Source organism: Scardinius erythrophthalmus (genome assembly GCF_964197995.2).
Source record: "Scardinius erythrophthalmus genome assembly, chromosome: 11".
Lineage (NCBI taxonomy): Eukaryota > Metazoa > Chordata > Actinopteri > Cypriniformes > Leuciscidae > Scardinius > Scardinius erythrophthalmus.
In genome coordinates, this window is record NC_138231.1 from 9,295,789 (window position 1) to 9,367,747 (window position 71,959).

At 38.8% G+C, this 71,959-nt stretch overlaps 3 protein-coding genes across 3 annotated transcripts; all 3 read left to right on the forward strand.

Moving 5' to 3' along the window:
* The first annotated feature begins 2,354 nt into the window (after positions 1-2,354).
* On the forward strand, positions 2,355-42,282 carry pkib (protein kinase (cAMP-dependent, catalytic) inhibitor beta). Its single transcript, XM_081378664.1, has 3 exons — positions 2,355-2,481; positions 39,029-39,197; positions 42,104-42,282. Exons 2-3 carry the CDS (start codon positions 39,053-39,055, stop codon positions 42,184-42,186), a joined length of 228 nt encoding a protein of 75 aa, XP_081234790.1. The 5' UTR covers positions 2,355-2,481; positions 39,029-39,052; the 3' UTR covers positions 42,187-42,282.
* Positions 42,283-43,584: 1,302 nt separating this feature from the next.
* On the forward strand, positions 43,585-45,901 carry fabp7b (fatty acid binding protein 7, brain, b). The gene is made up of 4 exons (XM_081377863.1): positions 43,585-43,758; positions 44,165-44,337; positions 44,475-44,576; positions 44,937-45,901. The coding sequence occupies exons 1-4, from the start codon at positions 43,686-43,688 to the stop codon at positions 44,985-44,987; spliced, it is 399 nt and encodes a 132-aa protein (XP_081233989.1). The 5' UTR covers positions 43,585-43,685; the 3' UTR covers positions 44,988-45,901.
* Positions 45,641-53,513, forward strand: smpdl3a (sphingomyelin phosphodiesterase acid like 3A). Its single transcript, XM_081377862.1, has 8 exons — positions 45,641-45,901; positions 47,135-47,348; positions 47,515-47,659; positions 48,524-48,620; positions 50,800-50,963; positions 51,152-51,332; positions 51,497-51,621; positions 52,365-53,513. The coding sequence occupies exons 1-8, from the start codon at positions 45,802-45,804 to the stop codon at positions 52,677-52,679; spliced, it is 1,341 nt and encodes a 446-aa protein (XP_081233988.1). The 5' UTR covers positions 45,641-45,801; the 3' UTR covers positions 52,680-53,513.
* The last annotated feature ends 18,446 nt before the right edge of the window (positions 53,514-71,959 follow it).

Consider the following 71,959-nt stretch of genomic DNA (forward strand, 5'->3'; position numbering starts at 1 on the left):
TGAATATCGGATTTGCATGCACTATTATTAGAACAGCACATCATTTTAAATGGCAGTAAAATTCTTCCACCGAGATCATGTTTCTCAACATTACGTCAACATAATCTTGTCTCTTTAGTAGTTATTTGTTCCTTTTTCATGCAGCCAATTTAAAAATGACTTCAATTGGCTTATTTGTGGGATGAAGCAGAAGGGATCATTTACATAAGAGCTGTAATTGGCCCAGAATGTCTTATGAGAGGGCCACCGTTCTGTAATACACTTGGTCAGTCATTTCCCCATCCCAGGAAAATTGACAAGTGGCAAATGTGTACTTCTGGACTCTGATCTTTTCCATTTTAAAGCTTACATTCATTAAGTACAACGTTTTTATGCCTTCAATGTCTCCTTGTCTGTATTCCAAGTAGATGATTCTAATTATATTAATGGATCTCAGGGAAGATTAAGGACATCTAATCTAGCCACTGTATATGTCACTATCACATCAGAACCTCAAAGTGATAGGCCTATTTTAAACTGACCCAGCCAACACATGTATGTGGGGCTTATATGGATATGAAATGGGCTGAAAAACTGGGCCCTGTTTAGGATTGGCCACATATTCCATAATGGCCCCATGCCAATTGACCACATGGATTTTATGCTAAATTGCACTTGCCACTATGTGGGTCCCAACTGGGCAACATGTGCAAGACCCATCTCGGTCACAGCTTTAACCCAGCCAGCATTTGTATGTGAGGCCCATTTGGGTTTGAAATGGGCTGAAAAATTGGCTCTATGGGATTGTTCGTGGGTTCCATAATGGCCCCATGCCAATTGCCCACACGTATTTCATGCAGGATTGCACTTGCCAACAGGTGGGCCCCAACTGGGCAACATGCGCAAGACCCAGCTTTCTAAAAGGTTACTGCATGGGCTGAAATATGGATTCAAACCCTGAAGTTGGTTTGTCCACAGGTTCCATATTGGCCCCATGCAACATGTGTGAGTAGTAAAAAATTGAACAGCATCAGTTACTTAGTTCTTCTAAATAAATTCCAATTAATACTAGTTTTGATCCCTGCATCTGGTCATTTGTTTGAACAACTTTGGCTTAAAAAGCTTTGGTGCGTTTTATCCTGTTGTTTGTCTGACAATATGTAAAATTACCATACCATGCAAACCAAACCAATCAGGATTATGCGAAGCAATCAGACATGTGATGTAGTCATATTGCTTTAATAGTCAAATTTAGATTAGTAACTGTAATTTCTCCCTCTAGTTCCTCCACCATCTGCTTTTTCTCAAGAGAGCTGGGTTAATCACCCCTTCATGAATTTTTCAGAAAATAATCTTTTTTTGCCAGTCTTTTAGATCAATGCTCTTTTGGTGTACAGACATCCTCTATCACTTCATAATTAAACACATGCCTTCGGGCCACCAGAGTTCATTTTATTTTTGGAATTGACAAATGGGATGAAGTCGCTGCCATGTGGAGCAGGATACAGAGGTGATTATCCTCAGCCAGTTCAGAGGGTTACCGTCTTGTTTGTTAAAGGGGATGATTGTGATTGCATAAGGTGTTTAGGTAGTAGTAGCGGTAGGACACTGAGTTAGTGTCTGTTAAAAATATAATAAAATATTATATTATATTATATTATCTTATATTATATTATATTATATTATATTATATTATATTATATTATATTATATTATATTATATTATATTATATTATATTATATTATATTATATTATATTATAGGGTGAATTCAGGTAAATTGGGGAACTTTTGCCATTGAGAGAAGTTTCACTTCACATTACTGTAAGAAACATTACTCTTTTTATTGTTTTTGAAAGAAGTCCCTTATGCTGATCGAGCCTGCATTTATTTGTTCAAAAAGAAAAAGAAAAAAAGAAAACAGTAATATTGTACAATATTATTACAATTTAAAATAATGGTTTTCTATTTGAATATACTTTAAAATATAATTTATTTCTGTGATGCAAATCTGAATCTTCATTAGCCATTGCTCCAGTCTTCAGTGTCACATGATGCTTCAAAAATCATTCTATAATATGTGTGTGTGTGTGTGTGTGTGTGTGTATTTTTGATCAAAAATAGGCTTTTAAATATGCATGTAATTATTCCCATTCACATTTTAAATAGCCTATAATGCGTGTGGCAAAAATATTATATTAGGCCTCTATTCTATTCTATTCGAGAGTAATCTTCAAGTTCATATACACACTATGAATAGACAAAAAAAAAACCATACTTTTCTCTGTCTGACAGGCAGTGTTTGGCTATGCGCGCTCTCGTGTGATGTCAGCAGCGCGCGGGGTAGTTGCGCTCGCTCGCGCTGGACTCAGTGTCAGAGAAGGAGAATCACGACGAAGATGGTCTCAATATGCGGAGTTCCCCTCGCGGATAGCCTCTGTTGGTACTGATTCGGAGTGTTCTCCCGGATAACTCTGCTTCGAGGAGTCGCTTCGTATTCGGAGTGAGTAAACGCGCTGTTGCAGGACTGTCATAAGACAGACAGAGAGGGTTAGAGATGTGCCAGAATTGTATGTGGAGAGCATCACTGCGCGCTTTGAAGTTCTTTATGTCCGCTGGTCTGTCCAGATGCTCACTGATGCATTACAACTATCCGTTTATTAACAGGGCAACTAACTAAACGACAGGGCAGTACGTAAATGAATGAACCACGTGTTATGAATGTGTATAGATAGTAGTTAAATAATCACAGCTGTCGTTGGGAAAATCTATTGTTCCCATTCGAGTGTCATCTGCCAGTTCATATTCACTGTAACCATGCAATATACAATGTTCACGTCTGACACAGAGGAATTGACTATTTTAAAATCATTTTTATTTCTTAGATCTATTTAACGAATGCAATTTAATTAATGAGCTCACGAAAGGTTTTCATGATGAAAGAATAAAATGTTACGCTAGAATAGAACTATAATATATTACAGGATTTGATGTAGTCTTGTAAACCAGAAGTAAAATGTATTAGGCTATATTATAGCTGGTTTCTAACTGATCTGAGATGCTTAGTTGCTGGTCCATGCTGATCATATTGGATCATGCAGTCAGCTGGTCAGTCAAATTGTTTTTTAGAACTATAATGACCAGCTAGAAGCATGTTTCAAAACATCTTAAACTGGATTTTTCCAGCAGGATTATTAACTTGAATGTAAATGATTAATCTACAATGCTTCATGGTTGTAAATAAATGCATGACAAAAAGCCAATACAAAGTTAGTGTCTGGGCTAAGCAACACTTGAAGCAAAGCAAATCATGAACATTTATTTTTTTATTTCTGTTTTTAATCTTTAATTGAATTAATTCATTTTCCTCTTGCATGGAGAGAATGCGCAGATCCGATATTGTGACATTTGTGATAATTTAGTTGCTAAGTTAAAGGTGGTTAAAGTTGCCTAGGAGACACAGCAGTTTCATTATCTTCTCATCTAGAAGCATTTACTCAAACGGGCACCGTGTCCTTTCCACTATAACGAGTTTTGCATTTACATTCTGGTATAAGGGCCCTTTGTTCGTTGCTATGGGTGCTGTCTCTTTTTTTGTATGCTATGGTGTTCTTGAAAACAAAAGATTGTCATATTGCTGCACTGTGACAATAGATGAGCCTCCAGCAGGGTTAAATCACACATGAAATTGCATTGATAAGTCCTATCTTTCCCCAAAACAGCTCAATAACCCTCACAAGATTTACTGATAGAGGGCAGGATCTGGTTCAAAGGCTGTCATTTTATTGCAGCACACTTAATAATATAATAGCCTTAATTCTTATACAGGTTATCTTCTGTTTTCTAAATCCAAATAGTTGATGATTTCCAATTGTTTGGGCAGTTTTGTCCGAATTATACTGAAAACGGATAGACGTTTCTATGAAAAGCATACATCAAATCTCATGATATAGCCACCCTTCCACATCAATCAATCTCGACGTCAGAATGTGTTTCGGTCACCGTGTGTGTGTATGTCGTGCCATGGTACAGTATCTCCTGCTGGGTGCCGCCCATGGAGAATCTATTTTTAATTGGCCTTGTTGATGATATAGCATAAACTTTGCAGCGGTGTCTGCCCGCTCATGAAGTTAATTGTGCTCACGGGAATTGACAGTATCGTTTGGCACAGTTTATTTTCTTCACGTTCACACTTGCTCGTCTGCTTTCACACATGTCAGAAGACCGGCAATTAGGGAAGAAAGGCAGATTTGATGCCCGGACTTCTTGTTTTATTTCTTTAGGCTATTTTAAGTAGTTTTGACAAAATGCTGCAGTTAGAAAATCACGAGCCAGAAATAATTATAATTATAATAATACAAAAGGATTGTGACAGTGATATGTTGCTCTATGGATCATATCTAAAGCATTTTTGAATGGGAAATATCTTGAAAATCATAGTACTTTAAGAGAATGATGAAACAGTAAATGCAGCTCCAATGTTTTTATATATTTATATTAAAATAATCTTATAGATGTGTCTGCATATTAAACCCGAATAACTGAAAGCATTTTTAAGCCAATCATTGGTTGATTCCCTCAAGAAGTTTTTCAAAAAACATTCTCTGTTTCCTTCCAGCAACGCCAACAAAAGCTCAACCAATGGTGTGAGTTTGAAGGCGGGTCTGTCTGTTTATTGACCAATTGCAGGCCCCCAGGAAAAATGTTTGAAAACAGTCAAAATTACACACTTCACCTTTACATTTTTCTTTACCTCAGGAGTTTGAGGAGGATTATTAAACAAATTCAAATCAATTTAAACATATTATTACGACAAAGCATTGGGAGCTTCAGGTGCTTATTTGTAAAAACCCATAGTCTTTTAGAGCAGGCATTTAAAATTATTTAAACTGACAGTGTGCAACAGATCAAAATTTGGCCTTGAAGAAGCGCAGCCTCTATTTTCTCTTTGAACAGCTGATATTCATTCTGTTTCAGCCTCCTTTAGAGTATCATCAAGGCTCTAGTGAAAGGCATGACAGCTTCTGTTCAAGTGTTTCACTGGCGAGATCCCAAGAGAGCTCAACACTCCATTCATTCCACCAATTGGTCCATGCATTACATAAATATTCTCCTGTAAACAAACAATAGAAAACATTGCACCATGCAACACAAACAATCACAGATAGTTATTACTTAACAGTTACTTTTTACCCAGTGCAACTTACAATACCACGCAGTTGCATGGCATTTACTGTATAATAGACATATGTAATACTGAAACAACGTAGAATTTTTTTCTTGTAGTCTTTTTGGACTACCCTATCTAATTTATCCGACCAATGGCAGAGTGTTTGAAAACAATAAAAAAATTATTATTATTTATTTTTTTTTGCAATTCAACTAGATTCTCTTGTGGCACATAAATTACACAGTTCATCTTAAAATAGTGAAATGCACAGAAATTTGTGATCATAACAGTTTTTTTTTATTATTATTCTATTTTAAAGAATTGAGTAATTAAGTGGTGGCACCAAAATAAGTAAAATAATACATGAAATATTAATTCATAAATAAAATCTGTGATCTCTATTTTGACCATATCATTAAACTGTTATTTCATAGGTAAGGTTCATGTTGGTTTCATATAAAAATGATATTATGATAAAAAAGAACATTATAATGTATTTGTAACGGTTTGTCACTGTGTAAAGGCGCACAACGAAGGAGATTCAAAATAGTAAATTGTCTTTTATTACAAAATACAAAACAAAATAGTCTTTATCATTATCCACAAACTAAAACACAGGAGATCGCTGGAGAATAATGTAAAACAACCATTATAATATTGACGTTGACATAAACAATACTGGACAGTGGAAACTCAGGGCTTAAATACCAGAGGAATGTAATCAAGATACAGAACAGGTGTGTGGAATTAGGGCCTATGGAAACTAATTAGAAACAAACGGGAACAGAGTGAAAACGAAACGAAACAGAACATACACTATTTTACATTACTTCTGAAAATCTGATTTATTTCAGTGTTTCACAATAAGGAAACTTACTGTTAACATAACAGTTTTTTACCATAGCATTTTTACAGTCTTTTACCATTAAAATTATATGTTTTGCTCTCGGCCAAATTAATAATTTACATATAACATGATTTTTTTTTTTTTTTTTGTATTCCCCCTTTTTGTGACTGCATGGGTGTATTCTGCAGGGGACACTGATGGATCAGCGGTAGTTTGCAGAGGTGCACATTGCTAACATGTGGGCTTTTATTCATCTCACCATATGGGGTACATCATGTGGTGTTCCTAAGAAGTTAAAGACCACACAGTGTTATAGTGATAAGGCCTAATCTTAGGCTCTACTAGATTGCAGGGCATGTTGTATAAAAATCTGGCACCGGAGGGTTCTAAAGTGCCAGGGGTCACACTCTTATCTGTTATTTGTTATCTTAAATCTCCGGATTTGAGCGCATCATTACATCGGACCTAAAAATACACCGCAACAATCTAGGGACCAAGATATCCTGGCTTTGAGTTTGATCTTCAAAATGTCTTGCACCAAGATGACAGCTTATTTTATTGTCTGCTCTGAGCTGTACATACCATATGTCAAGTAAATAAAACAGATTGTTGCATGTTGTGAAGCTTTACAACTCTCACTTTCTGTCAAATAAACCCTGTGCCTGTGTTTGCGCCTGGATAAATTGTCTGTGACGGGAGAATAAGGGGTCACATTCACATGGAGCTCTTATCGATCGTGCACTGGAACCCTCACAGATGTGAATTATTTATCAAAGCACAGTGTCTTCATGCATGGCACACTATTTGTGTCATAAGCCTAGACTGTAGGTATTCTGAGAAGTGTTATAAAATACTGTCAATGCTGTTTTGAAAGACATGTCTTAAATTGTACATTTCGTGTTTGGCTAAATGCAACAGTGAGAGTTTTATAAATGTAGGCCAAAGGAATACATATTTGTAAAAAAAGAAAATATTACAGACGGCATAAATGCAGTCCATTAACTGGCCTTAACTAAATACTAAACAAACAAACCATGTGGTAACACACTGCATTCATTTATTTGTATGAAATACTGGCAAAACTCATAATTTGCTCAAAAGTCTCAAAGGTTTGATTTCAGACTTCACTGGTTGCGTTGTTTTTCATTCACTAAAAAGGACCGGCTCATAGGAATAATTTGTTGAAGTCATTTGTCGCACTGTTTGCTTTTGATTTATTAGAAAGATCCGGCTCATAATAGTCATAGTTTGAGAGTCGGACATGGTTGTGTTGATTCACTAAAAATAACCTATTCTCTTAAAAATAATGGTTTCAAAAGGGAGTTTTGCCATAGAAGAACCATGTTGGCTTCCCAAAAGAACCTTTCAGTGAACTGTTCTCAGAATAACCATTTTTTCTTAGTGTGAGGACATTTCAACAATCTAAAGAAGCCTTTTCCAATATAAAAAAAAAACCTTTTGTGCAATGAAAAGTTTCCATGGATGTTAAAGTTCTTAAAGTTTAGGATTTAGGAGCCATCATCACCTACTCATAATTGTTCATCCATAATAGCAAATCAAAAATGAGCAAAATTGCATATTTAGGTGGGGTTATCTGATAATATTTCCCCTCTGATGGAACAATTTTAGGGCTCTTGATTTAAGGTCAAGTTATATGTGTGCATGTTCCTTATGACTGCATTTCTATTGATCAGTCTTAGTTTGCCTCCCTCTCTCATTTTCTATACAGTCTGTCATAAATCTTTTAAAGGTGTTTTTATACTGTATGGGGGATAGCAGCATCAAAATCTGTGCCAAGCAGCAGCGAAGAGCCAGATGACTCTCAGGCTGATGAATTGTTCAAAAAAAAAAGCTAACGTGGACATTTAATGATTAGAAGCATTTAAGTGTACCATATATTGATTTACAAAATAAAGCTTTAGATAAATTAACCTGATTGATTTAATTTCGTTATAGGTTGCTTTTTGTGAAATCTCTTTCATGCAGATTTACATAAATGTTCTGTGAAAGAAAGAAAGTCCATTTACTTTATTGCTCTGCCTGTCTTGTGGTTTGTTACCGCATATAGAAATCATTGCTCACTTTGGAGTCAGCAAAATGGTTGGTTGAAGCCGGTTAAAAGAAGCTATAGCAAAGAAACCCCCTAAGATGCATGAAAATTGTTCTACAAAAAAAAAACATTTCACAATGGAATATCCCTGTGAGACTGTTTTAATGCTTTATAATAGGCTACTGCACTCTTTTGTATGTTACAACTAGATTCTAACCTTTTTATGAAGAAAATGTGAACGATGCTTGTAGTCTCGGTTCTGTTTGCCAATAAATTGTTTACTGTTTACTGTAGGCAGTTGCTATGGTATTTGGAGTGGTTGTTAGGTCTTTGCCAGGGGATTTGCTAACTGTCTCGTTTAAATCGAAAGAGCCAATCTTCTCTAAAATGTTTTTGTTGCTAGATCCCTCCAATGAGATTTTTGGCCCACTTTATCATCTGCCCAGTCAAAAATTGGAAGTTAGATTGATTTTCAAAGTAATAACACATGCCTTTTTTTAACAAGCTGCAAAATTTGAGATGCCATTCATGTTTATAGCATGGATAGTACAACGAAATATCTAAATGAATAAGCATATAATGCTTGCCTTGGCAAGTACAACTAATCCCACCAATCAACAATGCAATCAATCCTTGAAATACAGATGCAAAAATCAATGCCATTTCTGATATATTTGATTGTTACAATTTTACAAATGAAATGATTGTGTTGCAACTGGCTGGTAAAAGCCTAGAAATAATATGGAATGATAGTTGAATGCTTGATGTTCCCTGTCATCAGTCCAAATATAGATTTGGATAATGTCAGATCTGATTGATGCCACTTTGCCTTTCTTTGGTATTCCAGCAGCGTCCGGTGCACATTGATGTTGCGTCATTGAGCACGATTTTTGTTTGGGGAGGCAGATAGCCAATGGGAAAATCATTCCCTAGGGATGCACTGTGCAGGGAACCACGGTCTGCAACGTTTGAAATGTGAGAAGATGAATAACATGTAATCTGTGCTTTGTTCTTCTAGCCCACACTCATGGGCTTTGCCCTCAAGCGGCTGGCATCTGCTATTAATAGGCAAAGATTAAAAAAAACCTTTGTTGTCCAGCTAACCTATAGTTCATCTTCAATTTGCTGCTGCTAAGTATGTATCTGATCCTCTGTAGATGATTGGATGTGACTTGGCTTGTGTTATTTTTGGCCGTACATGTGATGTGATGCAGTAAACAGCTTTGATAGCTGTGGGTATGGCTTGAGACGTCGCTGTAATGCAGAGCTAATTGGCTTTGTTCACCATGCACAGATGTGTCGGAAGGTGTTGGATTGTTCAAACATGTGACCAGTTGAATTGATTTAATCAGAAAATTAAATCAACTACAATGTAGGAATATTTTGATGCATTTGAGGCTTAGGGATGCTGCAGTCAAAACAATATTTTCAAAGGTCTGAGGTGGAATAAAGACTGCCAGATGAAAATATGTGACAAGGGAATGCTTGGAGCAATTTCATCTGACACAGCTGGAGCTCTTTGATTGTTGTTGTGTGATGGCTTTTCCTCCAAGCATTAATGGCATTAAATCCTCCTTAAAGTCCCCATGAAATTAAAGTATGAACTTTTAGTATGAAGTTGTTAGTCTTAAGTTATATATAATGTAGTGTGCTCCAAAACAATGACAAAATTCACATTTAGAATATATAACCTCTTTAGAAGATATATAAGCATAGCCTAGAAATCTAGACGCACCCTAGCGGCAGCAAAAATTATTTTGCAGCCAGGGTAGTCTAGCAACTCTCTGTTGACTTTCGGAGCTGTAAAAACCTAAATTGGGTCAGGCCAATTACATTGTGTATAGAGTAGGTGGGCGGGCTTAACATAATGACGACAGAGTTGCGACGGTTCCCTGCTACTTGAAAACAAAGAATGGCTGCTGCTGCTGGAGAACAGTCTTTCGAATCGGCTTTGGCCGCGACTCTGGAGGACTTGGAGTTAAGTTTTTCTTTGAGAAAAGAGCAAAGAACGGCACTTACAGTAAGTCATTCTTAAAAAAGGAAGATATGTTCGTAGTTTTGCCGGCCAGATTCAAAAGTTGAATCTATCAACTAACGTTAGCTCCGCTGTTGGGAAAACGCTCTGGTTGGTTGAAGCGCTGTCCTATTGCGTGCAGAGGGAATTTGAAAGACAGCCGTTTATCCCGCCCCTCGGATTGAGCCGTGTCTATGGTGAGTTGCCAGACCTAACATCTTGATGTAGGTCTGGCTTGCCAGGATATTATAAGCATTCAAAATTTACAGTCTCTCACTTCCTCTTAGATGGATTAACGATTTTGATGACATCACTCTGCACTTCAGCTTCTCATCAGATTTTCTGTCCAATCAAATGCTCTCTAGAATCTAAAGCGTCCCGCCCCCATACACTATAAATAGACACTGAAGCTGAGGCTGAGATCCGCGACTTGTTCACACATTTACTATTTTCGATATGGTGAATGGCACATAATGCACTAAATGGGGGATAAGGAGCGATTCAGACAGTGTCACACACAGTCTGGTCCAGTCCAGAGACACAATCGACCACAAAACTAATCGGACCATTTGATTTCTACACAGAATGCAATATTTTAAAGCGATATGGAGGAGATTAGGAGGGGAAATGGTTAGACAGACTCGGCACTAGAAACAGCACTGATGAGTAGAAGGGATAACACCGGTGCCATGCAGCAACATAAATTACGTACATAAATTACAAATCCTCAGCATGACCATGTTCACTCTTTGCTTTAGTAAGAGTTTCATAATAAATCTAAAAGGGGAATCTATTAGACTGTGGCTTTCAAAAGCAGTCAAATGCGGCTTTGCCGAGCTCGACGGCTCTGACCGAGCTGTGATATAAACAAAACGCTATTGGCTATTGAAAAAAGGGGAGGAGCTGCTCGTTATGCCCCGCCCTGTCTTCCTGTTTCAGTGGAAATTGCGTAAACACACTGAATAATGCTGCCGTTTCAAAGCACTTCAGTGGGCCTTTAATTCCTTCTGTAGAAATGTTTGCTATGAGTAACTCAGCTGAAAATGCAAACTTAAACCAGTCTTATTAGCTAGTTTAGCTGGTTTAGCTGGGTCCCAGACTAGTGTTCAGCTGTTTTCATAATTGTTGGGCAGTAGCATCTCTAGAAATGTTCTTCTTCTCGCCATGAAATGTCCCCTTTAAAGCGCTTGAAAAAATGTGTAAAAAGTACTGAAGACCATAATTAAACAGTTGTAAGAACATTATTGAAATTCGTCAAATTTATTTAGACTAATATTGTTTTTTCTATAGCTTGATCAAAGTCATGCTTGCTCAGCATATGGATGAAAATAATTATTTGCTTTCCTGTCATTTCTGGGAAAACACATATGATGTTTATTACCATGGAGTCTCCTAGATTTGTAGACATGCACATTTTAATAAACACTAATAAGACTTATTTTGGTCTTTGATGCACTCAGATTTAGTACTATTCCGTAATATGAATGCACAAATTGATAATCACTTATCATCACCTACTGAAGTAACCATATATAGTTATATAGAGTCACTGAATCTGAATCCCCAACTTGTCACTTCACATAGTGAAGTTAGCCATATATCTCACTGGTGAAGCTGAGGTAGTAGGGTTACTATTTTTTTTCAGTCATGCAACTTTTCATTTATAGCTATCGCTTAATCAGCCGGAATCAGTTGAACAGCTCACGAATGCGCTGAATCGTTTAGAGTTTTACAGGTGTCTGTGTCTGTTGCTTGAGAATGATTTGTACTGCAACAAGGATCACCATGTTATTGTTTTTTGGACATGTGCCATAGTAATACTACCATGGTATTCTTTGAAATACCTGGAATACCATATAAATATAATAGTGGAAGAAGTTTAATTGTTCATATAACTATAGCGTCCCCACAGCCAAACATTAGGCTACATGTCCAGATTACCTTGAATTAAGTAAGCAACCATTGTCAGATGTGCTTAGAAATCTTAGTAAAAAAAAAATGTGCCATTAAAAATTGTCCTGCTGTTGTATATGATGACTTAATTGGTGTTTTGAACCTCAGGCTTTTATAAATATTCAGAAATTCAGTGTAAAATCTATGTTTATTTTAATTCGTCATGACAACCAGCAGCTCCAAAACCAAGTTATTTCACATATATTTTATGTGATTCTATTGATAATTAAGAGTTCAATATTATTAAAAATTGATTGTTTACTATTACTAATATTTGTGTATTCTATATATTCATATGCTTATTAGGTTACCACGTCATACTTATCAACATCTAATTATAGCAACATGCGAAGGTAGCTCCTTTTATAGGCAATAGAGAGCGGGGCAGCTCGCATATTTTAGAAAAGAGCTGAGTTTATTTTGACCTGGGAAAGACTATAATGGCTCAGGGAATAGCTGTCAAAAGCTTTATCATATCTGGTACTGAAACTGCACAATAGAGCAGTGTCAAAACAGTGTGATTGTGGCACTCGCTTTGTGCACTCAGAATCAATCAAAAGATGCCCGGACCGAGAACAACTCAAATATAAAAAATAGTTCTTGCGCTTTCATATTTATTTTGAAGATCCTGAGAGACAATATTTTGACAACATTGTCATTTCAAAGATGGATATCTGTTATATGCACAGTGTTGATATATTTTCACAGCTGTGTGACAGTTATGGGAATGAAAAGTGAAGGTACAGTATGTTCAGCTGGATTTATTATGCACACACCCACCACAGAGTTATGAGGTCTTGACCTACACCCCCTCAAAAATCAAAGAGCTAGTCCCATAGATCATTTATGTTGCAGTCACATGGCATGATCAGACATACAGTAAGGAAAATATTCAGGGTGAGTGGAATGGCTAAAAGCTTTTGTAATGGTATATTGTAAATTGTAATATTTCCGAAGATATAGTTATTATTTTTGCTGAGCCCCAAAAAACATGGTATTTACATACACACTACCATTTAAAAGTGAGGATAAATGCTTCTGATTAAAAAAAAAAACAGTTGTGAAATATAAAATGTAATTTATTCCTGTAATGGCAAATTTGAATTTTCAGAATCATTCTTCAGTCTCACATGATCCTTCAGAAATCATTCTAATATGCTGATTTGCTGCTCAATACATATTTCTTATTATTATCAATATTGAAAAATGTTGTGCTGCTTAATATTTTTGTGAAAACCGTGATACATTTTGTTTTCAGGATTCTTTTATAAATAGAAAGTTCAAAAGCTGCATTTCTTTCAATTACTTTTTTTTGCAAGAATGTAAAAGTCTTGACTCTTTATTGTCACTTTTGACCAATATACTGCATTCTTTTAAAAGTATCAGTTTCTTTAAAAAAAAAATTGAACAGTAGTGTATATTAAATATTTTTTGATTATCTATCGAAATGATAATAACCTCACAAATTATAGGATATCATTTTATTTGGACTTCATGCAAACCAAAAGATACAATTTCAAAAACAAAAGATTCAAAGCACTGAAACTAATGTAAAATTGATGAGCTCTGACTCATAAGGAGATATGTCAAGGGACTATAAAGCTCCAAAAATGAATAAATCAACTTAAAAGACGTGCTCTATATATCCCAAGTTTTGTGAATAGCTTTGTGTGAGGAACAAACCAAATTTGAAATTGTAAAATCCACCATAGCAATAAAATCAAATTTTTGTGATTTAAATATGCAAATATGCATGTCATAGTGAGTTACAAGAAATATGAGCATCATTGTGTCAGGGTTCTGTCACTTCTGTCTAGTGTATTTCTTGGTTTTGTGACAGAGCTCTGACACTCCTGCACATGTTTAGTCTGTTCCTTTTATAGTTATCTTATGGCTTCAGAAAACGTATGCACTCAATTCATATGCATTACCTTTGAGCTGGTTTTAAGAAACCATGAAATCAAAATCGACAATTCTTGTTTTTAATGGAATATTGCAGTATTTATCATAATTGATTTAATATTTATTGTGCACATCTTTATTTAATCTTTGATCAAAATCTTCTCCTCCCTCTTGAAGCAACTTCTCTTCTCTGATGACATGTTTACTGGCGCAAGGGCGGGACCACCTGTCACTCACATGACATCACAGCAATAGCAAACCACAACCATCCAATCAATTCCTGATGGACAAAATCAAGTCCCACCCATTTCTTTTTTTTTTTTTTTTTTTTTTAAAGCCGTTTCACTCAGAAATACATCACAATAGGGAAGAAAAGACTATTGCAATTTTCTTTTCATGCCGACTTTAATGGTGACCTTGTTGTCAATTTTGCATTGTTACACCCCATTCTCGTTCATCGTACTGAAAAGATAAACAATCTGTGTCATACAGGCATGAAACATGCATATACCATCATACCCTCCAGCTCTAGTGAAGACCAGCAGTGCGTGATGTATATGTGGCATTTATCATCAGGGTGGAAAAAGGATAGTGAGGTCTCTGTAGTGACAGTTGTGTTGAAGATTTACTATTCACTGCTCATCCACTTATCTGTGTCCATGTAAGCCTCCTGAGAATGGAAACGCACAGGCATAACAGTCCCGCAGTAAGCTCGTTCAGAGGTCAGGCAGCTTTTTTAAGGATCAGACTCAGTGGTTCCGAGGTTGCTTGGATTTATCTGGGTTTGACCCTGATGCCTAAAACAATGTCCTATTAGCTGTTCTAGGTTCCATGAGTGATGGTTATGCAGGCTGTCATCAGGACAACCACAAACCTCGTCCTGGGCCCTGTGATAAGGGATTAAATGAGTGTATATTGGGGTCCACCCTTATTTTACCCTGGGCCTGTGAATTGAAACACTCAAAAGTGACAGTAAAAACATGTATAATGTTACAAAAATATTCTACTTCATATAAATGCGTTTCTTATTCATCAAAACTGTATCACAGGTTCCACAATAAATATTAAGCAGCACATCTGTTTTCAACATTGATAATGATCAGGAATATTTGTTGAGCAGCAAATCAGCATATTAGAATGATTTCTGAAGGATCATGTGACACTGAAGACTGGAGTAAGCATGCTGAAAATTCAGCTTTTCCCTCACAGGAATAAATTACATTTGAAAAAACAGTTGTTTTTAATTGTTATAATATTTCACAATATTTCAGTATTTTTTATCAAATAAGTGCAGCCTTGTTAAGCATACTAAATTTCTTTCAAAAACATTAAAACATCTTACCGACCCGAAACTTTTGAACGGTAATGTAGTAGCAAATAATTAAGATGGAACACAATGTATTCACTCCTGCTTCATGCTTTGCTGATTCATTAATTAGAATAAATGAGGATTGCAGCTGTTTGACATATATTGATAAGTTTCATTTGCAGTTGAAAGCTTTTGAACATGTTTCAGCGTCATTGTAAAATTCTCATTATTGGATGTGCACATTTTTTTGGTGAGGTAGTCCAGCTGTAGTACTTAAAACTATCTAGGGCAGTGATTCATAACAAAAATGGGTCGCATAATCATGTATATTTGTGATAGCACATAGGCTTATAGTGGAGAAAATGCTTGTTGTTGTTGTTTTTAAAGGCTGTGTGTCCAATCAAACTGGACCGTGTTTTGTCAGAGCTGTGACACAGTGAACTGTGGACATGCTGAAGACATGAAAGAGCTGTTGGCTCATGGGACGCAGGTTCAAATCAGGTTATGTCCTGATTTCATTCTCCCTCTCTCACTGTCTACGGTTTACAATTTAAAATAAAGGCAAAAAAACAAAGAAACAGATTCCAACATGGATGGAATGGCATTGCCTCATTGTAAACAAACAAAATGACACATGGCAAAATAAAATGTAGATGTATGATGATTTTTTTGGCGTAGTGAATTACAGCATGAAACAATCAAAATTCTGTTCATTTTTCATTAACAAATCATTATAAATATTGTCAGGGTTTGATTTTAAGAATGCTTTTGTTTACTTTTGTGCCGTGAAACAATTTGTTCAGTGTTGAATTGCCAAAAAAGTCCTACTCAAATAAATATTTAGGGCTAGATTTAAGATTTATGCATTTGAATTGCATAAACTTTCCACCCATGTGGATTTCACAGTTTAAACATAAACTAATAAACTGCATATGATGCATATTTGTCGATCATCCATTTGAACTTATTTCACAACTAGCCCTATTTTAACCATGTTCATACTCTTTAAAGGGATAGTTCACTTTGAAATTAAATTTTGGTATGTTTTAGCTTACCTCAAGGGCATCCAAGATGTAGGTGTCTTTGTTTCTGCAGTAGTTTCAATTTTGATATTTTTAGGTCAAACCGTTTTTGTCTTTCAGTCATATAATGCAGGTCTATGGTCACTGTCTCAAAGAGCATGCACAGAGTCCAAATTAAAACAATTCCCCATCGTCCAAATTAAACAATTCCCCATCATAAGTACACATTGATGGCCTAAGACACGAAACGAGCAGTTTGTGAATTGTGGGGAATTGTTTAATTTGGACAATGGGGAATTGTTTTAATTTGGACTCTGTGCATGCTCTTTGAGACAGTGACCATAGACCTGCATGAAATGACTGACAGACAAGAACGGTTTGACCTAAAAATATCACAATTGAAACTACTGCGGAAAAAAAGACACCTACATCTTGGATGCCCTCGAGGTAAGCTAAAACATACCAAAATTTAATTTCAAAGTGAACTATCCCTTTAACTGAATAAAATAAAATTTTCACAATAACTGGTTTATGCTGATTCTAAGCCTTTTGAATACAATAATTTAATGATTTAAATACAATCAAACAAAACAAAATAGAAACTGTACTCTTACCTGTTTCATACATACATGTTTCATGTAGCCTTAATATACATTACATTAAGTTTGTTCATGTTAAAACTGCGAAATCCAAATGCATTTTATTTGCAATTCAAATATAGTATATCTTAAATGTAGGCCTAAATATAAGAACCACTGTTCAGGTTTTGTTTTTAATACATTACATTTTTCCTTCGATTTTTCCAACTTTATGACTATGAGTGATGCATTCGTGTTCCTCATGCAAATGTTGACAGTCCTCCCAGGCCCAGCAAGTCAACACCTTTACGCTATAGCGTTAGCCTCAGGGCATTGCTCTTGATAAATTGCTAGCTGTCCTGTCATCGCTTGACCTTACAAAATCCCAGAGAGGGGAAATGCACTAAAATAAACACCTCTGCACAACTGCAGAACCATCAAATCAGACAAGCTGCTTTCTCGCAGGCTTATCACACTAGCCCACGCGGTTGTAGGTCATCTGCCACATTGTTCTCACTTTTATTGATCGGCAGTTAGTTTGCCATTAGCATTATTAGCCAGGCCGAACAGATGAGTATATAGACAAGACCTTTAAATGCTAGGTGCTGGGAGAATTGCATGACGTCTCTCCTACTGGAACAGTTCCTCTGACTCAGTTTCTGTTTTGTTCAGTTCTCAGAAGCAATGGTTCTCTTACGAGAGTTCTCTCGTACTGCGTTTTATCAAAACGCTACGGGAAAAGTCTCTTTTCACGAAACACTGAAGCAAAAAATTATCCTTTAATTTTCATATATGTAAAACGCGTTGCGGCAGCAGCAGTCAGCTATGGCGAGACGGCTTGCTCGCTCATTGGCTGCTCTGCGGCAACTGCTTAAGCCTATCGAGCGAGGCCTGAGATGACGTCAGGCCAATGAGGGCGCTTCGCGCCCTCCTCGCCACTTCCCGCCGAAACGGGCGTGGCTTACCTCTATAAAAGGAGCTCGAGAAGGCTGATTCACTTGATTTTTAATCTCTTCAGCGAAGCGCACGCATCGCTGGATCACGGAAGCAAGCGTCGTTCGAAGCAAGCACTTCAGCGGGACGAGCCCTCGAAGCCGCTGGCCAACGCCGCCTTCTACAGCCGTACCTGCTGCGCTTTCCGACGCCTATATCCTTTATTGCTATATTGCTCTGTTTTCTGTGTGTGTGTGTTCGCTGCAACACTCACCCCTAAAAGAGCTGCGTCTTTTTCAAGACGCCTTCTCATGCAGCGCTCGCGCTCGCTCCGAGCCAATTGCCTACGGTGACTCTGAGGACTCGCCAGGCATCCTTTCCGAGGCTGCCCTTCCTGGAAGCGGACGGCGGGATTAGTTTTTCTTTACGTTACAAGAAAAGCTACCCTGCCTCTGCACGCGTCATTCACCGGCGAAGGAGAAAAGAGTGTTCTTAGTCCCACCGTTGGTCGGTCTGACCTCTTTTCTCTCACATTTCTCAGTTCCCTGTTCGGCGACTGGAAATATTATTGCAGCAAGTGAGTCTGTTACATGCTTGCCTGCCAGCAAACGCCGAAGAATACATGTTGACGCCGCTTTCAAAGCCTGTATCCCCCTGTGGCTCAGTGGTGGAATTATAGGTTCTCCTCGCGGGAGACCGGGGTTCGGATCCCGGTCTGGCGGCATATATATTTATGCCGCCAATGCTTTGCTCTGTAAGTCCCCTGAAGGCGACTGCAGAGATGCATTTTGCAGCCAGCGAGCGCGTAGTACCCGCTTGCCTGCAACCGAACACCGTTTCTACGGTTCCCGCGCGTCACTGGCGAAAGAGAATGGAGTGTTTTCAGCCCCGCTGAATCTGGGCGATTTCCACTCTTCTCACATTCTGGCATTTTGCAGGCGTTCTGAAAATGCAAATCACTCTGTCTGTTCCCCGAGAGGCAACTGCAGACGTGTTTTTTGCTGCCCACGAGCACGTGGTACAGGCCTGCAAGCAAACGCCAGTGTGGATAATACTCGCGCTGACTTTGTCTATGTATCTTCACTGTGGTCCAGTGGTAGATTCTTAGACTTGCGCGCGGCCGATCGGAGGTTCGAACCCCAGGCTGGCCGGCAGAAAATATTTATGCCGCCGAATGCAAATCACTCTGTTTGTTCCCCGAGAGGCAACTGCAGACGTGTTTTTTGCTGGCCACGAGCACGTGGTATATATGCCTGCAAGCAAACGCCAGTGTGCATAATACTCGCGCTGACTTTGTCTATGTATCTTCACTGTGGTCCAGTGGTAGATTCTTAGACTTGCGCGCGGGCGATCGGAGGTTCGAACCCCAGGCCGGCCGGCAGAAAATATTTATGCCGCCGAATGCAAATCACTCTGTTTGTTCCCCGAGTGGCAACTGCAGACGTGTTTTTTGCTGCCCACAAGCACGTGGTACATGCCTGACAAGCAAACGCCAGTGCGGATAATACTCGCGCTGACTTTGTCAATGTATCTTCACTGTGGTCCAGTGGTAGATTCTTAGACTTGCGCGCGGGGGATCGGAGGTTCGAATCCCAGGCCGGCCGGCAGAAAATATTTATGCCGCCGAATGCAAATCACTCTGTTTGTTCCCCGAGAGGCAACTACAGACGTGTTTTTGCTGCCCACGAGCACGGCCGATGATGCTATATGTGTAGAGAAGATGCCCACTGCTAGTGCCCATCCCTACACACTAGCACAGCCCTTCACACAGGGCCCGCGCTCATATATTCGACTCGGGTCGATCACGCACACAACATAGTGAACGTGCCCACTGCCTAGTGCCCACAAACACTATGTTCTGCATGCCTTGTGGTTTCTGTAAAGACGAAACCTGTGTGCATTCACTCTGCTCAGACAGACAGTGCACTCATTGCAGTAACTGTGCCCGCTCTCCCGCGCCCACACTTACTCACGGTACTTCTGGTGTCCCGGCCACGGCCGATGGTGCTATAAATGTAGTGTCGATGCCCACTTCTCAGTGCCCATCCCTACACACAAGCACAGCCCTGCACTTAGGGCTCGCGCAAATAAAATCGACTCAGGTTGATTGCGCTCCCCACATAGTAAAAGTGCCCACTACTCAGTGCCCACGAACACTATGTCTATCAGATCACAGGCTCTCTGTAAAAACGAGACCTGTGAGCGCGCGCGCTGCTTACACAAGCAGCGCGCCCCAAGCAGTAAATGTGCCCGCTCACAGCCCACATCTACTCGCACACATGAGTCCCATGGGACTCGCGCAGCCCCCCCTCACTCAGCCAAACACTGTTGTAAGGTCAAGGGCGAGCGCTCCGCCCGCTGTATTAAGCGCGCCCCCCGCCTCAAATGCCGCAGGCATAACGCCTATGTTTGTGAGCCCCATAGCACCTCTGTCGCACGGCGAACAGAGCGCGCTCTGTATCCGGCCCTTAGCCAACCATGCAGATGCATGGGCAGCGCTTCCAGGGGTTTCGGACTGGGTCTTAGGCATTATAAAGAGAGGCTTCTCGCTACAGTTTTGTCGACGCCCTCCGCGCTTCACAGCGCGCGTCGAAACTTCGGTTCCGCTGAATGTAGCACACCTACTTCGCCGCCGAAATATCAAAACTGATAAGCAAAGGGGCGATAGAGCTTGTTCCCCGAGTTCAAAGCGAACAGGGGATATACAGCAGATACTTTCTAGTCCCCAAAAAGGACGGCGGTATCAGACCCATTCTGGATCTCAGACGACTGAACAGAGTATTAGTGAAACGCCGTTTCAAAATGCTCGCAACCAGCAAAATTCTCGCGCATGTTCGCCGAGAAGACTGGTTCATGTCGATAGATCTGAAGGACGCGTATTTTCAAATACAGAAGGCGTCACATCACAGGCGATTCTTGAGATTCGCCTTCGAGGGTCAGACATACCAGTATACAGTCCTGCCTTTCGGCTTGTCCCTGGCACCTCGTACATTTACGAAATGCATGGACGCAGCGCTCGCTCCTCTCAGACTCAGAGGCATGCGAGTGCTGAACTATTTGGACGACTGGTTGATCCTAGCCCAATCACGATCTCAGCTCATAGAGCACAGAGCCATTTTACTCGATCACCTCGAGAATCTTGGTATCACGGTCATTTGGGCGAAGAGTTCACTGAACCCCAGCCAAACGATTCCGTTTCTGGGTATAGTTCTGGACTCACAGTCTACGACAGCGCGGCTGTCGCCACAGCGCGTGCTGAACATTCAGCGCGCGGCGATGTCTTTCCGCCGCGGCGCTTTCACCCCGCTCAGAAAATTTCAAAGGATGCTGGGTCTCATGGCCTCAGCATCGTCAGTTCTCCGGCTGGGCTTGCTCCGCATGCGCCCGCTGCAGTTCTGGTTGAAAGCGCGGGTTCCGCGCAGAGCGTGGGTGTCCGGTCATTTACGCCTCAAGGTCGATCAGGACTGTGTCACAGCCCTGGTGCCTTGGATGGTGAACGACTGGTACCAATCAGGTGTAAGCCTGGGGACTTCCTCGAGGGTGAGGATGGTGTCTACGGACGCATCCACCTCGGGATGGGGAGCGCTGCTCGAGGGCAGACCGTCCTTCGGCCTATGGTCGGAACGGGAAAAGCTCCAACACATAAACTGCCTAGAAATGCTGGCAGTGCACAACGCGCTGACGCGTTTTTGTCCCCACATCAAGGACCAACACGTCATAGTCCGTTCGGACAACATGGCAGTGGTGTCCTACATAAATCGCCAGGGCGGTCTGAATTCCATACCCCTGTACAGGCTGGCGAAACGCCTCCTGCTATGGGCTCAGCACAACCTGCGCTCGCTGAGAGCAGTACATGTGCCCGGGCTGCTGAATGTGGGCCCGGACAGACTGTCCAGGAACAACGTTCCTACGGGCGAATGGTCTCTACACCCACAAACAGTCCGGCTGTTGTGGGAGAGATTCGGCAAAGCGGAGGTGGACCTATTCGCGTCCCGCGAAAACGCTCACTGCCCCGCATTCTTTTCAAAGACTGACAGCGCGCTGTCCCAAAAGTGGCCGCGCTGCCTGCTATACGCTTTTCCCCCCATCTTCCTCCTGCCTCAGGTGTTGGAACGGGTCAGGAAAACGAAATGCCCAGTGCTGCTTGTAGCACCGTTCTGGAAGAACCAGGCATGGTTCCCAGTTCTGATGCAGTTAGCAGACATCGCTCCATGGCCAGTGCCGTTGAGGAGAGATCTCCTCTCGCAGGCCAGGGGCTCGATCTGGCACCCACACCTGGAACTATGGTCCCTTCATGTGTGGGCGCTCAACGGATACCCGTTGGTCTCGCAGAGGGAGTCATGAATACCATCACGGAGGCTAGAGCGCCGTCGACCAGGCGACTCTATGCTTCAAAGTGGTCGGTTTTCTCCGGCTGGTGTACAGCTCGGAGCCTTTCACCCCTCGAATGTGAGGTAACGGAGGTTCTCTCCTTCCTACAAGAGCTGTTGGATAAGGGCAGATCCCCTTCCACGCTCAAAGTGTATGTGGCGGCTATTTCAGCGTTCTCCGGTTCAACGCTGGGTCAGTCACTGGGAAGGAATGATTTAGTCATCCGCTTCCTCAGGGGAGCTAGGAGACTGAATCCACCCAGACCTCCTTCAGTCCCTATGTGGGACCTTTCTACGGTCCTGGCGGCCATGAAAGGTGCCCCTTTCGAGCCTATCCAGTCTATTAGCCTCAAACATTTGTCTTTCAAAACAGTGTTTTTGATGGCTCTCGCTTCAGTGAAGCGCATAGGCGATCTGCACGCACTCTCTGTGAGCCCGGCGTGCTTGGAGTTTGGTCCTAATGACTCTAAAGTCATACTCAAACCTAAGCACGGCTATGTGCCGAAAGCCCTCAACACGCCTTTTCGGGCTCAGGTTATTTCCCTGGCTGCCCTGCCGGCATCGAGTGAGGAAGGGGACTCGAGTTTTCTTTGCCCTGTTAGGGTTTTAAGAGCTTATATGTCCCGCTCTGCTGTCTTCAGACAGACAGAGCAGCTCTTTGTCTCGTTCAGTGGACGTTCCAAAGGAATGGCTGTTTCGAAACAAAGTCTATCCAGATGGATAGTTGACGCCATAGCGCTGGCTTATACTGCCAAGGGCATTCCATGCCCGTAGGGAGTTAGAGCGCACTCTACGAGAAGCGTTGCTTCTTCGTGGGCTTGGTCCAGCGGGATTTCCCTACAGGATATATGTACGGCGGCAGGCTGGGCCTCTCCGTCTACATTTATCAGGTTTTATAACCTAGAGGTTCCCGCCTTACAGGCTAAGCTTTTGTCGGTGTAATCTGTTCAGCCGTCTAGTCAGACCACTGAAACCCATGCGCAATGCGCTACCGACTATCTTGGGCAGAACTGTGTAAGACCCACATTTCCCACATTAGTTCAGGTTCCCTACCCTGTCTATGTGATGTTATACTTGCGTCTGTGGACATGTCTATTCTACGACGCTACAGTATAGGGAATTAAGGCTCCCACCCTTATTCCCTGACTCTGTGTGAGTCAATCTGGTGATTATGCACTGTGTGCCTGAAATAGCTTCCGGTGATCAGTGTTTTTATCCCAGCACGCACGGCGTTTTGCAAGGGGTTCCCGTAGCGTTTTGATAAAACGCAGTACGAGAGAACTCTCGTAAGAGAACGTACTCGGTTACTAACGTAACCTCGGTTCTCTCTAGAAGAGGGAACGAGTACTGCGTTCTCTGCCGTGCGTACGGTTCACTCTGGTTCGCTTCGGCGATCAAAATCAAGTGAATCAGCCTTCTCGAGCTCCTTTTATAGAGGTAAGCCACGCCCGTTTCGGCGGGAAGTGGCGAGGAGGGCGCGAAGCGCCCTCATTGGCCTGACGTCATCTCAGGCCTCGCTCGATAGGCTTAAGCAGTTGCCGCAGAGCAGCCAATGAGCGAGCAAGCCGTCTCGCCATAGCTGACTGCTGCTGCCGCAACGCGTTTTACATATATGAAAATTAAAGGATAATTTTTTGCTTCAGTGTTTCGTGAAAAGAGACTTTTCCCGTAGCGTTTTGATAAAACGCAGTACTCGTTCCCTCTTCTAGAGAGAACCGAGGTTACGTTAGTAACCGAGTACGTTTTATTACATAACCATGTGCGAACAAGCTATTTATTTCCCAATGCCGTCATCGTGACAATGTCACTGAGAGCTACTCTTGCTTCTTATCAAGTCATGCTTTACAAGGTTGTGTTGTCTTGTTGCAGACTGTCAAGGCTGTGTGGAAGCCGAGTGGAAGATGAGATCAGGCCCTTGTCCTTGATCCTCAGAGCGGAGATTATTCGGAAAAATCCAGCTCTATTTTTTTCCCCTCTTATGTTGTTTGCCTGGACAAAGGCCCTGAGGGACCCTGAGTATTTGGTCCAATAAATATGAGCCTTTTGTTTGTGTGAATTGTTTTGTTTTTCTGTGCTTATATTCAGTGTAAGTGCTTACTCTTTTTAATTTGAATTATTATTTATATTCATAATTGTCCTTTATTTCAGAGACCCTCTAAACGTGAACTAAATGTACTTTTGATGAGCAAATAAATTGGTGCTTCATTAGGCAAAGCAAGATGTTGAATACTTATTTGCCATTGAGTGCTATAGATTTATTATAAAAGCTATGATCTACTCATACTTCAATAAAGTACAATACAAAATAAGAGTCTTGGTGCGTCAGAAATCGCATACTGTCTGAGTAGGTACTACATTTTAATTTCAACTTACTTCTCGACTGTTAAAGAAGTATGTGCTATAAAGTATGAATATGTATGAAAGAATTTCCGATGGACTACATGCATCTGTGCATCACTTCACTACCATTCATAAATCCTCTCTGATGGCTTCATGGGTTATTAACCCTCATGGGTTACTTGCACTTTGAAACCTACTTCAAAGTTTGCGTTCTCAGGCCACCAAAACGCCGTTGTCGTGTAAATAAACGGCCAGGGAAGTATTCGAATTCAGACGCAGCGTCTGTTTGGTTAAAGAAATTCGTTCACACAAAAAACATTTTGAACATAAATTCATGCAATTAATGTTGGTGGATTGAGGCAGTGAGTTGAACAAAGGGAACAGATTTGTTTGATTTGTGAACAAATCTTTGAGTCTTTCAAATTTCAGTGAATAATCTGTTAAAAATTTGTCACACAATGCTATTCTGCGATTTTAGAAGAAAAATAGTGTCTTATGGACTACTTTTATGATACTTGTGCTTTTTCGTGATTTTGAAGGTTTACAGCCTAGGTTATCTTTACAAATTCATATTTTGTGTTCCATGGAAAGGAGTTTGAGTTTGGAATAACATGAACTATTCCCTATAAAAAAAAAAAAAATGTTTTCCCCCCTCCATTATTATGCATAATCCTTCACGTTCATGCTTGTGATAAAAAGGCCACATTAGCCATTGCTTAAAATGGGCCTCATAATACGAGGAAATTTAACTTGACTGTTTAACAATTTCAGTTTTTATTTCAGTCATGTTTTTCATGCTCTTTGCAGTGTGGTCCATGAGAGGAAATGTCATTACATTTTTTTTAATTTAAGCGCAGATTGCATATCTAAAGCAGAAAATTAGCTGTGTGAAGTGTGAAGGTAAAGTGTGCGGAAAGGAAAATTGCAAACGGCTCACCCCTTGGTTAGTGCTATTTTAAAGCTTGTTACTGGGCTGTACGTATATGGATTAAGACCAGATTAACCTGGTTTGTTCTGACATTTAAAGTAATGCTTCTTTATATTTAGCACATTTTTGTGCACGAACTTCACATCTGGAGTACATGCTGAATCCAAGCCTTTTTGCATAGTGCTGTATATAAAGTATATATATATATATATATATAGAGAGAGAGAGAGAGAGAGAGAGAGAGAGAGAGAGAGAGAGAGAGAGGTTCTTACCACTCACAGTTTATGATTGTTTTGGACTTTCTGACCAGACACAGATGTCTCTGTGGGCCCATTCTGTGACTGGTAAACATGGTAAATGCCTATTGAGACATGGGCACAGGTGTGCGCAGTAGCAGCTACACTTCTTTTGTTGCGGGTTCCCATGAGGGCTTGACCTCGTACAGCGATCTGCTGCCCTTGTTGCTCAGTTCTGGTGCTGGTTGCTAAGTGTTCTGTCTCAGGTGGCAGAGCTCTTCTCAGCCGAGAGAATTGTCCTGAAGCATATACCAGGGGCGTGCATATAGCCAAGCCATTTGAGAGAATGAGTTTGTGGTTTCACTAATGAATTAACACTATAAATGAATAAATTCCTTGTCATTGGTAATACAACTGTCTGTCATTTATTTATTTGCCAAACGACTGTAATTTTCTTTAAATCACTGCCATTTAAAGAGGGTTTGGGATAAGCGAATCCACAACAAAGTAAAAATGCTTTAGTACTGTCCCACCACTATTTGGTCAAAATATCTCCCTTTATGTTCAACAGAAGAGAGAACAATGGTATAATTTTTATTTTTGGGTGAACTATCCCTTTAAAGGGTTACTCTCACCAAAATACAACCTAGGGTCTTTTTGTTAATCTACCTGAGGCAATTTTTGATGCTATCATAGTCGTGCCCCAAGCACTCTCATTCAAAAGGCAATTTGACTGAAAACGAAAATACGGTCAAACTTAAAAGTGGCGTTTTCATTCTAATTATGCTTTTAAACGAAAGTTTGCCTCGGGTAGATTTGCTATTATTTCATCTCAGGTTTGTATTGTTTTTATTTTATTATTGCTATTTTATATTGATACATCCTTTGAAATACATGTTTTATATGTTAGTAAATGTTACATTTTCACATATATTTTTGCATCGTTTGCAGTCTGATTTATTTTCGTCATTTTGAGGACTTGAACAACAATACGACTGAAATGACATGACAAAATATTGACTAAATTTAAAGGACATATTTGTTGAAACACAAAAACTGTGATTGGAACAAAAAACTGGAAAAAATAACAGCATTTTTCTTGCCCAAAACCCATCAACAGCATGCCGAGATGTTATCTTCTGGTGGTCTTGTTCAGCGGGGGCTAGACCAGCCAGCTGGCATCATCAGGAACCAGATCAATTATCATTGCTGTGGACTGTTGGTGACGGGTGTCGTTTCCGAGGATCACTGATAGTGCCTCAATGCATTTGGCACAGAGCTTATTAACACATGGAGCCTTTGTATAGTGTCATTGACAGTGTTCGTCGATTTTAGTAGCTACTGATCCCTGGATTGAGTGAGACAGAGAAGAGCTAAGTGGCACAGGTCATAGCAAGGTGAGGCCATAAATAGCTATGGAAAAGCACTTTGAAAAAGTACAGCATACTTGTGGTGTTTGATAAGTTTCTTAATTTTGCTGCTGAGCATTTGCCCCTCCTCTGGAGCACCTAATGTACTTATGATGGGACGCCATCTGTTTAGTCAGTTATGTCTTAGCGGAGGCAGGTTGTTGGAGGAGAGGCATGGGAAAAAATAAGAGGGCTTGGTGGCATCAGCCGAAACAGGAATGTTTACCCCCATCCTTGGGATAACAATTATTTTTGTCATTTTTTCCACTATAAACATTTTTTTTTTCTTGTTTTATGGATAAACCTCACTATTTTGTTAGATAACAAGACATTTGTTAATAGAATAATACAAGAGGTCTTGATGGGGAATTTTTGTCCTGTCTTCCAGTAAAAATAAATTAGCTGAGCATCCTTAAAGCAATTAAATTAACTAATAAGTTTATTTTTCTTACCACAATTTGTATATAGTTATACTTCATCGTTTTATTGATTTTAGTTGTAATAACAGGGTAAACCTGTCTCATTTATGCTGGTCAAATAGCATGACGAAGGACAAGTAGAATACACAGAACATAGGAAACTTGATACTAACGTTAATGAGAACCAACATCAAGAACTGAAACACAGGAACTTAAATACAAGAAGCAACCAAGAATAAACAAGTAACAAACTAGAGCAAGAATAAGTAACAGAAACTGCAGAAAATGAAACCAAAATAGAATGAAACTAAACCAAAATATAGCATACACGTTACAAAACCTAAACCTAACAAGAAATGTGCTAATAGAATAAAAAAATAAACTCTTAAAGTCTTCATGTGAAATCATATGCTATTTTGCTTCTCAAGTAAATCTTGTTTTAAGGATGTTTGTACAAGGTAAGATCATATAACCAAATAAAAAACTGATTTAAAAAGGGGAATTTTTTTTTTGAGCAGGACTTTTTTAAAATGAAAATATAGGTTTAAAGGCACACTATGCAGTTTCTGTTTTTCTCAAACAGCGACCCCTAGAGTCGCTGTGGAGTGCTTTTAATGTTTATTTATTATTATTTAACGTTACTGTCGTAAATACCACTCACGCAGAGCTGTCTCTGCACCAAGGGGGTAAGCCAGCACCCGGAAAGCGTAGCTTCCATGGGGGCAGCCATTGGCAAGCAAGCCATCACCTGCTGTTAGCATTCCATTGACTCCCATTCATTTTGGCGTCACTTTGACAGCGAATAACTTTACATCTGAGGCGTTTAAAGACTCTATTTGTCCATTATTTATTTCTAAAGAAACAAGACAATGTATAAAAGGCTCCATTACCTTGTTTCTTCCGTTATGGAACCGTAGAAGACGTTTTTGTAAAAATAGGCTAACGATTGCGTCATAACCACGCGACTCTCTGTCGCACAGTAGAGACATTACCGTATAGACATGAGGAGAAACTCGCAGACAATCGGGGGGACGTGGAGGCAAAATGACAAAATAATTCATCTGAATACTTTCAAGAAGTTGCTCCTGCTCCTAGCTCAAGGACACCGCCTACTCACACTAGGGCTGGTCCGAATACCATTTTTTGAGCTTCGAAGCTTCGGTAGTAATGAACATTGAATATTCGAAGCTTCGGAGAGAGGGGGCTGAACATATTCTTCTCTCTAATAAAGGCAGGAATCTCTATTTCTGTATGTCCGTTTGCATTTTGATTATTTCGAGAACCGTTCATCCAATCGACTTCACAAGGGAGTGCAGTGTCGCATTTGGTGCAATATAGATGGACACGAGACGTGACACATTCAGAATTAATAAACTTTTAGTAAACTACAGAACAGCGCGAGTGGGAAGCGGCGCGCCTCACGCGAGAACGGACACTGCACTAGTGATATAAAACGCACACAGGTCTGTTAAATTAAGCAATACTTTTAAGGTAGTCTAATATTTTTTTTCTGACTAACAAATTACTGACACAGTAAAGGGTAGATTTAAATAAAGAAAAACGAATTTTAAATAAAGAAAAACACATTTTAAATAAAGAAAAACTAAATGTAAATAAAGAAAAAACTAAATTTAAATAAAGAAAAACTAAATTTAAATAAAGAAAAACGAAATTAAGTTAAATTAAAAACGAGATTAATTTAGTTTGATAATAACAGGTAAAAAGCTTAATACATTTTGTTTCTATTATTCTATTTTCCACAATGACAAAGCAACGTAGCTTAACCCAAAACACAAGCTCAGGCATGCACTTCGCTCCATACACACTCCGCTGTTCTGTGTTCTAGCCAGAGCACTCCTGGCGTCGGTTCTATTTCTAGCATGCACGCGTTTTCCGCGTGGCTCTGTCACGGTTCATGAGTGCGCTGCTTCCTGCTTGTCTCGTGCATTTGTTATTGTTGTCTGTGTGCCATGTGCGTGTGTGTGTGGGTGTCACCGTATTAATTATCGGTTAATCACATCATCCGCAATCAGCTCAGCGCCAGCTGTCACTCATCTCCTGTTCCTTTTAAAGACTCACTGAATCCTTCTCTCATTGTCAGATCGTTGGTCGATGTTTGTGCCGTGTTTCCCGTTTGAGTTGGTGTCTTCCTGGAGTCCTGTGCTGTTTGTTCTTCGTGTCTGGTTCCTGTCTTCACCTTCACGCCGTTTCACCGCCGGATTCATCACGACCATCTAAGTCCCTGCGTCACCCTGCTACAGCCGTCTGACTCTCACGATCTGCCTGAGTCTACTTCTGTTCTGAGTGTTAATAAACGTACTGCCCGGGTTCCAAGAATATTAAACCCGATTCTTTATCGCGACTTTTTGATCATTCCGAACGCCTGGTTACTCCCGAGTGCATTTTACCGGAGAGTCTATTTGTCTCCACACTCGTATGGGAGGTCGAATCGAAGGTCAAGAAGACCTTAGAAGGGGTAACGCCCCCGGTCGGGTGTCCACCGAACCGTTTATTTGTGCCGGAGGAACTACGGTCTGAAGTTATTCAGTGGGGTCATTGTTCCAACATAGCCTGTCACCCAGGAATCAATCGCACGAGGTTTTTGGTTAAGCAGCGATTCTGGTGGCCACGGATGGCCCGCGACATTCACGATTTTGTTTTGGCTTGCTCGGTATGTGCCACTGGTAAGACTTCCAATCGCGCGCCAGATGGGTTACTCCAACCGCTGCCAGTCCCTTCGAGACCCTGGTCCCACATCGCTCTAGATTTTATTACCGCCCTCCCGCCCTCCCAGGGCAACACGGTTGTTTTGACCGTGGTGGACCGGTTCTCGAAGGCGGCTCATTTCATTCCCTTGCCCAAATTGCCGTCAGCCAAGGAGACAGCGGTTGCCGTCATTGACCACGTCTTTCGTTTACATGGCCTTCCGATTGACGTGGTCTCTGACAGGGGTCCCCAGTTTGTGTCCAAATTCTGGCAAGAGTTCTGTAAATTACTGGGCGCGACTGTTAGCCTGTCCTCTGGGTTTCACCCTCAGAGCAATGGCCAGACCGAGAGAGCCAACCAGGATTTAGAGAGAATGTTACGGTGTTTGGTTTCCAAGAATCCGACTTCCTGGTGTCAACAACTGTCTATGGTGGAGTACGCCCACAATACGTTACCAGTGTCATCCACGGGCCTTTCTCCGTTTGAAGGTAGTGTAGGATACCAGCCACCTGTTTTTCCCAGTCTGGAATCTGAAGTCGCGGTTCCCTCCGCACACGCCTTTGTCCAGAGGTGCCACCGCACCTGGACTAGAGCCCGTGAGACTCTACTCCAGGTGGGGGCGCGCACTAAGGCTAACGCCGATCGCCACCGGTCTAAGCCTCCCGTTTACATCGTCGGTCAAAAAGTGTGGCTTTCTACTAAGAACATTCCTCTCCGTTCCGTCTCGAATAAGTTAGCACCCAAATTTATTGGCCCGTTCACTGTCACCAAGATTATTAGTCCGGTGGCAGTCCGCCTCAACCTTCCTCCAGCGTACAGGAGGATACACCCCGTGTTCCATGTCTCCAAAATTAAGCCTGTGTTTCGATCAGCAATTAATCCGCCTGTACCGGTTCCCCCACCGCCGCGTCTTGTAGATGGGGAACCGACGTATTCGGTTAACCGTATTCTGGACACCAGGCGGAGGGGACGAGGATTCCAGTACTTGGTGGACTGGGAAGGTTACGGTCCGGAGGCGAGGAGTTGGGTTCCTGCGAGAGACATACTAGATCACTCCCTTATTGATGATTTCCATCGACAGGTAAGGGAGTCTGGGGACGCCAGGAGGCGTCCCTAGGAGGGGGGGTACTGTCACGGTTCATGAGTGCGCTGCTTCCTGCTTGTCTCGTGCATTTGTTATTGTTGTCTGTGTGCCATGTGCGTGTGTGTGTGGGTGTCACCGTATTAATTATCGGTTAATCACATCATCCGCAATCAGCTCAGCGCCAGCTGTCACTCATCTCCTGTTCCTTTTAAAGACTCACTGAATCCTTCTCTCATTGTCAGATCGTTGGTCGATGTTTGTGCCGTGTTTCCCGTTTGAGTTGGTGTCTTCCTGGAGTCCTGTGCTGTTTGTTCTTCGTGTCTGGTTCCTGTCTTCACCTTCACGCCGTTTCACCGCCGGATTCATCACGACCATCTAAGTCCCTGCGTCACCCTGCTACAGCCGTCTGACTCTCACGATCTGCCTGAGTCTACTTCTGTTCTGAGTGTTAATAAACGTACTTTCTTGAGATCGCCTGCATTTGCTTCCTTTTTCCCAGCACGTCATGACAGGCTCGAGCCGCTCCTGAGACTCGTGTCTCACGCAGGCAGTGTGCAAACTCCAACCTGTTAACATGGGAGCCGAAATAAAAATGGACACGCCACTCAGCTGAGACGCCCACACCACGCAGCCAGTGTGTCGCCGGCCTTATTCAAGTGCGAATGAGAACCGTTGGCGGGAGATCCCAGGTGTGCAAAAAAAAAAAAAACAACAACAACAACGAATATTCGAATGTCAAATTTTCAAATCGAATACCAACCCACCGAACGAATATTCGAATATTCGACTATTCGGGTCCAGCCCTAACTCACACTCTCCGTCTTTGCAAGATTCGGAAGGGAATGATTCAGATTTCTTTTGGCACAGCTACTAGAAGACAGACGGGTTGCTCACGTCACATCTATGTCATCAAGTTTAGTTTGAGGCTGCAAAGTACGCTCAGCCATCAGGAAGTGAGTGCTTCTAACTGACTTCACTTTTCTCCGTTGAACTCTGTGGGGTCACTGTGTCCATTTCTTTTACTGTCTATGCTCTGCATTCTTCTGACCGCGTTTTCTTCCGTTTTCTTCGTCGACTCTGCCATGATTCACGTCTGAAATGCGTGCTAGTGTCTTCCATAGAGGCTGCTTCATATGTTGTTGATGTATGTGACGTCGTGCCGTAAAGCAAGTCATGATTCTCGCGAGATTTGTCAGGGCACCACCTCTCAAACTTGCATTGCTGGTTTTGCCAGTGGCGTCCCCCCCCATCCCCCCTTGCTTTGCTATCGGGATGATTCGCCCTACTACGAGTTCGTTTACCATCGAAATGATTTCGAAGCTACAAATCTTGCATAGTGTGCCTTTAAGGCCCATTCACACCAACAACTATAACTATACAGGGGTGCGTTTCCAAAAAGCATTGTTTGCCAACTCTAATCGCAATTTACATTGAACTCTATTGGTAACAACGGAACTTGTGACTATAGTTGGCTTTGGGAAACGCACCCCAGATAAAGATAGCTATCGTTCTGTTTATTTTAATCACGCGCTGCAGTTTAGTCATCTGCTGCTTTAAAGGCTTGAGCTCTGAAAGCAGGACGGATTATTATATGCTGTCAATGTTTTTACCATTCATCAGCTGGAAAAAATCATTGTGAAAGTGATCTTGTTTCTCTGTGCCGTTATAGTGGTGTGGACTATTCTTTTATTTTTAGAACTATATCATATCGTTGGTTATCGTCCTTTCATGTTGATGTCAGTTTTAATCGATTTCTTTTAATTTAGCACTAAATTATATTTATTTTGTTATGCTGTTCAGTATGAGCTGATGCAGTGGCAGCAGATGTCTCTGATGTTCTGGTGTCCCACATATCTCTCTGCATCAAGATCCGACCAAACAATTCGCACTGAAGCATGCAAATCTGTCACATTTCCAAGCAATGTTTTCTTCATTGTTTGGCCTCCAGCAAAGGCTTTTACCATACTGACCATATAACCATTAATTTACCATTTCAAAAGTCATTCTGTTAAAAATCAATTAGCTTGAGTTTGTAAGAGTAACAAAAAACAAAACAAGAAATAGTCATTAGAAGTGGTCAGTCCCTGTTTAAGGAACTGATGGGTTTAAAAATGAGTGTAGGGGAAGAAGTGTGTAGGCTATAGTTTAGCTAAATTTGTCCTCGCTAATCATCCTGGATCTTCACACTCAGAGACAGAACAGATGAAAAAATGAAGAAGCAGAAAAGATACAGTTTGATGGATGTTACATTTATTTCTCATGGCAGAATGCAGAGGCGTCATGCACACATTCATTTTTGAGAGGGCACCAGTGCAGACCTGGCACACATGGTGCCCTTGACAAAACAAGACATGACTAAAGGAGAAACAGTTTTAACATCATAGTAGTTCTATTCAGAAGTATATGATGTGTTGGTCTAGAGGTTTTATTTAGTGTGCAAGATGCTTCAGGTTCCAATTCTATAAAGAATAAATCAAGCAAGATTGCAGTAAAACATGATTGTGAGTGATCAGAGCAGCTTTGGCATTTTGAAATTCCATTCTGTTCCCCACAGGAAAAGGTGACATGACACTCAATTCAACTGACCAAATTTAGACATGAATGTGTAATTTCTGTGTAAATATTGTTAATATTAATGTGTAATATTAATATAGTAAATATTAATGTGTAAATATAATTAAATATAATTGTGATTCCGTGTTGTTATCGTTAACTAAAACTATTAAAAATAATAATTACATTTACATTAGCTGAAAACTGATTTTTTTAAGCAACACTTGACCCATTAATACTAACACTCTGACTATTCTATATCTATTAAAAAAAAACTTGTGTTCTGTGCTAGACTAACTGGGACTGGTCATGGCACTTGCATATTGTTGCCCTATTGTTGGTTTGATTGCTTCTATTGTTCTCCTCATTTGTAAGTCGCTTTGGATAAAAGTGTCTGCTAAATGATATGTAAATGTACATTTAATCATTGTGCAGATGCTTTTGTCCAAAGCGACTTACGAATGAGAACAATAGAAGCAATTAAATCAACAAGAGGGCAACAGTATGAAAGTGTTGTGTCAAGTCCTTATTAGACTAGCAAAGTGCACGTAGCAAGGTTTTTTGAGAAACAGAGTAGAATAGAACAGAATAGAACAAGTAAGTGCTAATGTTAACTGGTCAAGTGTTGACGAAAAAGATTCTTCTTGCTGTCTTCAGCCATTTTTTGGGAAATTTCCATAAGACTCTGCTTTGATTGAGTTAGGCAGGTCATTCTAACAGCAGGGATCAGACAAGCAAAAGGTCTGTGAGAGTGATTTTGTGTCTCTTTGGGATGGCACTACAAGGCACCGTTAACTTGCAGAACACAAGCTTCTGGAGGGCACATACCGTACGTAAGTCTTAAGTAGTGAGTTTAGGTATAGTGGCGCAAACATCAGAGCCTTGAATTTGATGCGAGCGGGTTTGACGTGTGCTCTCTTTGGCTCGTTAAAGACGCTGCCACATTCCGGATCAGTTGCAGAGGTTTGAGAGTACATGCTGAAAGGCCTGCCGAGAGAGCATCTCAATAGTCCAGTCTGGATAGAGCAAGAGCTTGGACAAGGAGTTGTGTAGCATGCTCTGATAGAAAGGGTCTAATCTTCCTAATGTGGTATAAGGGAAATCTGCAGGTTGTAGCAATATGGTCTGTGAAGCTTAACTGATCATCAATCACAACTCCAAGGTTCTTGGCTGTCCTGGGAGGAGTTATAGTTAACGAACCTAGTCGAATGGAGAGGTTGTAATGAAGTGATGGGTTGGCCGAGACCACAAGTTCTGTCTTTGCAAGGTTGAGTTGAAGGTGGTGGTCCTTTATCCTTCCAGAAATGTCTGTCAGGCAGGCTGAGATGCGAGCAGCTACCGTCAGATCATCTTTTTGGAATAAGAGGTAGAGTTGTGTGTCATCAGCATAGCAGTGATAGGAAAAACAAATGTTTCCGAATGACAGATCCCATTGATGACATGTAGATGGAGAAGAGAAGTGGTCCAAGCATTGAGCCCTGAGGCATCCCATAGCAAGATGTTGTTACTTAGACAGCTCACCCCTTAGACAGCTCATGCTGAAGGACCTACCTGAGAGGTAAGACCTGAACTACTGGAGTGCAGTTTGTTAGGGGTTAACAGTTTAGGACCCAAAGACCAGATGTTTGAAAGAAGACCCGGAGTCAGAATTATAAAAAATTGAAGAAAAGTTTTACTGAAGATAGTTTACAGTTTCCTCAGCAGAAGTCAGCTTCAAGACTCACACAGGAGTTTGTAGGACGCCCCGCTTACAGTTACAAAGATCACAGCAGTTATACAATTTCCAAGGTCTAAGCTACATCATTGCTTACAGGTTGAAAGATTCTCATTGGCTAAGAAATAGATAAACATGGTAATTTTCCACACATATACAGATAGACTGAAGCATATCTCCATAGATTATGCAGCTGACACTCGGACCCTGAAGTCAGGCATGTCGTGAGTCGTGACCTTCCAGGTCACAGATTTGGGTGGCTTGGTGCCAGCATGTCTCGAACAACAACTCAGTCAATCTCCAACAATGCCAGTGGTTCCTTAACCTGTAAGCAAGAAGACTAACACACACACCGACACACATCTTTTCCATGGTTGGATTTGGCCAGGCTCTAACTATAAACAGGAGTCTCATCTCAAAACATCAAGATAACAAGTTCTTTCTCTCAGGATAGGACATTTTAGTCTAAATGGAAAATATAGGCTTTAACTGAGAAATGGTCCCTTGCTTAGACTATAGACTTCAATGACCCCTATATGTTTTAACACGTTGAAGACCTTTCTCAAACACAAAACAAGTCCCCATTTCATTTCTGGAAGCCGGGATAAATAGGCAAGCAATGTTACTGCATTCAAATATCAAATATAGACATTAAAGAATACATGAAAAGAACATTTCAGTAATCACACTGGTAACTTCTATAACAAAGTAAAATCTCCAGAGAAGTCATTCAACTCATTTGATATTTAGAAGGAAAAATATTGATTAATACCTTGATTATAATCACTCATTACATACATTGAAGCAGCAGTGGATTCCAATCCACCCCCTTCAAGTTCCTGAGATGCCCTTTGTCATGGGTTGAAAGGAGGATCTGGTGGTTAACTGTGTCAAAAGCAGCAGACAGATCCAACAAGATCCAGTCTCAGGGCTTCAGTAACCAAGAGCAGGGCTGTTTCAGTTGAGTGGCCACTTTTGAAGCCAGACTGGTTGTTGTCCAGGAGGTTGTTCTGTATGAAAAAGGTGTAGAGTTGAACAAAGCTCGCTCAAGTGTCTTTGCAATGAATGGAAGAAGAAATAACAGTCTGTAATTTTCTAAAATGCTGGATTTAGAGTGGGTTTCTTAAGCAGTGGGGTTATCTGAGCCTGCGTAAATGCTGTGGTAAATGTACTAATGTAAAGAGGAGCGAGTGCAGGTACAAATGAAGAAGAAATGGCCTGAAGGAGATGAGCAGGGATAGGATCAAGCGGACAGGTAGGGTGATTGGGAAAGAAGAGTTTATAATAATACTTTCTAATAACATTTAAAAGGTAATAAAATAAATAAATAAATAAAATATAAATATTAGATGAAAAACAATTTCAAGATAATTTAAAAATAATTCAAGATAAATAAAAGATAAAAAATATTCAAATAAAAGCCAGTTAATTCAAAATATGAATACAAATAATATATATATATATATATATATATATATATATATATATATATATATATATATATATATATATATATATATAATATTATAAATGCAAAAATAACATTGATTAATTAAAAAAATATACTTTTTGAAGTTGCATTTAAAATACACTTGGTTCAATCATCTATGGGGATTTTGCATTGGCATTACACTTTAGGGGTGCAATAAAAGCCATGGTAGTTTATCACTGATTTTATAGAATATCTTTGAATCTATAGGGGTATTTTTTAGCCTCCTTCATGTGAAATGTCAGTTTACATGAATGCAATGCATGCCCTCTGCTGGCCAGATTGAATATGTAAAGAAAATCCATCTTAAATCCAGCTAAATAGCTCTCATTAGGAAAAGTGATGTTTTGATTCCATTACATTTAGCACCAGTGGGGCAGGGATGGAAATCGATTGGAAATTTATATGATTAAGCTGCAGTGGCGCCATCTAATTTGAAATAATGGTTTCAACCGGGCAGGATATCGATTTTTCTTAAAACAGAAAAATACTCTCAGTTGTGGAGAAATCATTTTTTTTATTTATAAAGATATCGATTAGTTATCAGGATTTTGCTCAGAATCACTAATTGATACAGTATTAGACTGCAGAGAAACTGACCCAGATATTATCACTGTTAAATCTTATATTTAATCTGATAAGCAAAGCCATCTTTTTTTTTTTTAGGATGAGAATGAAAGGTCATTTGGTTGGGCTGACCGTGCAATTTATCAGTCAGTCTGTTTTCCCACATTCCCATCTGCCTTTTCTAATAGTGAATTTTCCCCTCAGGCTACATGTACAGTCAGGTCTGATTTAACGATGCTCAGACTAAACAATCACTTAACTGAAGGCATTGCCAAATGGTTTGGAAATGCTGTCTTGTACTGCCAGCACAATGAATGTTATTTGCAATCCTCCTTGACACAGGAGGGATTCTGGCCAAATTCCTCAAAGCTACTCCATCTTGCATGTGGTTGACAGTGTGGTTGACTGAATTAGGAATAGAGAAAGGTAAATGTGAAAAATGCCCCAATAGGGCTTTTAGTGACAATGCAATGAGGAAATTATAAGGGATGTTGTAATGCAGCTGAAGGCACTGTAGACAGTGTGTGGGGAGAAAAGGAATAGTCAGCGACTCGGTTCAGTCACTCCCTGGAGAGAAGAACAGTCTCATTAGAGATGCAGTGGAGAACAAGCTCCACTAATTTTGATACTGCTGCTCTTTTTGTGCTCTTGACTGATCAGAGACAACGATGATAGGGAACAGGTACAATATCATCAATTTCTCTTAGGGCTATTGTCATTGCCCACTATTATGCTGATTCATGCCTTACTATCACTATATGGATATTAATTAGTTTATATGAATATTAATTAGTGATGTTTAGTTTGGGATTTTTCAAAGTTTAAGATATAAAAAAAATTATATGCTTTGATGGAAGAAACCCAAGGTTTATCTAAGGATAAAAATATCATAAAAACTTGGGATTGGGCTATTTTGACTTGGGTCAGTTAGTAAACACCTATAGGTGTTTTAGTATAGTAACCACCCAGAACACCCTTGCAACCGCATGGCAACGGGCTAAAAACCACTCAGAGCACATAAGCAACCACATAGCAACACCCTGGCAACCACCTATAACACCCTAGCATCATAGCAGCAAGTTTTTTCACTGGCAAGCAACATTCCATTTTCATTAGAGAATGTCAAACTCTAATTGTGACCCAGCTGGTTATGGAAATATTTTGTTTTATTAATCACATAGAATTTGAAAAGGAAACTAATCCTACAAATCAAATTGTATGAGTTACCTTACCTAATATTTCAAGTTAGCAATTAATATGCTTGTGTAGAACAAAGCAAAATCTAACACTCTTCAATCTTTTTAATTTTATTAACTTAATAAGATGAATTATTATTATTATTATTATTATTATTATATTTTACAGTGTAGAACTGCTAATGAACTGTTAAACAACCCTCTAATTTAACCCTCATATGTCAGTCACTGAGCGAGTGCATTTCATTTTGTTTGTTTCAGATGATGCTATGAAGACCACCAGAGATGACTGATGTGGAACCTGTTGTCTCGGACTTTGCAGCCACGGGCAGGACTGGCCGGCGGAATGCATTGCCAGATATTCTAGGTTCCACTGCTGGTTCTGGAGCCGCTGACCTACCTGATAAACTAGCCGAGCTTTCAGTAGGAGGTACTGTATGTTGTCCTGCATTGTTTTTTTCTGTTCAACTGGGCTTATTATTGTAACAATGTTCATTGTTCAGGGAAGAAGGAGGCGGGAACCGGCAAAGTTTAATCACAGCAAAACGAAAGTAAGCAGCAGCCCCTCATGGACGACTGTTGCATATAAGCATAAAACCACAACATAAATGTCTTAGGCCTGGTCCTTTCTTGTCTTCCACTGTCGTCACTCATTTTATCCTTCCAGAGCTCCACTGTGGGACTCGAGACCGTTGTTGTGCATGTGTCGCTCGTAAACATTCACTCGATCTGATCACGGTTCTCGGCCCCGCCCCTTCTTCACGCCACAGTTATATGTCCATTAGTCTCAATGTATATGCTGATAATCAAAAATATGTCTTTGCCAGAATGCTAGTCTCACAAACACATGTTTTTGGTTTATACATTGAGACTAATGGACAGGGCTAGGCAAAATATGGGAAAAATAATGAAAATCATTCAATACAAATTAATAAAAAAGTAAAGAAAACAACCCTCCTAGCTCATGAAATATGACTACTCTTACTCATTGGTGCATTCACTGGATATCAACAACTTTATCACTCGCCAAGTGACTTTCAATTAGAAAATATGTCAAAAAGTGTGTGAGAGATTCCTTAACATTCCTTTAATTATTATGTTATTTAGACTAGAGAATAAGTATTAAATATTTTAAGTAGCCTATTACTTTTTGAATATTTTTAAATAAGTATTTTTATTCAGAAAGGATGCATTCAATTGATCAACAGTAACATTAAAGACATAATGTTACATAAGATGTCTATTTTAAATAAATACTGTTCTTTTGAGATTTCTATTCGTCAAAGAATCCTGAAAAAAGGAACTTGGTTTCAACAAAAATATAGCAGCACAACTGAAGAAGGAGAAGAAGAATTATTTATTGAGCAGCAAGTCAGCATAACAGCATATATCATATAATATTATCATGTGAGACTGAAGTAATAATGCTGAAAATTCAACTTTTCCATCAGATTAATTGAATTACATTTTAAATATATATATATATATATATATATATATATATATATATATATATATAAAACATTTGTTTTATATTGTAATAACAACATAATATGCAAAGAAAAAGGATAAAGAAATAAAAGTTGGATTTAAAAATGATTTAATAAAAAGGAAAGAAATGGTGTACATAAAAGGACATAACCAGGATGAAATACTGCAGCAAACTTATGCAATGGGATTAATAATGAACAGGGCTGAAAACTAGTTCAGTGCATAAGTTAACTAGTCTAATTTAATCCATACATTGCACCTCTGATATATAAAATGGGCCATTATGTTGTCAGAGTCTAGCTCCGTTCCTGTGCGAGACTAAGCTGTGATTGACAAAAGCACCTCTCTTTAAAAGGTGCTTTTCAACAGAGAAAGGAGCACTCTGTCATCACAAACACACTTAAGTGCCTTTGCTTGATTGAGCTGTCATCACGGGGCCGGCTGCATGTTAGAATGCCACCAGATGCTGTCAGAAAGTCATTCCTTTGTTTCTGTGGTTGCTGCATGGTGAAAACCTGTGATTTTCAAAAAAACGAAAAAAAAGAGAGAGAGTGATATCAACAATTGAATGCCCTAGGCAATGACCTTGATTCAAAGCACACGTTTCTGATCAGGTGATTTCAAAATGCCTTCTTGCAGGATTAGATGACTGAACCTGCTTCAAAAATTGCCTGCAGTCAAACACTTTTGATCTGCTCTGTGTTACCCATAAGCCTCAAGGGCATAAACAAATGATGTTCCATGAGCTGTTTGTGATGACCGTGGAGATTTTCAGCAGAGGAGTGATGATGAATCATACATTATTTATCCTGTTTTAAATAATAAACAGAATACTGTTTCTAAATCAGCGTCTTTGAGGGATAGTTCACCCGAAAAAAGAAAATCCCCTCATTATTTACTCACCCTCATGCTGTTCCCAACCTGAATGACTTTCTTTCTCTGCCATCTAGTGGTGATTATTATAATTGTCTTTTAGTACAAAGAGCATTAGAGCTGTGACCTTTTCGGTCTTCCTCTTATTTAAAATGAAATCGGATGGTGATTAATACTGTCAAGCTCCAAAAAGAAACAAAATTATCATAAAAGTAGTTTATATTCAAACAGGAAGCCTCAAGGGAGGGCTATGGGTTCATAAAAATAATAATAATTAACAATAAAAAAGTTTTAAAAATACTGAAATTGACATTATTTCTGTCTTTTCTTTCTAAAGACTGATCTGAAATCATAAGAATTATTTTATTCCACAGTCAACATTTTATGTTTCTCTTCAGAGGTAAAGAGTCAACAATTGAAAATCAGGTAATATTTAAACATTTATAATATTATTACTCTTCATTGTCTAAAAGGGTGACTTTAGCCAGGGGACTGGGGCATCAAAATGTTTGAAAAGCCCTGGTTTTTACGACTTGTGCAGAATGTGCACTATATTCCCAAGCCAAATGGAATGCTTTGTTTGAGGAACAGACTGAAACTTCACTTTTTCTTCACAACCGAAGCTCTCAAATCTCATTGGTGCTTGTGTTGAATAAAAATAGAATGGTGATATTAGATGTGCAATCACAGGTTTGATGACTCTAATGCCAAATGCCATTGGTTCTGGCGTGTCATGTGATCAGTTGACATAGCCAGAAATTCAATTTGAGAGCTACATGGAAGATTATCAGTGGAAAAATTACTTTTGTAGCTTGACAGTATAAATCCCCATCCACTTTCCTTGTATTAATTTGCTTTATGTGGCACTGCTAATGTTGCTCCTTGTGTTTGGATTGCTTTGGATGAACATGTCTGCTTAAAAACAAATTCATGTACCTCATTTAATAAAGATTCTTTTTGGCCTTTGCACAGATGATGGGGAACAGGGCGGAGAGAGCTCATCCTCGGCCGACCCACCTAAAGAAACCACAGGGGAGACAAAGACAGAGGGCTAATAACTCAACACCAACCTGAGAGACTCACACGTGACCTGCCTCTACTCTTGGCCCATTGACCAAACAACTGTTACACTCTGTGCTATGCAACATCAAGACCACCTTTGATTGGCATTCAGGCATGCATGGGTCAGCAGAAAACAGCTCATTCCTCTAGAGGAACTCATCTGAAGCTACGATTGGTCATTTTCACCTCAATGACTTTGACTTTTTTTTTCCAAAGACTCTCTGTCATGATTTTCTTAATGACCGGCTGTTTTGTGTGTCTTATGAAAACAAGACGTGACCTGCTTTCCCATTTGAAAGGAACATTTTGTTTCGTTATAAGACTTTCCATACCGGCATTTTCTCTGAACGATGACATGTAGTGGCAAAAATGTCTCTTTTTGCACAAAAAAAGTTAAAACATTCCATTTGGTGACGTAAGTAAAGTTTTTTTATCTTACAATATTTGTCTGTCCTTGTACAACGCCACATCTTCTGTGTTTTGTATTGTAAAGATATGCATTGTTAACATTCTAGCCAGAGGATAAGAAACAGTGCTGAATAACATGAAATATGATATTTTCTTCTTGTAAATAGAGAATTGTACATTATATTTGCTAGTTTTGTTTAAAAGCCTTTGTGTGCTGTCGGTGTTGCCCTGCGTGAGCTGGAATTGGATTGTTAGCTGTCTGATGTATCGCTGCAAACATCTGTGTTCATGTCATTTGGACGTCATCTTAAGTGCTTGTCTCAGATATTTCATTACTGTTGTCTATGGCAATGGAAAAATATGATTGTGGAGACATGTTGTTGTCTTTTCATCATGCTTCTGTCAGAGAATTGCATTTTATTTTATTTTTTACCTGCCCATAAATCTTGTGTTATTTTGTCTGATGTAAGCTACATATAAAATGGCATTATGCTATGTTTAAAAAATTACAATAAATCCTGTGCTTAGTTTTAGTAGTTTTAATTTTTTGCACCGTGGACCATGGTAATTTATGCAACCAGCAGAGGACACTGTTTTATAATGTGTGGGCACAAAAAAATATCCCATTAGATTTTTTTTTTGGGGGGGGGGGGGGTATCATTTCAAAACAAAATAGGTTTATAAACTAGCCGAAATATCTAATATATGTGTGCAATATTTCATTTTTTGTTGCTGTTAATGGAGTTAAAGCATTTGGTTTTATTTTCTACAAACTAGCATTTAAATTTATTAACAATTAAATCTGTATTTACAATTTAGAGCATAAATATCATAATTTTTTATATAATTTAAATTTATTTACTTAGTAAAAACTTTCACACACTCAACAGTCAATCAAATGTTTTACTTTCGACTAACAGCCAATAGGAATGCTGACTCCTCCCACTCATGTTTAATCATTTTCATGCAGTTGAAAAAAACTATTTAAGATCCTTTGCAAAGAGAAAATGCAGCTACACATTCTACAGAGCATTAATATAAAGTTTAGTGTTTGCTTATTGATCAGAAAAGCTTAGTTTTGAAAATGGTAGAGGCTTTCTGTGGCACATGGAAACTGGTCAACAGTGAGAACTTTGACGAGTACATGAAAGCTCTAGGTAAGTTTTATGATAATAATTATTCATTTTTTCTGATCATTTTTATTTGTATTTATTATGGTGGTAAGTGGTAATACTATAATAAGGTCTCATTTGTTAACATTAGTTAATGCCAGCAATGAGCCATATATTTTAACAGCATTTATTAATCTTATTCACAGTGCATTAATGTCAGCAGATACAACTTTTGATCTTAAAAATGTAGTAGTCAATGTTGAGATTAACATTACTTTTTAAAAATGATGTAGAAGTATGTTTCATTGTTAGTTCATGTTAACTAGTGTAGCTTAGTAATGTTAACAAATGAAACCTCAAAGTGTTACCATTATGGTTTTAATTTCAGACGCATCCTATTAAAAACCCTGGGTTTAGTGAGCAGATTTCAATGAATGTGATTCTTTCTAAGGTGTTGGGTTTGCAGTAAGACAAGTTGGAAATGTGACTAAACCGACCCTCGTCATCTCGAAAGAGGGGGATAAAGTGGTCCAAAAAACACAGAGTACTTTTAAGAACACTGAGATCTCATTCACACTGGGCGAGGAGTTTGATGAGACCACCGCAGATGACCGAAACTGTAAAGTAGGTTTATGCCTCATAACATGGTTTAATGGAGAATGATACAACTGGGAACAATGCATTCCCATTTCAGAGCTTCTGTCTGAACTCTGAAGCTTTCTGTCTGAGATGAATAAGCAGTAATGTGTTATTTTTACCAGTCCACGGTGGTAATGGATGGAGACCGGCTTGTTCATGTGCAGAAGTGGGATAGTAAAGAGACCACCTTTGTCCGGGAGATCAAGGACGGGAAGATGGTGATGGTAAGGCTCTTTACACTAGTATTCAGTAGCCTATATTTATATTTGGTCAATAAACTCAACTTTAGTTTATATTCATAAACTGATATTTGTTCAAGTTCAACGTGCTTTATTGTACATGCTTAATAGTGTACTGTGTACAGCAGAACAAAATTAAGTTTCTCCAAGCTCAAATGTGCAAAGTTAGAACAAGTATAAGACAACAACATAAAGGTAGTAGCCTACAAACAGGTGGACTTAACATACACCATTGATAAACAAAAGAACAAATCAATAAGACAGTCCAAACTAAATGAAAATACATTTAAAAAATGACATTTATAACTTGCACTTTATTGTTTGCTGATTTCAATTTTGTTTCAGAAACTCACCTTTGGGGACGTGGTGGCTGTGCGCACCTATGAAAAAGCATAAGTTTTGGGAATATCAGGTTTTTTCTTCTTCACTGGGCAGCAACAGACATGATGTGCTTTGATGCTTTACTGAAAGCACAACTTGCACTTGGTTTCTTCAAATCTTCTCTATGAAACAATGGACTACCAATATTTTTGGTCATTTTTTAAACATACCTTTCAGTCATTGTGAATCATTTAATAAATAACCAGTCAAAAATGATGACTTGTGTGTTCATTCATGAGTTTAATGTACGTATTAAGATGGTTGACAAAAAGTGAATTCAGTTGCCTAATATCAGGTTCTGGTTGTTTTGTAATTTTACAATGTATAGTTTCTGTTGAACAAAACAATTTGCTGTTTTCATAAGCTACCTTTGACGTTTATGCAAATGTTATATATCCCCTTTTCAGCGCTGCACTTCCGGTTTTAATTTCCATAACATCATGTGATCTTACGGATTTATGAATGAACCGCTCTTTTAAAATCTTCCCGTCTACTGCTTCAAACATTACAATGCTCACGATAAATTTAGCTAACCCTACAATAAGCAAATACACTTCACCAGCTAATTACTCTTCGACAGCGAAGCCATATAGAAATATACAGAAGTACCGCAAAAACGGAAGTTCAAAACACAAAATTCTAAAGTAAGGTGATGTCCAATCAGTGATGACCAATCAGTGCGCGTGACTGCAGAAGGTTGCGCAAACAACGCGTCACGTGAGAGCTAGCCATTGCTTTTCCTGTTTTGGTTTACACTTTTTTTTTTTTTTTTTTACAGTCTCTGCTTTACACAAGGAGGGTGTAATAATATAAACAGGGACGCGCAGGAATGACTTTACTCGTTCTATTATGCGTGTTTAGTCATGTTTTTTACCTGCAGGTTTCTTCTGCGCCGGTTAATAATGTCTTCAAACACCTGCAGAGCGCATGTAAGTGTTTCAGAGCCTGATCAGCTGTTAAAGGTGCTTCATGTCTCCTCCTGAAGTTGTCTTTATGCATTAGTTTGCTCTATCGCGCAGACACTTTACATATGTTTTGGCATTGGCTGGTCTTTTATTGGCGGTTCTAACAGACTTTTTTTAACATATTCTTGTACATTTAGCTGTTGTTGTTGTTGTCCATGTTTGCATTTAGTTTGCAGTATGTTCTGTTTGGGACTTGGATACTCTTAACATCAAGGTGCGTGTATTGATAAATTGTAACATTTGAATATTAGTATGTACACGACAATGTTGTTGCATCAACTGATATTAGTGCAAATAAATGGAACATCTTGCAATAATCAATTGAGTGTCATGAATATACTTTAAAATCAAACAGACTTTTTAAAATGACCCTTTTATCAGGTTAGTTAAATTATGTCAGTCGAGGAAATGCATCTGAAAGAAACATATTACTTATTAAATTACATTAAGAAGAGCATATTGCCGTGCTGAAATGAGATTTTCTGTGGTTAAGACAATTATGAAAAGGATGATATTTAACTTGGATATTGAATTAGGCAGATGATATGTAATGATTTTTCACAATTTTATGAGCAATTATTGTGAACAAGATTGCTGCTGACATGTTTGAAATGTAATTCAAATGTTATTAAACACACACATATATAGATAGATAGATAGATTGTATATATATATATATATAGAGAGAGAGAGAGAGAGAGATACATGCATACATATACACACAAAGAATTTTTAGTTGCAAAGATTATTAAAATGGTGTATTACATGTATATGATTTGACTATGAAGTTGACTATGTATTTTTTATTTTTTTATTGTTATTATTTTCAATATTTTGTGGATTTGTTGGGGTCCAGTTGTACCTAAACAAAAAGGATGCATTATTATGCTGGAAAACAGTCATTTTTCATAACAAAACAAAAATGGTAAAAATAAAATGAATGAGTAAGTGTTCAATAGTGTCTTTCTACTGGGTCCAAACAAACAAACTAACCAGATTAGTTTTGAAATATTTGAATGAGGAAGTCGATATAAGAATTGATTTCAAGTTGATTGCAGTGCTCTTTTAAAGTAGCATTGGCCCGATTTGCGGTGAAATAGCTCCAGAATTGGACAAAATATTTGACGCATCAATATTTAAGGGGAGTATTTTGCATATTTGTCAAATGGCTTTTAACTTGCTCATTTTAAATTCCAGCTAAATTCTGGCATATCTCAGACCTGCACTTGGATCCAACCTACCATGTCACAGAAGACCACACCAAAGTTTGTTTTTCCTCCAAGGGAGTTCCTGCATTGGATCCAGGAGTCTTTGGAGATTTCCTGTGTGATTCTCCATACCAGCTCATTCTCTCAGCGTTCAATTACATGAAACAAGTGGACCTGCAGCCCGACTTCATTATATGGACAGGGTATAAAGCAAACTCATTTTTTGGCTCGCAGCTGTTCTGTGTAATCAGTTGGTATAATTTGTTCTACTTGAAAGTGGTTATTGAATTTGGGAGCTAATGATCACATCATGGTTTTTGTCTTCAATATTTCTTAACTTTTATTTAAATGTTGTGCCCCTCACTGCAGAGACAGCCCTCCACATGTCCCAAAAGAAGAGCTTTCCACTGATATAGTGATCAATGTTATTGCCAATATGACTCACACCATACGTCAGTTCTTCCCAGAGCTGCCAGTTTACCCTGCCCTGGGAAACCACGACTACTGGCCACAGGTATTTCAAATCCAAGGGCAACTAGAGCTCTAGGAGTTATAGCCAAGACGACAGTTCTGGGGTCAAATAAAGGGCAGACATTTTTAGGTTGTTTGAATGGAATATTTGGATACTGCAAATGTATTTATATATGTGTGTTTATATTTTATTATTGTATTATGTTTTAATTTTTTTAAATATAAGTGCATTTAAACAATTATGCGACAAAAAAAACTATTCAAACATTTCCATATCTCTTCATTAGGGGTATTGAGTGGCATCCATTTTTAATTACATTTTACATAAAAACATCTTTGGACAATTTGATGAAAACATAAATCAAGAAAAAGATGTCATATTCTTTACTGATATTACCTCTGCTTCCTTTATGAAAATAGAAATGGTGAGTGCATTGCATTGTGGGATCAGTATTTGAAACGGCGTACTCTGTCGTGTACGGCTCAATTTGGCACAGTATGATTGCTGCATACTGCTGAAATATTAAAAAAAGGTTTAATGGTGTTCTATATAGAACCCTAGGGTTATTGACTACATTTTTTCAAAAAGGAGAAATGTCTTAAATGATTGCATAATACTTTCATGTTTAACAGTTTTTTTCCCCCAAGTGATTAAGAATGTTTATGAGCTGTTCAATTCACATGAATTGAATTAAAAATTAATTAAAACAAAATTCAATCATTGAAACTAAATCTATAAAATGAAACCTTAAAGGGTTCTATATATGAATCATGTGACATAACCTTTTAAGGCTCTAAATATATAACCCTTTTACTCTAAAAGTGCAGTGTAGTATCCTATTTTGAATATTAAAATATTTTATGCAGGTTTCTTTTTTGTGTCTAATATTGCTTTAAATCATTTTAGGATCAGTTGCCGACATCTGAAAATGAAATTTACGACGCTGTAGCCAAACTCTGGTCTCCGTGGTTGACCCCAGCTGCTGTAGCAACTTTGCAAAAAGGTAACTGCAGATAAGGAAGACATGAATGAGAACATATGAGAACATTTAAATTACTATATTATTTGGGGATTTTGGATGCTGATTGGTCGATGCAAAGTTTTAGCCTTGCTAAAATACTTGGATGCAAACGACAGTATGACTCAAAATCCTTTTTTATCTAGCCACTGTTTTTGTCACTAATATATATATATATATAGGGATGCACGATAAATTGGCCACCATATCGGTATCGGATGATATATGATCATTTTTGGTGTTATCGGCCCGAAAAGAAAATTTGCCCGATATATTAAAGCTGATAAATAATGGATTATTTCCTTCAGCTGAGACACTTCAGATGTGCACTGTTCACCATGATGGTTTTGAATTGCTTGAAATATGATTGGAATCACTTCAAAAAAGGAAAATACAATTCAGTGCAACATGTGCAGCACAAGTCTGTCATATAGGCTGCATAAAATTATAATGAGAACATTATAATTGCGTGTTTGTGTCATGGCTTTTAATGGTGAGACTTTTGTTTTTGTAATCAGGCTCTCAGAAATGATCAAAAAATGTGGATTTAGATTTATCGGCCAATATATCGGTTATCGGCTTCTAAATATAAAGAATTATCAGATATCGGTATCAGCCAAAATGTTAATATCGGTGCATCCCTAAATATATATATATGTGTGTGTGTGTGTGTGTGTGTGTGTGTGTGTGTGTGTGTGAATATATATATATATATATATATATATATATATATATATATATATATATATATATATATATATATATATATATATATATATATATATATATATATATATATATATATACAGTACTGTGCCAAAGTCTTAGGCATGTTAATTCCCCCCCCCCCCCCCCCCCGGTTTTGAGTCAGTTATTTATATCTTTTGCTGTAGTATGTCAGTAGGAAATATCAGTTTACATTTCCAAACATTCTTTTTGCCATTAATTGTAATAATCCAGTGAGATTTGTGTATGCACAAGGAATCTGACAACAGCCGGTATGATCTGATCTCACCATCATCGAGTCCGTCTGTGATTACATGAAGAAACAGAAAAAACTGAGACAGACTAAATCCAGAAGAACTGCGGGAACGTCTCCAAGATGCTTGAAGAAACCTTCCTGCAAAGCTCCCTGAAAAACTATGCGCAAGTGTACCTGGACAAAAGCCGTTTTAAACGCAAAGGGTCGTTACACCATATATTGATTTGAATTAGTTAATACAGCATTTTAACACAAGTGCCAGTACTTTTCACAGTACTGTAGTGTGGTGGAAATTTCCTTGAATCTAACTATCTGGGTCTCGTCTACAATCGACGTCCCCTAACGCGTATACTGTTGACCTTTCGTCTATCTGGGTCTCGTCTACAATCGACGTCCCCTAACGCCTACTGTCGACGTTTTAGTCTATCTTAGTCTCGTCTACAAATCGACGTCTCCACTTGATATCTCCTAGTCTAACTTGTTTGCCTAAACTAACCTGCTGCGCAGCAGAAATTAACAGACAGACATCAGCAAATGTCCTCTAAATGCTTTAATAACGGCCGGGAGAGTCTTCGAGCAGTTCTCAGAGAACTCTCCCAAGAAGGATCAAGGCCGGAGGATCTCAGACAAATTCCATTGAGACTCCCACCGTAAAACACATATACAACAGTTTTTATAGAATCGGGGTATGGCATAAATGTCAGGCTGCATTACATAATTTCCCCATTATTTGATTGGTTCTTCATATGCAAACCCCTCTGTTACTAGGTAAAGCAAACTTTGATCTTAATTAAGTCTTCATCTGTTAATCACAAGATTCTAACAGACTGTCTAGTTTCATGTTATTTTTACATACATACATACATACGCACACAGTCAAAGTTTTCCATTGGTTTTGTCATAGTACATCCTGTTCAAATTGTTAGATGTTAAAGTTATAAGGTTAGATGTTAGAAACATGGTTAGTTTAATATACAGTTTAAAATTTCCACGACAGTAGCTTTGCAGGAAGGTTTCTTCAAGCATCTTGTAGACGTTCCCGCAGTTCTTCTGGATTTAGTTCAGACCACTAATATATATATATTTCACTGTTACTGTGATGCATGGTGCCTAACAGTGGCCTTTAGCTCTGTGACAATATAGTGAGCTAATACTCTTCATATGTTACTTGTTTGCATGAAGGTGGCTTTTACTCTCTTGTGATCAAACCTGGCCTACGTCTGGTGAGTCTCAACACAAACCTGTACTACAGTCCTAATGAAGTGACTGTAAATATGTCTGATCCTGCTGGGCAGTTCCAGTGGCTGCAGGAAACGCTTGAGCTCTCAAGACAAAACATGGAGAAGGTGAGTATATTCTGTCTGCTTTTACAAGACAGTTTAATTTTAGAAAGAGCCCGCTGCACTGATCATAAGAGGTCATTTCGTTATAAGGCTGTAAATTAAGAGTTGCAAAGTGGTATGTCCATGTAAGTGACATCAGCAGTGTGTGAGTGACTGCTGAGTTGAATTTCACTGTCATCTGTTCCTCTGAGGTCTATGTAATTGCTCACGTCCCCATCGGTTACCTACCCTATGCTGTAAATACAACAGCCATCCGAGAAAGCTACAATGAACAACTGGTCAAAATATTTCGCAACTACAGTGACGTCGTTGAGGGTCAATTCTACGGTCACACTCATCGAGACAGCATAATGGTTCTGCTGGATCACAAAGGTAACATAACACTGCAGTACATTAATATTTTAAATAAGCGATTCAAAAGTTGTTTTTTAGTTCCAAACTGTTGACTTAGTTCAAATAAAATACACATCATGTATATGTGTGTGTATATATACAGTATATACCATACTGATTTATGTACCATAAATCTTTTCAAGGGAAACCTGTGAACTCTATATTTGTCACACCTGCTGTTACACCTATCAAAAGTATATTGGAGCCATTTTCGAACAATCCTGGCCTCCGTGCGTATCTGTACCACCCTGAGAACTATGGTTTACTGGTAAGTCTCCACCTACTAGCAAGTTCAAGCACTGATTTATTTACTTAGCATGCCTTTAGAATTATTAGAACATACTTATAATTATTAGCATGGAAGCTTTCTTCCATCATGGAATAAAACAATTTAAAAGGTAATTGCAGCTTTTTATCTCACAAAACTTTATTTTTTCTTTTTTTTTTTGCAATTCAGAATTAAAAAGGCCCGTTCACACCAAGAACGATAACTACAAAATGATAACTCGCAAGTGCGAGTTTATACATCGCATTTCTGAATTTTTTCTTGCAAGTTTAGATATCGCAATTTAGATATTCTCTTAATTCCAAGTTTATAGCTAGCAATTCTGACTTTTTTCTCAGAATTGTGAGGTATAAACTCGCAGTTGCAAGAAAAAAAAGGTCAGATTTGTGAGATAAAAAGATATTACCTTTTTTTTTTTTTTTTTTGAGGCAAAAAAAGCTTCCATATATTAGACAAGGCACTTGTGTCTTTTGATATTCTGACTTATTTAGAGCTAAATATTTAAGCTAAATAGGCTTAATTCTAATAAATGTGAAAATGTTTTTTGTGTGAGGTCATTCTTGCACCACCAATGTGTCTCTTCCTTGAGCAAGTCCTGTTTCTGAATGATTAATGGTAGTGTCAGTTCTAATTACATGCTGTGTTTTAATCAAGGTGTCAGCTCAAAGCATGGCTCTTCTGTTGTATCTCTTGTAATAATCACTCTCTTTTTTTTTCTTCTACAGGATATTTGGCAGTTCTATTTAAATCTCACAGAAGCAAACCTGGAAAAAAGGTCAGAGTGGAAGCTGGAATACATTATGACTGAGGCTTTTGATATCGAAGACATTCAGCCCCACAACTTGCATGAACTTGCTCTTAGATTCGAGCAGCCACAGAGCAAAGCCTTTGAGAAGTATTTTAACCATTTTATGGTGAGCTACAACTTAAACATCACATGTGAGAGTTTTTGCAAAATGGTTCAGGTGTGTGCTGTGCACTTTTTGGATCGAGAGACCTACTTGCAGTGTATGGCGAGGGCCGGGAGACCAAAAGATTGAGCTGAAGTTACAGTTCAGGAGTGGATACTCTAAAAAAAAAAGGGTCTTAATCTTTTTTTATTAATAGAAATCAGGGAACATTTTTATTTAAATGATAATAATAATAAATGGGTGAACCTCAGGAAAACATGTCTCACTTCACCCCAAAACCAAAAAGAGAGGGGGGAGACTGGGGGTGGAGCAACTCCAAATTTACGCATGTAAAGAAAATGATGCCTAATTTAACACTATTAAGATTTTTTCTTCTTCATTGATTTTCATTATATTCATGAACATTTAACCACATTTTCCCCTAGACATTCTCACTATCATTATGTGTCCATGATTTATCATGATCCATGATTTAGTGGTAAATGCCACTATTCGTAATGGTGTCTTTGCTGTAATATTGCAAAAGAATATGTAAATTAATAATAATTTAAGCAAAAAAGGCTGTATTACAAATACTATGGTGATTAAATGCTTAATTTTAAGCAAAAAAAAAAAATAATTTAGTTATTCTTATTCAGTTTGGGGTGAAACATTACATGGTTTTTAAGATTTACTTGTGAAACCTGATACTGATTTTAAGGCACTTTAAAAAAATATATATATTTTAAAATTATTGTAATGCATTTTATACTTTATTTGCAAAATAATTTCGCATAATTTTCTATAGACTTTTTATAAAAATAAGTATGCTTTTAGTTGCAGGTTTTTTTTTTTAAATATGTTGCTAGAAATTAAAGGGAAAAATCATTTTATCTGATCGGACCACTCTTCTATGTTGCTGAATGTAGCCACAGTCTTCCTTGCACAAAAAAATAAATAAAATATGACAGCTTTTGCAAGCTTTTTATTGTTTTAGTGCTTCATGTCTTTCTAATCCTGGAATCATCAACAATAATTTAGTTTTGCTTTCATTATTTTGAAAGTTTATACCAGTTATAACTAGTCAATCTTTACTACACCACACTCGTTGTAAACATGGTCACATTTTTAATCAGAAAACCATGCGTAAAATCCAGTCCAAGCACCCCACTCAGAGGCCCCATACACACTCAGACCCCTCGCAGGGATACTGTCTGCTCGCTGCCTCCACTGAGGGTCTTATGAAATGTTCTCTAGTTCATTTGTCTGGACCCCCTCCTCGTGTGGTCATTGGCATTCAAGTGCTATACTGCCTTTGATGACTCACAATGGTTTGTGGAGCCAGAAAGTTGACACTGAGATAAAGGGGGTGCCGTGGTGACTCTGGCAGGCTGTTTTAACGACTGACTGAGATGCTCTAATCAGCGTTCATCAGTGGTCTGCCAATCGTGTTCCTCAGAGTTCCCCACAGAGACTCATCTGTGAGGGGGACGGGTCAATATTTGACCTGCTGCACTGGCGGCACTAAAGGAGGGATGGGATTTTTTTTAAGCACGGGCCACACAGGGCTGTACTGAGTTGGGCCAGAGTTTGACAGCCACATAAATCTCAGAGAGCTTTGTCTCCCTTCGAGGATTGGTTAGCAGAAGGTGTTAACCTGGAACAGAGAGTATTTCAAATGCTAGGTTTTGTTTTTTGGGGAAAATATTATGGTGTTGTAATGGGGTTGATGCATAGTTTGGAGAGTATTTCAAATAATGGGGTTGATACACATAGCCAATTAGTATTTTTGTTTTGTTGTACAATATTATGGTAATATACTGGAGAGCATTTCATATGCTGGGTTCAGTTCCGTCCACAATTAGTATTTTTGTATTGTTTTTGTTTTTGAGTTGACACATAACCTGGGGTCAACTCAAATTTAAGATAGTGTTGAGAAAAATGTCTTTATTAAAGGTGGTATCAGTGATTTCAGGCCCAAAAATATTTTTATCACATTCATCTAATCTTTCCTAACAATCCGCTAGCTGCCCGCCCCATAAGCGTGCCGTCAAAAAAACGCGTCTCTGTAGGCCGCCTAGGCTCTGAGATCTGCACACAAAAACAAATGGTTTAGCCAAACAATCAAAACCAAAACAAATAGTGTTCCAACCAATCACCGACAGGGGGAGGGTGTTGTGACGTTTTGAGCCAGCTTTTTCTTCAGCTCTGACTTCGCGTGCAGCCGTGCACGAGCACAAAACCTCACAACACCCTCCCCCTGTCGGTGATTGGTTGGAATACTATTTGTTTTGGTTTTGATTGTTTGGCTAAACCATTTGTTTTTGTGTGCAGATCTCAGAGCCTAGGCTGCCTACAGAGACGCGGTTTTTTGACGGCATGCTTATGGGGCGGGCAGCTAGCGGATCGTTAGAAAAAAAAATAAAAATATTTTTGGGCCTGAAATCACTGATACCACCTTTAACACAGTAAAACACAATATGAATATAAGGTGTCAGACATTTTGTTAAATGACCCTTAGGCCTATATTACATATAAATTTAGCAGTTAGGGAATCGTCCCAGAATGCGTTGCTTACTACAAATGTCTTTTTAACATCAAATGTCCTTTGTTGTAAACATATGAGACCCCAGGGTCTAATCATAACAGATTACTCTCTGGCCGATTAGCTAGTTATTGCTGTCACATATATTCAGCTGGGCTGGCAGTCCTGTGTCTACTTTAAAAGTTAAAGAGCTGTAACAGGGAAGGTCAATGCTAGAGACCGGCGTGGGTCAACTCGGCACTGATTGCAGGGCCTCATTATACTTGGGCAAACCCTCATCAGAGCCTGTTCAGTCGTCAAACTATTGCTTTGATGGGCATGCTTAACCTACTGCACTATTTAAGCTGTGGATTACTGTCGTGATTGTGTAACCATGGCAGCCCCCGGGGAATTGGAATTCACGGAATATGCTGGTTAATTTTGAGCCGGGGCAGCGACTGCATGAACGTTTGGGATTACATACCAGTTGATTAAGTTCAGGACAGAAATTATTACAAAGCCCTTGACCTGTTTTCATGTAGCTTATTTTTATAACCCAGTGTGTTTTGACACATTTTTTTTTTTTATGTAAAATTAAAGTAATTTAAACAAGTATTTATTTTAATCGTGTAGTTATACAGTACTACTCCCAGTGCTGCAGTGATGACGTATTTTTGTTGGCCAACACTTCGCACCACCCTGGTTCCATCGACAAAAACCCAATTGTTTGTTTGTTTATGAATGATTAAAGAAATAATGATTACAGAAATAATCTCTGCATGTAACCAACAAAAGTTTATGATTCTTACTCTTTTTGTTCATCATGATAGTCTTCAAAAATGAACACAACGTTCTGTGAATTTTGAACCCTAAATACAATCAGCAGAAGTAAAAAGCTAAACATAGACAAGCCCAAAATGATTAGACACTAAGCTTTTTATTGTCTTAACCACAAATTATTGGTCATGAAATTAGCTCAATTTAAGCAAATGCACTTCTTAACAAAAAAAAAAAAAAAAAATGAAAAAAAAAAAAGCCATTGCTTTCTTAGAAAAACATTTAAGACAGAATTAAGTTTTTGGCAGAATGTGGGAAGTTGTGTGTGAAGTGATGAATCACTGATGCTCCAGAGTGGTGTCTGAAAATCTGCTGAGAAATATAATAATTAATGCTTCTTCAGCACAGTGAAGTACGGAGGAAGAGGTGTCATTGTGTGGGGAGTTTTTTAGCTGCTGGTATTGGTGAGCTGCTTCCCTGTGAAAGATCATTTAATGCTTTGGAGCACAAGAGAATATTACAGAATGTCTTGCTTCCCACAATTGAAAGTTGTTCTCTAAATTGCTCTTTTTCAATAAAACAACACTCCTGCCCACATTGCAAGTCAACCAAGAAACGGCTTGAGAACAAGCCCATCAGTCTCATGTTTTGACCTGCTCAGAGTCCAGATGTGAACCCTAGTGAATATTTGGTCTCACTTTAAACTCAAACGAACTGGGAGCCATTGTTCAACTACTCATGAACTGCTTGAAGCCGTTAACATTGAGTGAAACAACGCTGACTCTTCCTGTAAAAAGCTGTCTGCAAGTTGGGAGTGGCTATTCTGTGCTGTTGGTTTATCTACAGTATTTATGCAATTTTGTCTTATTTCCTGACCAGTGATTTGTGATTAAAACAGTTCAGACTGTAAAAAATCCAATAAATATTTTGGCCATTTTTTGGCCCAGGAGTGTATGTTTAGCCATTGTTCATTTGTCCGAAGCTCTTGACAGTAACTAATGACAAAAGGTTCATTTTTGTGGTGTTAAAATGTGACTTACTGCATTGTTTGTGTATGCACACTCAGCACTGAATGCCGTAAGCCACTTCCTTTTTCCTTTTTAGCTTGTATAGCTCTTTTATCTGGAGTAATGCAGAAGTTTGCATTCTGAGTCACTCAGAATGGCTCAGAGATCTGACACCATATCAGTGACTGTTAAAACCCACAAACATAAGTCTTGGGAAAAGTTACTTTCTGTTTGAAAACTGAGGAACAGTAAATGGACTGTAGCTTCCCTTTGTGGCATGCATTGTCTCGCTAACCATGACCATGTGCTTATAAAGGCTCAGATTTCAAGGACAACTGAGTGATTGAACTTGAAGAATGCATTGCTTGCTGGATATCATACTGTATTTTAATTATGATGGGCCTATGAGATTGACACGTAAATGATCATTCTAATATCCTGATTTGCTGCGCAAGAAACGTTTATTTTTTTCAACATTCTTAATAATATTAAGAAATGTTTCTTGAGCACCAAACCAGCATATTAGAATGATTTCCAAAGTATCATGTGACACTGAAGATGTGACATGCAGATAAATGAATAAACTATATATATATAATCCTGTTCAATTCAATGTGATAAACTATTTGGTAAAATGTAATCTGAAAGTCAGATTATATTTTCTTAAATGTGTAATGTGACGGAATACGGAATATGTAATTTGGAATCAGTAATGGACTACAATTTGTAAGTAATCTACCCAGCACTGCCAGCCACTTTAGTAGGTACACATGTTCAACTGGTCGTTAGCGCAAATATCTAACCAGCCAATCACAAGGCTGCAAAGCAGCTACATTTAGGCATGTAGACATGGTCAAGACGATTTACTGAAGTTCAAACTGAGCATCAGAAAGGTGATTTTAAGTGACTTTGAATGTGGCATGGTTGTTGGTGCCAGACGAGCTGGTCTGAGTATTTTATAAACTGCTGATGTACTGGGATTTTCACAAAAAAAAAAAAAAAAAAAAATTTTAAGGCATTGTTGATGCAAGAGGTCAGAGGGAGAACGGCCAGACTGATTGGAACTGATAGAAAGACAACAGTAAATAGCCAATCATTACAAACGAGGTCTGCAGAAGAGCATCTCTGAATGCACAACACATTGAACCTTGAAACAGATAAGCTACAGCAGCTGAAGACACACCAAAATTGGACAATAGAAGACTAGAATAAACTTTGCCTGGTTTGACGAGTCTTGATTTCTGCTGCGACGTTCAGATGGGAGGGTCAGAATTTGGTGTAAACAACATGAAAGCATGGATCCATGCTGCCTTGTATCAATGGTTCAGGCTGCTGGTTGTGTAATGGTGTGAGGGATATTTTCTTAGCACACTTAGTACCAATTGTCACCATTTAAACGCCACAGCCTATCTGAGTATTGTTGCAGACCATGTCCATTCCTTTATGGCTACAGTGTTCACATCTTCTGATGGCTACTTCCAGCAGGATAACGTACCATGTCAAAAAGCTCAAATCATCTCTAAAGTTTTTCTGTAAAAATGGGACGTTTCTCCTCTTCCCTCCGAAATTTATCTTGCGGCGTGCCTCAGGGTTCTGTCTTAGCTCCTGTCTTATTTTCTCTATATCTTCTTCCTCTGGGTTCTATTTTTAGGTAACACAATGTCTCATTTTAATGTTATGCTGATGACATGCATATTTATATGCCTTTGTCTAAGAAAAATAACAGTGCTCTAGAAAGTCTGACAAGCGTGTCTTGAGGAGGTAAAAGCTTGGCTTGCCAAGAATTTTTGAACTCAAGACAAAACAGAAGTTATTGTTTTTAACCCCTCAGAAACCAGGCAAAGACATGATCTTGCCCTTGGATCTAGATCTCTCCCCAGGTACGGAATTTAGGTGTTAGATAGTTCCCTCAAATTCGAAAGCAAGTGCGTGCTGTCATTAGATCTAGCTTTTTCTATCTTCGCTCTATAGCGACAATCAAATCTTATCACCCTAAGCACTCGTTGGAGACTGCGATCCATGCTCCTATTACTTTGTGCCTGGACTATTGCAACCCCCTTTATTTTGGTGTATCAAAATCCCAAACGGCCCGCTTACAGATTGTTCAAAACGCTGTGGCGAGATTCCTAAAGGTAGAGGAAATTTGACCATGCCACCCCACTTTTGAGATCCCTTCATTGGCTACCGATAAATTTTAGAATTGAATACAAAATTTTAATACTGGGTATATACATCTGTAAATTATTTAACACCTTCTTATCTATCTGACTTAGTCCATTTTTATTTTCCCACTAGAAGTCTTAGATCTGAAACGAAACTTCTTATTCAGATACCTAAAATCCGGCTAAAATCAAGGGGTGACCGAGCATTTGAAGTCGCTGGCCCCACACTGTGGAACAAGCTCCCACTTCATATAAGATCGACTTCTTCTCTGTCTGATTTCAAGTCATGTCTCGAAACTTATTTTCTGTTGCTTTTAACTTACAATGATTGATCTGTTTTAAACTGTTTATTATTATTTGTGTTATTAATTTTTATTAGCTTTATTTTCTATGTGTACAGCACTTTGGTCGGCCAGTGGCCGTTTTAAAATGTGCTTTATAAATAAACTGAACTGAACTGAACAAACTGGTTTCTTGAACATGACAGTGAGTTTACTACACTCCACAGTCACCAGATCTCAATCCAGTAGAGCACCTTTGGGATGTGCTGGTGCGTGCAGGAGATTCACATCATGGATGTTCAGCATGAGGAATGTTTCCAGCACCTTGTGAAATCTGTGCCACAAAAAATTAAAGCAGTTCTGAAGGCAAAAGTGGCCGGTGAGTGTGTATAAATGATATAATATTTTGTAAAATTATTTTGAAGGCAGTTTTACACATCTGAAGGCATTTCTTCTAATCATGTGGAGTTCTGCACTCTGAACTCTATTGATTTGATTTATAATTATTTTATTTCTCTCAGACTATTTAAGTCAGGTTGTGGCGAAAAAATTTTTACTTTTTTTTTTACAGATTAAGAAGAGTATTTTCTCAAAATAGTATTAAACTTACCATTATGATGCCAATGTGTTGCTATGCAGTTCCTAAGGTTTTTTGTGCAGTTGTTAGCTCCTGGCTGTGGTGTGGTGCCACTAATAAGTATGAAGGGCAATGAGCCAGGCACAATGTAATTTTGGGAAAAGCCTATGATTGTGTAATTCCCTTACAAAATGAGGGTGTTTGGAGGAGGGAGGGGGAAACTTACTTTAGTGAAAGCAGGGAAGCACACCCAACTGCGGCTTTCCTTTGGTTTCATGCTTGAGTGGCATTTCTTCGCTTATTAATCCATATGAAGGCATCAGTAGGGTTTCAAACTTTATTGAATCCTAAGCTGATTGTTCTCCTATCTTTGTGAGGCAAGAACATGCCAGCGTCTCTGCAGCCAATGGCCTTTCACTTTGGCTGTGACATCAGTGTCAACCGATGCCCATGGAAGACTCACCCTGATTTAATGCTTTTGACTGCAGAAAGGCATTCTGGCAAAGAATGGAACTGCAACAAAGTCTTCATTAGACCTTCAGAGATGCTGACTTAATACAATGTGCAAGAAAGCAAAGCTGAGGAAAAAGGAATCTGTCTGACATGGAATGTTGAAATAATAAGTCTTCAAAAGTCAAGAGTTGAATCAACTCTGAATATAAAGCATGTACTGGGATTAAATGGAATATTTGTGAAATAAAAAACAGTGGTTTTCGACTAGTGGGTTGTAAGTCCAAAACTTGATCAGTTCCCATATCTTTGGTTGTTAACGTCAAAGGCTTTGTGTCCAGTTAAACTAGTATTTTGCCACAATTTAATGTAAAATATTGGTATTGAAATACACCAATTGTTTTACAGTCCTATTAAGGCTTTGTGGCATTTAAACTATATGAAAACTTCGACAGACAGTTTTGCTGCGTCTCAGATGTGATGTGATAGACCATCATTTTAACCGTAAACGCAAGCAGACAAGGGCATGACCTCTCTGATCATAGCAGAGCTGTGGGTTACAGTGATGTTGGCTTATTCCACATGGTCAGTTCTGAATTCACCACTTTCTCCAGAGGTGATCTAAAGTTGAAGGTTACGCTGATATTAAGAGGCAGTTTGACTCATTACACTCCCTTATTTTATTACCTGACAGCCCGTTCTCTGTAATTCTCAATTACAATTCTCAATGTAATTCCTGTACCCCTCAGGAATGTAACAAAAATACTGTTGTACCCCTCAAATGTAACATGATTAGCAGTATCGTATAGTAGGCCTATACTTTGTTTGTCTCCAATGTTATTGTCTCGTTAAAGAATGAAGAGGCTCATTGTGAGTTTTACAGATTTGTTTAATGACATATAGGAATGACAGCTGACTCATGGAGCAAATACAAAGTGAAGGTATTTCTATTTGTTGGCCACATCTAATGTTAATCCACAGTTGTAGCACAATACTGCCATCATCTGGTCAAGTAGACAATAATCATGCAAGTTATTACACACCAAAAAAAAAATGGTCAAGGATTTACTTTTGAATTTTTTTTTTACTTTGAATTTTAACAAAGAATTTACAAGTAACACATTGAATGAAACATGACATTTAGTAGTAGAAAGAGCGAAATAGTATTTTCTTGTACAATGTACTGCAATAATATTTGTTTTATTTACAACTTTTTTTTACAGTATAGTTATAAATACCATGTCAATAAACTCAGTTTTGTATATCCAGTGACATTATGATGTCATGCTATACTCAAGAAATCTGAGATCTGTGTCTGAGTTACATTATGCTAGCATATGGATATATGTAGAATAAGCAAATAATTCATCTTGCTGTATAAAGTAATAGTCCACTCTTGTAAATTGTATTCTAAAAGATTCTGTGTACAGGTTTTTGGTCCAATTTAATATCCGAATGTAGTAAGAAAATATTACTGGCCATCCAATGTATTCTATCTTTAACACAATCTGTCAACTTGGATAATTTAGAGATTTCATCTGGTCGGGATGAAATGTATAACTGAAAATAGCAGAGCCTAAAACAGACCCTTGCGGCACTCCATACTGACGTTAACTTGGATAATTCCCAGTTTAAATAAACAAAATGGTAATAGTCAGATAGGTAAAGTCTAAACCACCTTAATGCCAGTCCCTGAATACCAGTGCAATTTTGTTGTAGGATTTGAAATAATCCAAGATATTTGAAAATGAGCAAAGTAATTTGCTTTTACTAAAATGGACAAAGACATTTGCTTTTACTGTTTTCCACCCCCGTATGTCATGATCTATAGCATCTAATGCTCTAAGATTAAATAAACGCAGCCTTGGTCAGAAGCTAGAAATAAGTCATTTGTAATTTTTCCATGCATATTTCTGTGCTATGATGGGGCCTGAATACTGACTGAGATTTTTCATTGAGATCATTCTTTTAATGAGCACAATTGAGCAGACAAGTATATTTTAGACATAAATGGCGAATTTGAAATGGGTCTGTAAGTTGCCAGTTCAATGCAAAACAATGTGAAGCAAATAAGAAAATGTTTAGCTGTATGGCAAAATGAAAATCTGTTTTAATTGCTGGGTTAATTGTTTTGACAATATAATGACGTGTTTAATCAGTGTGTCTAAATTAGTATAAATTAAATGTATAATTATGTATGTTTTGTCAGAAAACTTGTGTAAGACTAATTAAATTATACATTTCTTTGAATCGCACTTCGATAAATTCCCCCTTCTGTCTTTCCAGTTCATCATCCGGTGGGACAAGGGCATCTTAAATTCTGAATTTTGCCCAATGCTGGTCTATAGCATATACAGGGGAATTCATTAAGGTGATAATGAATATCTTTTTTTTAAAAACACTCAAAGACTAAAGCCACACTGGGGAAATAAACTCCACAAATGCATCCAATAATTAAACATGACATTATTTGTCAACATAATAGGGGTTTTGGATCAAGACCAGGTTTTTACAGTCTATTTATCACAAGTGTATAATTGAACTCGTCTCACCATACAACGCTGTATATGTCTGCCCAGATGCCACCATTACGAGGAATGGCTCATGCCACTGCTAAGAGGCAGATTACCATCTGGTGTGTAATTTATGACGTGTTATGCCAGGAGTCATGGCCTAGGACTGTATGTATTGCCCCCTCGAAATATAATTGTACACAAACGCTTAGAAAATACTAGTAACAAAAGTGCAATTCAAGCCATTTAAATAACTGTGGATAAACAAAGGCAAAATATTTCAGGGCTAGTCATGCTGCTTCCATCAGTGCATCAGTTTACCCACCCACTCATAGCTCAGTGTTTTCCAACCCTGTTCCTGGAGGCACACCAATACAATACACTTTCTCGAACTCATTCTCAAACACAACTGATTCAGCTCATCAGCCCTTTAGAAGAGACTCCAAAGCTGTGTTCAAAATCGCCCCCTATACCATCACTATTCCCTACATTCCTCCACTAATATAGTCCAGAGTGAATGAAAACGAGTGAATGAAAACGAGTGAGTGAATTCGGACACGGAATGGCTGCTACTTTTGCCTATATTTGTGCTTGCTGTTTAATAATCATTTGAAACTTATCAAACTAGCAGATCCAGTAATAATGAAAGGATTTATCTTGAACTCTGTCATGGAACTAGCATGTATAAACCTTAATTAAACAATTTAATAATCAATTAAAAAAATGTATACCTGTGTGATATTACGCTGTACCCACATTGGACCAGCTGTTTGGAAAATGAATGGACGGATGATTCAGCTGTGAGCGCCATCTTCTGGCAAGACGCAGGATTTAATTCAGCGCTGCCCTTACAGTGCATTAAGCTGCGTTCACACTACACGCGACCAAGTGACGCGATACCATTCATTTTCAATGGGGAGCGGGCTATGGGATCAAATTCCCGCCAAATATATAGCGGTCACGTATAAAAAAATAATAAGCGTGAATCAAAAATTTAAAAACACATGTAAAAATATATTGCACAAACTGAAAAAAATAATGCAAAATGATCAGAATAGCAAACAACGTGGTCACGGATCAAAATATAATAAGCGTGAATAAAGAAATAACAAGCATGAATAAAAACTTTAAACACATTAAAAGTTATTTTGCACAAAACTTAAACTTATGGTCATGCTTTGTTAAAAAGTATGGTTTTATTACTGTGTACTTTGTGCTTTCTTGCATTTTCTGCTCATATTTTACTCTTTTGTACACTTGTGATGTTTTTCTCTTCGCTCTTCTTTCTATGTTCTGCGCTTGCTCTTCCAAATGTTGCAGTTCGAGTTTCATGTAAATTAGGGCGGGCTTAAGCGTCACCATTGGTCCACTAGTTCTAGATTGACAGATACTCCTCTAGCCAATCAATCGAAGAGGGGAGTTGACGTCACACTAATGCGACTCGTGGTACAAGCTGTTTATGTTTGTACAATTTCTTCAATCCCATTATAATATACTAAAATGTTATTTTCTAATACTTTTATATACTGTTCAATTTCTTATTTGTGCTTTGATATGTGCATTTATTAAATTAATTATTTTCGCTTGGCATACCAGCGTGATTACGTCACCGCACACTTCAGTGGGTGGTGCGCGCCCGTGAAGCACTTCATTCTGAGTAAATATAACAACAAAGAAGCACTGCTGCACTCTCTTTTATTTCATTTTTCTTTAATCATTATACTCTTTTTCAGGAGTGCTACACTTACAAGGGAAGACGGCAGTTCAATTTAACTTTACAAAGACTTTCAAGCAGTAAAGCTATCTGAACTCTGGACATAAATAATTAAATTCATTTTTTTTTTAGATACATGAGAATGTTAATGTGCACACTGGTAATTGGTGTTAAACAATATTACTTGGCTCATGATGCCAATATGTTAAGGCTGCTGTTAGCGAAACATCCTGCAATTATGAAACACTACAATTCGTTGCAAAAACTAAATTAAAAACGGCCATTGTCTGAAGACTTTAGGACTTTGACCTTTCGCCGCTACGCATTGCCTACCTTTTTTTTATTAACCTCGCCAAATTTGACAAGATTATTGAAAATGATTGTGTTACAGAGAAGATATAGAGAAACCAGTTGAATTTAATACAGTGATTTATTACAAACTTACTGTTTACTTACATAGCTACATAATTGCATATTACTTTAGAATTAATGTTTTAAATATAGCTTGAAATTTGAATACAGTAACATCTCCATCAGCGATAGGTAACGCTGTTTCTAGAGTGCCGCTGTCCTGCAGAGTTTAGCGTCAACTCCGATTAAAAACCTCACCTGTCTTAAATATCCCAAAGACGATGATTAGCTGGTTCAGGTGTGTTTGATTAGGGTTGAAGGAGCTAAACTCTGCACCCAGGAGTCAGGACCGACATTACACATCCTTGTTATTGATTAAATATGATTTTAAATATGAAAGTAAAACGGCCAGTAGGTGGTGGTGGCTGCTCGGAGAAGATCGACGTTCGCGGTGCCAGGTCCAGTGCATTAGAGGTGAATGATGGATCATCAGACAGGCATAACTGTAACAGGTCGTTGTTAGGATGACGAATTTAACTATACCATATTGCCAGGTATACGTATACCGGCAACAGTTTGAGTTGCAGCACACATGCAGTTTAAAGGTGTCCTGTTGATGGTCGTCTTCCCCTGTATAACAAGTAAGCATCAGTAGCCACGAGTCGCATTGGTGTGACGTCAACTCCCCTCTTCGATTGATTGGCTAGAGGAGTATCTGTCAATCTAGAACTAGTGGACCAATGGTGACGCTTAAGCCCGCCCTAATTTACATGAAACTCGAACTGCAACATTTGGAAGAGCAAGCGCAGAACATAGAAAGAAGAGCGAAAAGAAAAACATCACAAGCGTACAAAAGAGTAAAATATGAGCAGAAAATGCAAGAAAGCACAAAGTACACAGTAATAAAACCATACTTTTTAACAAAGCATGACCATAAGTTTAAGTTTTGTGCAAAATAACTTTTAATGTGTTTAAAGTTTTTATTCATGCTTGTTATTTCTTTATTCACGCTTATTATATTTTGATCCGTGACCACGTTGTTTGCTATTCTGATCATTTTGCATTCTTTTTTTCAGTTTGTGCAATATATTTTTACATGTGTTTTTAAATTTTTGATTTACGCTCAGTGTTTCCCACAGAATTAGATTCTATTTGCGGTGGTGTGGTGTTTGGGGACCGGGGACCGGGGGGGGGGGGGGGGGGGTGATTAAGTTTTTTATATATATATACATATATATATATATATATATATATATATATATAATGTTTATATATACATCATATATATAAACTTTATATATATATCATATATTTTTATTGACAAGTACACATTCCCATTGCCAACAGTTAGTGTCAGATAACTTAAAGACTTTGCCATTGCTACACTTTCTATGCTATGAGTGCTCCACAGACTTTTTGTTGCAAATTTTGCTCACACACAAACCTGGAACTGGACACACACACACACACACACACACACACAAACTCACAAACTTACTGACACACTCAAACACAGGCTCACACACACACATTCAAAAAGACTCACACACACACACACAGATTCAAACACAGACACACACACTCAGACCCAAACACATACTCAGACACACACAGGCTCACACACACACACACACACACACACACACACCAAACTGGACCTGGAGGTGGACAAACACAGACTCAGACACACACACACACACACACGCACACCTGGAGATTGAGGTGGACAGAAACCAACACACACCAACCTGAACCTGGAGATAATAATAATATAATGTCTAGTCTGGTGTAGGGTTGGGTACCGAGACCCGGTTCCAATAGGGAACCGGTTCCGACGTAAACGGTAGTAACCAGACCGAATAAGAACGAAACTTTCGGTGCCTGATTTCGGTGCCTGACGTTTTTTACCGCCCCCTATAAAACATCTCGCGGCACGAATGATCCAATAATAAAACATCTCCAGTAAACCAGCAGAGCGAGCATTAATTTAGTTCGTTTGTTAAATAAGAGACGATCTAGCGCTGAAATGCGTTTTTTAAATCAAGTGATCAAAGTGCTCGTTGCCGCTGCGATCAGTGGCGCGGATACAGTGTTTTCTCTTGTGGCTCGCGCACACCGCACTGTCACTCCGACACGCGCTTCGTTGCGGAGATCGATCTATTTATGAGGCGCCGTCTATATGAATATGTGCGCGGAGAGTTTGTGTGTGTGTGTGTGTGTGCTCGCGTCTCAGATGAGTATGCGCGGAGAGTTCCGCGCGTCTCGTGTGTGTAGAGTTTGCGTGTTTGTGCGTGAGCGACTTTAGATGTGATGTTGAGCATTTCATATTAGTTTGAGCATTCAGCAGTATATGACTACTTAGTAGGCCTATATGTGTATGCAAGGGTTTCATATGTGCGTGAATGAAGTTTGATTTAAAGGGATACTCCACTTTAAAATGAAAATTCTGTCATCATATACTCACCCTCATGTTGTTTCAATTCTTTATGAATTTCTTTCTTCTGCTGAACAGAAAGGAAGATATTTAGAATAATATCAGTAACCAGACAGTTTCTGGTCTCATTGACTTCCATAGTATTTTTTTTTCCTACTAACCTATGGAAGTCAATGAGACCAGAAACTGTCTGGTTACTGATATTATTCTAAATATCTTCCTTTCTGTTCAGCAGAAGAAAGAAATTCATACAGGTTTGAAACAACATGAGGGTGAGTATATGATGACAGAATTTTCATTTTAAAGTGGAGTATCCCTTTAAGCCCTAGACGACGCCTATCTATTCATTCTGGTGAAATCACAAAATATAATGGACACAAAGTGTCCCTGCTTGATATACAACCACTGATGAGCATAATTGTAAAAAAAAAAAAAAAAAACTACGAATGCAGATTAGAACCCAAAACCTCTGACACGCCTGACTAAAGTTCACGTTCAGCTGCCAGTGTTCCTCTTCGGGTAAGTCTAATATTTTAATGCCAACTGCAAATCTTGCATATCAAGTATGAAGTATATCAATATCAAGTATATTTATATGAGGCTATACTGTGTGTGTTAAATATTTCTGCTCAGTGTCAGATATTTCTCTGTTTTGTAAAAGTCATAATATGAGAAGACAAAATTTTGATGTTAACTCAAGTGTTTTCGGCTAAATCAGTAGCCTTTTAAACGGCACAATTTTTCATTTAATCAGAAATCAGAAAATCTTTTTCAGAAAATCAAACACACACACACACACACACACACACACACACACACACACACACACACACACACACAGAGGTATTATTTTTTTTGATAAAGTGTGTGCGGTTTAGTTTTGTTAAGTACCGTTTCAAGAACCGTTTAAGCACCGGAACCGTTTGAAAAATACCGAGTAGGTACTGGTATCGGATAAAACCCAACCAATACCCAACCCTAGTCTGGTGGCTGTGATATGAACCTACCAACGTCCGTTGCAATGATTTTTGGAATGACGGATCGCGAGAGGAACAAATTACGTTTTAGTCGCATAACATCGGTTAATGGAAACGCCGTCATTTCGAAATAGTTGTAACGGATATTTAGAAAAAAAAATCGCAAAAGTTTTGCGCGAATCTGTAATGAAACGCGACCGCGCTTAACATCTAGACAACTTCTCAGAGTTATGTTGAGCAACAGTGTTCATTATACTAACCATTCAACTCCGGATTGATTCTGGAATCTTCGCTGGGGGAATAAGCATTAAGCACCGGCAACAATCCGCCCTCTACATGCTCATGTTTTGATTCAGATCGTGCGGTAAGAGAAGGAGGGGCTAGTCGTGCCTCCATTGTCAGTTTGTGAGAGAGAGGGGGAGCAAGCAGCGCGAATAAAATACAATTTTACCCATATTAAATTTAAAAAAATCTGAATCAATCCGTGGCGGTCAGCGTTGATATGTGGCGGGCCGCCACAAATTAATGAATGTATGGGAAACCCTGACGCTTATTATTTTTTTATACGCGACCGCTATATATTTGGCGGGAATTTGATCCCATAGCGGGCGACTTCCGGCGACACGCGCGGTCGCGACCGTTGGCGACTGGATGGGGCGTGTCTGGCGACGCGACAAAGTTGAGAAATGTTTAACTTTATGCAAATGAAGAGCGACTTTCGCGAGCGACAACCAATAGGAGTGAAGTCAGTGGAGCCGTCACTCTTCAGTGCAGCGTCTGACCGAGGCAAGATGAATGAGAAGTTTATTTTAACAGTAAGAAACTGTCCAATAATTTATGATACGTCTCTGTGTACATACAGTAGTACTCGTCGTGCTGACTCCGAGCCCGAATGGTTTCGTGAACTCAGAAAGACCAGTATTTGCCCATTTTCTGCAGTTAAATAGCCGCGATAGCACAGGGCACTCACTGTTTCTCATTCATCTTTAATATTATGCATTTTATGTACTGATCCCATTTATATTTAGACTTTTCCTTCCAAAATGTTAGCTTGTAGCGGCAAGAAAACAGATTTGTTGTCTACAACACGTAACATACGTGAATGTCACTCACAAACATTACCTAGGCAACCAGAAGTGAGAACGCCCGTCGCCCACTAACGCCCTCATCGCCAGCCATTGGCGACATGCAGCGATAAAGTCGCTTGTAGTGTGAACGGGGCTTTATGCGTATTCTCTAGCCGTTGAGTGTACATCTGTTGTTTGGATTGAATGAGAATAATATCCACTATTGTTGAAGTCACCTCTACAAATGGCTGTCCCTTCAAATAGTGCCATATTTAAGAGTATAGGCGGTGACTGCCTGAAATGAATGGGTCAGATAAGGGAGACATCCAAAATGTGTTCTCTTAGTGTGACTCCAGGAATAGGGTTGGGAAACAGTCATAGCTGACTACAGTAGTTCATATAATTGAGGCAGTGACAAATGTTTGCTATCAACTTAAAGGGTTAGTTCACCCAAAAATGACAATTCTGTCAGTAATTACTCACCATCATGTTGTTCCAACCCCGTAAGACTTTCATTCATCTTAAGGAACACAAATTAAGATATTTTTGATTAAATCTGAGAGCTGTCTCACTCCTCCATAGGCTTCTCTGTAATTGAAACTTGCCGGCCCAGAAAGTTAGTAAAGACAATGTTTAAAATAGTCCAAGTGACTACTGTGGCTCAACCATAAGTTTATCAAGCGACGAGAATAATAGAATAATAGACCAGCGCAGCGCTTCTGGGTTGTACGTCAGAACGTAGGCTCACTATACAGGGTTGGAACAACATGAGGGTGAATACTGACAGAATTTTCATTTTTGGGTGAACTAATCCTTTAAAAGAGGATTGCAATTAGTATGAGTGTGAATTGTTGTAGAGTTGAATCATTGTTTATGTGTTACGGAGAGTTACGGACTGAGGGCACATGCAATCACCATCTGGCCTGCACGAGATAAGCTCTTGGACATTTTCAGTGTTTTTCTCCCATGCTTTCCTATGTTACAGAGATTCTCAAAGTATTTCTTCAAATCATTTGAAACATCATCTCATGGCCTAACCCCACTGAATACTAAAAACACTTTGGAGCCTTGTTTCTAAATGTGTTGGATAATACCTTTTGAATGACACTTTAATTTCAAATACCATTTCACATTTAACCTGGCATTGACCTTCAGTGTTGCAGGGGTTTCTATTGGATTAAATAATTTTGAACAAATGGGTTATACAAGATCAATAATTCTGTTAGAGTAAAATTTGGTAACACTTTCTATGAAGCCTGTATATATAATGCATTATAAGCTATTCTTAATGCATTATGCATACTCTCTTATAAACAACCTTATAATATGCTGCATCATCTCTTAAATAATCATAACAACTGGTACTTGTCAGTGCACCCGAAAAAGATTTTGCAACTGATACAGCCCTTAAAATGTCAGACTCCCTGATCAGTGCCCTGAGACTACTGAATAGGGAGCTGATTGAGACTCACCCAAGGAGAATTCACCCGTGTTAATGTCTTGCTGGTGGGAGACATTAACATCTTTTTTATTTTTTATTTTTTTTTTTATCACCTGTTACTTAAGAGCTTTTTAGAGAAATATTTGCATTAAATGCATGCTGTCTTCTTTGAGATAAACATCTTATAATGCTAAAAATATTTAGCATTCAGGCTCAGTGAAACATTGCATTGTCTTTTCAAAATAGTGACATAACCCCTTATCTACTTCAGGAACGGCATCAAGCCGGTCCAAGGAAATGCAAAAAGGCCGCAGACCCATTTTAAGTGACAGCTGCTCTTTTGCAACAAAGGTAATTTCAAATGCAAGCAGGTCCATTCATTTGATTTCCTCCACATCTCCCAGAGTGCTGAATGTAATTATCGTCCCTCCATCTAGCGTCCCTAGGGAGCCCTTCCCCCTCCACGCTCAGCTGTGACCGTCCCCCGGCCCTTCGGCCCTCCCCCCACCTGATCACGTGACATTATCCTGTCCCGCCTGCCTGTCCCCACCCACCAGCACCAGCTGTATGACTTTCATAATCTCAACACAATGCCTGATCCAGAATCAGTCACCATTGACTCTCATTATAGCCTTATAATATCTATCTGTCTATCTATCTGTCTGTCTACTGATCATGCGATCGACCTGATGTTTTAATGTTAGGCATGTTTTTAAGATGTTTTAAATGTCTCTCAGAGGGTCTGTCTCTCAAATATGAGAATGTTTATACACAGTATTTATATATCTATCAACTGATCTTAGTGGCAATGAATGAACCAGAAGGGAAATAGATTAAATGTTTTACGGTAAATATTCTTCGATATCAGAAAATATGCAGCCTAACTGAAAAGTGTATGATAATGGTGTCCAGAGGTATGGTCTTCGAAAAGACTTCATTTGCATTCATATTTTAAGGATAATTCATCAGAATCCATAAAAACAGGCTTATTACCGAGATTTTCATTATGAAATCATAGCCACCGGACAGAATCAGTCCACTCAGAATAGAAAGAGACTGCATCATCACAGATGGTGCTTGAGGGCTTTGATTGCGCTCAGTCAAGTACTTGCCTGTAAGTGTGTGTGTGCATGCTTTTGTTTGACCATATGTGCA

Excerpts from the sequence above, each read along its gene's own strand:
- fabp7b (XM_081377863.1), top strand. The coding sequence starts at position 43,686 with ATGGTAGAGGCTTTCTGTGGCACATGGAAACTGGTCAACAGTGAGAAC. Across the intron at positions 43,759-44,164 it reads CGAGTACATGAAAGCTCTAG|GTGTTGGGTTTGCAGTAAGA; the intron begins GTAAGTTTTATG and ends ATTCTTTCTAAG. Across the intron at positions 44,577-44,936 it reads AGGACGGGAAGATGGTGATG|AAACTCACCTTTGGGGACGT; the intron begins GTAAGGCTCTTT and ends ATTTTGTTTCAG.
- pkib (XM_081378664.1), top strand. The coding sequence starts at position 39,053 with ATGACTGATGTGGAACCTGTTGTCTCGGACTTTGCAGCCACGGGCAGG. Across the intron at positions 39,198-42,103 it reads AGCCGAGCTTTCAGTAGGAG|ATGATGGGGAACAGGGCGGA; the intron begins GTACTGTATGTT and ends GCCTTTGCACAG.
- smpdl3a (XM_081377862.1), top strand. The coding sequence starts at position 45,802 with ATGACTTTACTCGTTCTATTATGCGTGTTTAGTCATGTTTTTTACCTG. Across the intron at positions 47,349-47,514 it reads GACTTCATTATATGGACAGG|AGACAGCCCTCCACATGTCC; the intron begins GTATAAAGCAAA and ends CCCTCACTGCAG. Across the intron at positions 48,621-50,799 it reads TGTAGCAACTTTGCAAAAAG|GTGGCTTTTACTCTCTTGTG; the intron begins GTAACTGCAGAT and ends GTTTGCATGAAG.